The sequence below is a fragment of the Aristolochia californica genome, unplaced genomic scaffold (assembly GCF_029961685.1).
Source record: "Aristolochia californica isolate CCGP_79_NKW_82.1479 unplaced genomic scaffold, dmAriCali1.0.hap1 SCAF_6, whole genome shotgun sequence".
NCBI lineage: Eukaryota > Viridiplantae > Streptophyta > Magnoliopsida > Piperales > Aristolochiaceae > Aristolochia > Aristolochia californica.
Window position 1 is genome coordinate 6218798 of NW_027182257.1, and position 60948 is coordinate 6279745.

General features: G+C 36.3%; 4 protein-coding genes across 7 annotated transcripts; all 4 read right to left on the bottom strand.

The window, feature by feature from the left end:
• Positions 1–16006: 16006 nt before the first annotated feature.
• On the bottom strand, positions 16007–18848 carry LOC137935214 (cationic amino acid transporter 6, chloroplastic-like). The gene is made up of 5 exons (XM_068779907.1): positions 18464–18848; positions 18081–18306; positions 17446–17776; positions 17057–17288; positions 16007–16551 (listed from the first exon to the last, which is right to left on the bottom strand). Exons 1-5 carry the CDS (start codon positions 18846–18848, stop codon positions 16007–16009), a joined length of 1719 nt encoding a protein of 572 aa, XP_068636008.1.
• A 6013-nt stretch (positions 18849–24861) lies between these two features.
• Positions 24862–28775, bottom strand: LOC137934453 (polyadenylate-binding protein 2-like). 2 transcript variants are annotated; one of them, XM_068778793.1, is made up of 6 exons: positions 28515–28775; positions 28279–28381; positions 27625–27695; positions 26439–26630; positions 25522–25649; positions 24862–25218 (listed from the first exon to the last, which is right to left on the bottom strand). In XM_068778793.1, exons 1-6 carry the CDS (start codon positions 28626–28628, stop codon positions 25170–25172), a joined length of 657 nt encoding a protein of 218 aa, XP_068634894.1. In that variant the 5' UTR covers positions 28629–28775; the 3' UTR covers positions 24862–25169. The 2 variants fall into 2 exon arrangements, with proteins under 2 accessions (XP_068634894.1, XP_068634893.1); XM_068778792.1 differs by having other exon boundaries at positions 27625–27698.
• Positions 28776–39715: 10940 nt separating this feature from the next.
• Positions 39716–43206, bottom strand: LOC137933989 (phospho-2-dehydro-3-deoxyheptonate aldolase 1, chloroplastic-like). Its single transcript, XM_068778152.1, has 5 exons — positions 42658–43206; positions 40996–41273; positions 40609–40885; positions 40273–40518; positions 39716–40189 (listed from the first exon to the last, which is right to left on the bottom strand). The coding sequence occupies exons 1-5, from the start codon at positions 43102–43104 to the stop codon at positions 39920–39922; spliced, it is 1518 nt and encodes a 505-aa protein (XP_068634253.1). The 5' UTR covers positions 43105–43206; the 3' UTR covers positions 39716–39919.
• Positions 43207–49661: 6455 nt separating this feature from the next.
• On the bottom strand, positions 49662–55759 carry LOC137933927 (calcineurin B-like protein 1). Of its 3 annotated transcripts, none has more exons than XM_068778052.1 (9): positions 55665–55759; positions 55069–55218; positions 54688–54770; positions 54087–54146; positions 53459–53567; positions 51503–51555; positions 50487–50567; positions 50233–50345; positions 49662–50135 (listed from the first exon to the last, which is right to left on the bottom strand). In XM_068778052.1, exons 2-9 carry the CDS (start codon positions 55145–55147, stop codon positions 50072–50074), a joined length of 642 nt encoding a protein of 213 aa, XP_068634153.1. In that variant the 5' UTR covers positions 55148–55218; positions 55665–55759; the 3' UTR covers positions 49662–50071. The 3 variants fall into 3 exon arrangements, with proteins under 3 accessions (XP_068634153.1, XP_068634152.1, XP_068634151.1); XM_068778051.1 differs by having other exon boundaries at positions 55532–55746; XM_068778050.1 differs by having other exon boundaries at positions 55492–55746.
• Between the last annotated feature and the right edge of the window lie 5189 nt (positions 55760–60948).

A 60948-nucleotide genomic window follows, 5' to 3' on the forward strand; every position in this document is an offset into this window, starting at 1 on the left:
AGCAAATCGTATAGAAAATTTTTGAATAAGTATTTGATAGTTGATGCTGTAATACTTTTAGCATGAGGCAATTTTCATAGCAATTTTGTGTTTGACATTTTATTTGATTTAAAATTTATCGATAAGTATAGTAATATATTAGATTGATTATTAATTTTTATTTATTTCCCTAGAAGAGGCAATAAGAGGTCCATTTAACTTTCCTAAGAAAATTTTAAAATATTTCTTGTAATTTTCTAGTAAGTTACTAATAGTAGTAGGATTTTATTTAAAGGTTTTTTTTTTGGAAATATGTATCCTAGGAAAAACATTTCTAGTTTTTCCTAGAATTTAAATTTTCAACCAGGGGCACTAAGGAGGCCGTAGTAAATTTATGGACAGATTAAAAAATTCCTAAATGAGCTAGACAACATTTGGGGTAAAAAAGATTAATATTGGAGCATTCTAATCCATTATCGAGATTCAATCCTGAACCTCCCCTATCATTTTTTTTAAATGTATGCATAGTTTTATATATAATTTATTTGACATATATTTTATATTAAATGTAGATTTAGCTTGAATTCGGCTAGAGCTCGAGATCGAACTCGGTTAAAATTATTAGGCTCGAGCTCGATTACAATTTTAGGCCTGAGGCTAGGGTCTGCTCGAGATCGAGTTCAAAATATTTAAATCAAGCTCGACTAGAAAATAGGAAGGTTCAGACTTAGCTGGATTCAATGCCACCTTTATGCCCAATTTTCTGTAAAATGTATGTATAATTTTATATACAATTTATTTGACATGTATTTTTGAAAAGTTTTAAATGTATGTTGGAGCTTGAACTCGAGACATATATTTTTAAAATTTTTTTAAATGAATGTTGAAGCTCGAGCTCGACTAAAATTATTCGGCTCGAGTTTGATAACAATTTTAGGCTCGAGGTTGGGCTCGGCTTGAGCTCGAGTTCAAAATATTTAAATCAAGATCGGCTCGGTTCGGCTCGATGCCACCCCTAGTGTTGAGTCCCTTAGTTTGCTGCCAAGAATAGCTCAATACAGGCATAAATTAGTTCTCAACCTGTTGGTCTGTAGTGTTCTATTAATTTAAATGTGCCTACTGAATCTCAAAACTCACAATCTCAACCACTATGTTCACATTCACAGCCAAAAGATAATCATCAAGATACTGGCAATCTTTCTTCTGAACCATTCATATCAAATCTTCTCTTTTTTTGGCAAGGATAAGGAGTGATACATGTAATAGTGGAATAGAGTAAATATTTCGCAAACCACATCGTATATTAGGGCAAAATTTTTAGAAGAACTTGGACATGCAGAAATTTTAGAAGAACTCGAACTTATAAAAATTTTAGAAGAACATGGACAACATGGATTGGTAGAATAAGGTTTAATAGAATCAAATTGGAAAGATCAGCTTAACTATGGTCTATTATGTGATTTCTATTGGCAACACCCAAGTAAGATAGAGTGACGAAGAATTAATGACGTTGAAGATGAACATGGTTGAATAGGTTGAGGAATGCTTGAAATATGCAAATCCCCTAAAAATAGGCAAGATTGCTTCGATTCTATTGTTGTTGTTGAGAAAGAATGGATTTCAGAGGGTAGAGAGGTGTGGTTGTTCCCTCGACAAAACACTTTGGAGGGCAGAGAGGTGGGGTTGTTTTCGTTGAAGATGAAAAACTCGAACTCGAAGCTCCCCCTCCTGTCGCTGCTGAATCTTGAAAGGGATTTAACTTAGTAACCGAGCTAGCTCGCAAACCGAACCATGGCTCACTCAAGTTCAACTCGGTTACTTAAACGAGCATTGCTCGAGTTCGTTTCGAATTGAGCCGAACCCAGCTGGATCCGAGCCGAGCTCGAGCTATTAGCGAACTGGCTCGGTTTGATACCACCCATACTCCTTAGCAAAACGGTCAGACTCCTCAATATGAAGTTGTACATTTCTCAGCTGCTCCTGAGTTTGGAACAATGTCTCTTTAGTTTTTTGCAACTCTTCATCTATATTTGTAGTCATCTGAGACGAGGATGGTTGGGCATTCATAGGTAGAGATGGTTGAGATAAACCCTACCCTTTAACATAGCCCGACCAAGCTCCATGAACCTATTGCTCAATAGCACTTTCATGAACTATCTCACCAACCTCCTTGCCTCCAATACCAACCGTTGTATCTCCTTTTGTGAAAACATAACATAAGAAGTTAAAATTATTTTTACTTAAAATAAAATATTATATTTATAAGAAATTTACACTTATATTTTATTTTTTAGATTCATTAGTCTACCCGTAATCGGACAAATGAGTAATCTGAAAATTTTCAATATCAGAGCAATTTGTACATTTGAAAGAAAATATACTCTAAGTTAAGTACAAACCATCCCCTATCTGATACACATAAAAGACTTTGACAGAGTAGTATGTCGAACATTTTGTTTTCCTAACCGTTTTTTATATTCACTCAGGAATGTCTCTACAAATAAAATAAGACATGAGTAAAATAAAAAAAAATTGATATTATAAAACACAATCTCTGAAAATCTTGTACCCTACACATTTAGAAGGATACATACATGTAAACATATTACATTAGTAGTACATTTGAAAGAAAACACAAACTCTGAAAATCTAATCTCCCGGAACCCCTCCCTCAAACACATTCACGCAAAACCATTCCTAGTCCTTGAGGGAAACCCCTCTGTAAGGAGTAAATAGTGCAATGGGTTAACCTCTATGCTCTCTAGACCATGCGTTTATAATAGTGCGGTGTTGTCAAAATTTTGCAAAATTTAGCACCCAGTATAGCACGCATGATAGGTTGTGCTAGTAAAGACGACATCACTATTCAAGTCAACATCAAACTTCTCTTGTAATACAAACATTATCAAACTTAACATTGTAAGCTAAAAAAATAGAAGGAAATTTTAATTGAGTAATTTTTAATATTTACCTCAATATAAGGATAAACACAAGTTATCTAATCTACGGTGTAGACTTTGAACTTTTCCACCTTCACCTCCATATAAGTCCTCACTACATGACCTACCTAATGAGTGAAAAGTGGACTATGGAATCCCAATGCCTCCTCTATGAATATCAAAACTCCATTGGGATCTTCCCATCGGGGTCTCCCATCACCTTATCAACTCAATAGCCCTTGCTCATGCCTTGTGATCACCTCGTTTATGAGGATGGGGATGGAGTCAACGTGATTGAAGAAGACGTGGAAGGCAATAAAGTGGATGTATATACACAAAATATAAATTGTTATAAACAAAATATAATTTAGCATAGATGAGTGATAATAATTAGTTTACTATCATACTTTCTGTCTCTGGGACATGATCATCCCTCCCAAGGAAGTCACTTTCATGCATCTAGTCGGTGGCTCTGTTGAAACCATTGTTAAGTTGTGGAGCTTAATTAAGCCTTACGCTGAGTTAGTACACAGATCAACCTTCGCGGTAAGGTCACCATGAGGGTTGGGCGGGGAGCGGGGAGCGGGGAGCCCCTGAAAGGTCCAAGATATATTAACTACTGTTTTATTAAGGCTATTTTTGGGATTTCACACGTGTAATCCGGTTGCCCTAATTTCTCTTTATATTTGGAGGCACCGTTGTTAGGGTTTTATCACCTGGAGTATCATAATCACGGAGAAGGATCTTGAGTTGCGGCCCGAGAGAGGTTAGAGAAAAATACTTGTAAGTTGTGTGCAATTTCTTTTGTAAACTATTTCATCTTCGTAGTGGATTATTGTAGCGGTAGAAGACAGAATGTAGCCTCACCTTGAGACGAACCTGTATAAATCTAGTTGTCTTTGTTCTCGTGTTTGCTTTTTCCTTCTTCTGTGTTTATTATTATTGCTCTAGCTAGTTTGGAATTAAGGTGTCTAATTCCTAACAACCATCTCCTTGGACGATGGACGGTGCGAGACCAGTGGTAGCCTAGGTCGACGAGGAGGTATGATATCAAATAAACTTGCATACGGAGTATATTTATAACATCAATAATTCTATTTCTAAAAAATAGAATAACACTTACGATGTTTGAAATAAATATTTTCATAAAAACTAATGTTGTCGACCCATTAAATAAATATTCAGATTCATTATTGTCTAACAACATTATATATCTTCATCACTTTCTTCCTACTCTCTCTCTCAACATTTTCCTTTTCTTCTACTGCTTCATCTTGTTCTTCATTGTACTAGTCCTCTACCTCTACCTCAACTTCATCTTCTTCGTTTATATCCTCTTCGTTATCTTCATCCTCAACTGCTAATACACTATACGATCTGGTGGAACATCTGGTTTTGTTAATGGGCCAACATCATCGTCCACTTTGTCAACATGGAGATTAGCAATTGACAACTGTTGTTGGTAGGTTACTATTTCATCAGGTGTGGATAATTGTTTCACTAGTATATCAAACATAATTCTCATAACCACATTTTGACTTACGTGTCATGAACCACCATTTTGTTATCTTCCATGTAATACACTTGTTTGGTTTGAAAAGCTAATGCAAAATGGTCGTTATTGCACTAGATCCACAAGATATTAACACTGGTAAACCACTCATCTATCTTAATACCATGCCTACTATTGCTTATATCATAATACTTGTACTTGAGTACATAAATAATATTGCCTAAGTACCATAATTCAATTATATCAGTTATGAGTCCATAATAATCAAGGTAATTATCTTCATAGTACCCCTTTGCAATTATGCCATTGTTTTGAATCCTACGATTTGCCTCAAGTTGCTTGGTGTGGATGTGTATGCCATTAATAATACAAGACAAGTAGTTGTTACTTGATATAGGATCTATTCCAAAATGGTAGATATCACTGTTCATTTCATGTTGGTCACAAACTACTAGAGTTTTGACCTATAATAAGTTAGAAGGCATAAGAAATATTCTATAAACCCAACGATAGTGAGCTCATATAGTTGGTTGACACAACTGATGTTTTGTTTAAAGCAATCGAAAAACTCATCTTCATGTCCTCTTCCTCTCTTCCTCCCCCCTCCCATCCCTCTCCACCACTTGCCCCCCTCCGTTGCACCAATCTCCCCCTCCCATGTGTGCTACAATCTCTTGTTGACCATAAATTGACTCCCTTATTGCTTTTGATGATAACAAAACTTAATTGATCTGACAATTACAAAACTAAGTATTTTAGATACTTTACCTTCAAGAGTCAATGCATCTCATGGTCTAAGATCCAAAACGATCAAGTCTGCTCAAAACCTCAAGCAACATTGAAGAACATCTCTTGAAGAAGCACCGACAAGGAAGAAGACAACGAGAAGATTAAAGTTTAAGTGTAAAAGTCATATGTCAAAACTCAGCCACAAATGTAAGAGATAATATCCTAACTCCCTTCTTTGAATTCAATAGTGAATATGGAATTTTAGGCATACATTGCATATAAACATGTTTGGGAACATCATATAAATCTCTAAGAACATGTTAGAACACTTAGCCAAAATCGTTCCCATACTTTTAAAACTCAACTCAGTTGAACTAGTATTGGAGTGAAAGATCAACCTTTGCCAATGATTGATCATCCAGGAGTGTGCAAGCCAAGACTGTAAAGCATGATCAATTTATTAGGAATTAGACCCATGAATTCAAAATTAACGAGAGCAATAATAATAATCGTAGGAGAAGAAAAAGGCAAGCACGAAAATACGTCTTCTCTTCCGCCACTACAGTAATCCACTATGAAGATGAAAATAGTTTACAAGAGAAAACACAAACACTTATAGGTGTTTTTCTCTAACTTGTCTCGGGCCGCAACTCAAGATCCTTCTTTGATGATGATTAAAATCCTAATAATGGTACCCCCAAATATAAAGGAAAATTAGGGCAGCCTCAATACAAGAGTGAAAGGCTTTGATTAGGCCCCACAACTTAACACGATCAACCATAGTCGATCAATCGATCATGCAGAACATGGCCATATCATGCTATAACGCATGAACGATCATCCCATTTGGATTGATTGTTCAATACTATCCATGCAAGCAAATTTTACATGGAATGATCGACCATCCCACCAGATTGATCGATTAGACAAAATCTTACTAGTTAGGGACATAAAACATGATCGATCATAAGAACTTCTTTGATTGATCATACTTGCATTGCACAACCAGAGGGAATTTTGATTGATTAACCGTCCCCTGACAATGATCAATCAACATAACTTTTGAGGACCAACGGTAACATACTGTCACATTCTGACACAAAATAGAGTTGTTATGATCAATTGATCAATCACAAATGGGCAAAAATGGATAGTTTTACTTGGATAAGTTAAAAATACCCCACCAAACTATGCATTGAGAAGTTAATGAGCATTAATTGACAAAAAATTGAGTTTTTTATCCTCAAACTTGAAAAACTTCTTAAAAGTGTTTTAGAGTGAAATAGTGAGTCTCATCCTTGAAAATTCGACTACTCTTTCCATTCTTTTCCTTGCATTGCATTTTAGACAAGCTCCCTCACTCCATATTGTGCTGATAAAGCAATGGAAGCTTGGATCTCTCAAGGAGAAGGGATTCTCCAAGTAAAGAGTGTAAGTTTTCCTTTCTTTAATTTTAATTTGTGAAAAGTTCATCTAGAACCTATTTAATCTAGATAGAAAAGCCCACCTAGAGCTAGAATCTAGCACCAATCTCTTGGGGAGATTGTGATTGTAAAAAGCAAGTATTGAACTATACTTGGCTAAAAGAGAGTCAAAATTTTTTTGTGCAAATTTCAACTATTAGAGCTTTGAAATAGTGAAATTTTCCAAACAAGGGTTCTTGGGCGGTGAATACTATTAGGGGAACATTGATAACAAAAAATTTCTTATCTTCTATGGTGTGGGCATATTTATTTTACTTTGAAATCACGAATTTGTATGATTTTTTATTATATACAATAAGTTTTAATTTGAAATTCTCAATTCATTCCCCTCTTGAGAAGCCACCTAGGCCAACATGCCCTCCCTCCCTCTCCCTCTCATGCAAATCACTTACCTAGTGCCAACATTAGGTAGCAGCATTGGGCGTGCAATGGTGAAGATTTTCCAGACATGATTCCTATGACGACAATGAAAAGAAGAGGTAGGAAGATGGAGGAGAAGCAAAAGAGTTGGGGGGGGTGAAAACCCTACTTTGGGCACACGAGCTGAGGTAGGACAATGGGAAAAGAGAAAAAAACAAGAGAAAAGAAAAGGAAAAAAGGTAAGAAAGGGAGAAATAAAAAGGAAGAAGGGAGGGAAAAAAGAAAAGAAAAAGAAAAGGAAGACGAGAAAGGAAGAAAATGGGAGAAAAGAAAAGAAAAAAGAAAATAAGGAAGGGAAAATTGAAAAATAAAAAAGTGAAAAAGAAGGAAAAAGGAGAAATAGGAGGAGAAGAAAAGAGAGGAAAAGAAAAAGAAATAGGAAGAGAAGAAAAAAGGAGAAGAAGAAAAAAAAAAGGAAGAACCTATCCCAACATTTGGAAAATTGGCTGGGATAGGGTACTTTCTCCCATTGAACTTCCCGAATTCGTTGGGACAAATCCAATTTCCCAATTTTGATCTCCTCCTCTACAAGGGAAAAGGAGAAGAAGAAAAAATAGGAAAGAAGAAAAGGAAATAAAGGAGACGATTGAAAGAAGGAAAAAAGAAAAGGAAAAAAGAAGGATGAAGAAAATGCAAAAGAAAAAACAAAAATAGGAGGAGAAGCAAAAATTGAAGAAAAGAAAAAAGGAAAAAGGGAAAAAGGAAAAGAGGAAAAGGGACAAAAGGAGAAGAATGAAGAAAAAAAAAAGAACCTCTCCCAACGAATTTGTTCTCCTAATGAAATTCCCAATTTTTTTGGAAGAAATCCAATTTCCCAAGCCCACCCGACCAAGGAAGACCCACATATCCAAGTGTGTTAGAAGATGGACCCAATCCCATAAGACCAAGAAAGACCCACACATCCAAGAAATTTGGAAGATGGGCTCAAGGCCCATACAATGATGGTAGGATGGCAAATAAAGAGTCATCTCATAGAGATGGCATTGATGTAATTCGGTTAAAACCCTAAACCCTAAACCCTAAGTTCAGGGGTATTATTGTAATACAATAGTTTCATTAATCTATAAATAGAGCTTCAGGGGGAGGGTTAGGATATCAAGTCCATAGCCTCTTCTTCCTCCAGTTTTCTCCCAATGGGTCTCTTTCTCTCTTTTTCTCCATGAGCTAAATCCATAGAGTCCTAAAAATCGATACTTCCTTTACAAGGAAAAGGAGAAGAAGGAGAAAGAGCAAAGAAGAAAAGGAGAAAAAGGAGAGGAAGGAGAAAGAACAAAGAAGAAAAGGAGAAAAAGGAGAGGAAAGAAAGAAGAAAATGAAAAAAGGAGAGGAAGGAAATAAGAAAAATAAAGAAAGGAGAAGAAAGAAAGAAGAAAAGGAAAAAAAAGGAGAGGAAGGAAAGAAGAAAAGGAAGAAAGAGAGGAAGGAAAGAAGAAAAGGAAAAAAGGAGAGGAAGGAAAGAAGAAAAGGAAAAAAAGGAGAGGAAGGAATGAAGAAAAAACAGAAAATGAAAAAAGGAGGGAGAAAAAGAAAAAAAAGAAAAAAAGGAGAAGAAGAAAAAAAGGAAGAAAGGAAAAGAGAAAAACGGGGAAAAAAGGAGAAGCGAAAAAGGAAAGAAGGACAATAAGGAAAATGGAGAAGAATGAAGAAAATAAAAAATAAAAGGAAACAAGAGAAAAATAAAAAAAAGGAAGAATTGTTCCAAACAAATTTGGGAAACTCGTTGAGAGAGTGTACTTTCTCTTAGCGAATTTCACAATTTTGTTGGGAGAAATCCAATTTCCCATCTTCCATATTTCCCGAATTTGTTGTCATCCTCTGCAATGTAAAAGGAAAAGAAGGAAAAAGAGGATGAGAAGGAGGAAGAAAGTAAAAAATAAAAAGAGGAGGAGAAGGGAAAAAGCAGCAAGAACAAAGGAGAAGAACTTTCTATGAATTTTTTAAATATGCTGGGAGGGAGTACTTACTCCCAAAGACATCCCAACAAATTTCATTGATTTTAGGTAGAGGATTTTGGAATTTGATAGCTCCCAATGTATTATTAAATTCACTAACAGAAAGTGATTTTTAACACCGAATTTGGAATTCCCTTGGGAGAAATTTTGTTCTTCCTAGTGAATTTGTAATATTTGCTTGGAGAGGTCTTTCTGCAAGCAAATTTAATTTTGCTCCCAGGTTATTTTGTTGGCAAAGACCAATTTTTTAATTAGTATGATGTATTTCATGCCATGTATAACACCAACCATTCAGACAACCTAGATGAGTATTTTGAGTTAAGAGGTTTCTTGCAAGAGTAGAAGTTAGCTCAGTCGTATTCCACAAATTTTGTTCAAGAAAAGCAAGTGGAAGTACTAATTGGAGCGATTTGTCTTGCCAACCTTCAGTCATATCTACCAAAACACAGATTTTGAGTTCCATTGCAAAGCCCACTTTTGGTGATAAATGGGCCACCATGTGCCATACTTTACCCAAGTCACAAGAACCAAAGGTAGATATTGTTGTGTCCTCTTCTATGATTTCTTGAGGTAGAGGACAATTTACTTCAGAGAGAGGCCGAAACAAAAATATTGGCAGAGGAAGAGACGGGAGTTTTGGAGAGGCCTCCAAAGACTCATTTATTCCTTGAATTTGATCTTATTGTGGATTGAATAACCATCTAGTCGAGAAGAGTTGGAAGCTTCAAGTAAAACTTTCTCACATGAATCAAGCATTTGTTATTACAAAAATAAAGAAGTTGGATTCTCACCCCAACCAACTACCAAAAATCTCATGAAAGAGGCTATGATGTGTTTCAAAAGCTAAAACAAATGCTGGCCTAATACTTATATCCTTCTCTTGCCACTATTGTTACTACAAGTATGTCATTTTATTTTTCATGTTCTAGCATTTCACCTTGGATTATCGATTTAGATGTCTCTGAACATCTTATTGGGAAACTAGTTAGCTTATTCGCCTTATCTTCATGTCTTCCTAGTCGATTTGTTTCAATTATTGATGACTCTTAGACCAAGGTTGAAGGAATTGGATCTTCATCACTATGCCCTTCCCTGCCTATGTCTAATGTTTTGTTTGTTCCCAAATTGTCCTTGATTCTTATGTCTATTAGGCAAATAAAAAAATACTTAATTATTTATCACATTTTATCCTTCTTATTGTGTTTTTTCAAAACAACTAGACAAAATAGGTGATTGGTAGAGGCCATAAAATAGAAATTTATTTTTTGAATAATGATATCATTACAGTCATGACACTACACCTCCACATATTATTCAACAAGTTGTTCAATGGCACAATCGTTTGGGACATCCCTCGTTGAGCAAACTACATTATTTAGTTCCCTCATTGAAATTTGGATCAAAGTTATCTTTTGAACCTTGTGAATTAGGCAAGCACCATTGGAGTAATTTCTTTTATTAGCTCAAGAAGGTTAGTTCTACTCTATTGTCTTTGGTACATTCAAATTTTTTGTTCCTAGTATAAATTAATTTAAGTATTTTTTTGTCTTCGTGAATGATAATACTTGAGTAACTTAGTTGTTTTTAATAAAAGATAAATCTAAAATTTTCTCTATATTTGAATCCTTTTAGTGTATGGTTGAAACTCAATTCAACAAAAAAATTTCAGGTGTTTCGTTCAAATAATGCCAAAAAATATATATCCTTTCAGTTTCATTTTTTTTTTTTTTTTGCACCAACAAAGAGATCATCCGTCAAATTACATTGAAAAAAACAATATTTTGAAAGACAAATCAACACCTCTGAGAAGTTGTTCGAGCCTACTATTGTCCATGAATATTCCACAATTTTACTGGCCTTATGCTATTTTGACCATTTGTTATCTTATTAATCGTATGCCTTCTACTGTCCTTGGCTAGAAAATGTCATTTTCTGCACTTCTACCTTATGACAAAAGCCTTTCAAGTTCCTGTGAAAGTATTCAGTTGTATGTGTATTGTTCAATAATCTTTTACTTGGAAGAAATAAACTTGATCTTGAGTCTTTTAAATGTATCTTTTTGGGATACTCCAATAGTCCAAAAGGTTATGTGTGTTATAATCCTTCCTTGCCTAAAACCTTTGTTTCTATTGATGTCACATTCTTTGAAGAACAACCCTTTTACTGCAAAGGGCCCTCTCCACCAGGTTTTGAAGTTTTTCAGGTGTGTCCGGGACCTGTTGAGCCAGTGGATCAGCCCATTCAACCGCCACATGATCACCCATTAGACCAATCAGTACAAGCATCTTCCTCTCCAATGGCCAACCAATCACTGGCCCGATTGATTGATTATGCGGTTAGTAACTCACCTTCTTCTCCTCCTATATTTGGGCCTCCCTTTGATCCCATCCTATAACTATCCATAAAGAACCATGTTCTTGAGTTCCTCAACGAGCTTCTACATCTCATCCTATTTCTCATGTTATATCTACTCATCGACTCTCCTAAGAGTGTTCTTTTTTCCTTGCTTCATTGTCTTTTGTATTTGTTCCCGAGGATCATATTGAGGCTCTTAAAGATCTAGCATGCAGAGCTGCCATAGAGGAGGAAATGGGTGCCCTACGTAGTATTCTTACACGGGATTTGATTTCATTACCACTTGGAAAAAAAGTTATAGGTTGTCGATGAGTCTTTACTGCTAAACACAATCTAGATGGGTCTATTGCTCGACTGAAAGCAAGACTGGTTGCTAAAGAATTTATTCAGACATATGACATTGATTATTAAGAAACATTTTCTCAGTTTGCCAAACTCAATTTTTTAAGACTTCTAATTTCTCTTGCTACCAATTATAATTGGCATCTTCATTAACTAGATGTAAAAAATGCCATCATTAAGGGTGATCTCCTTGAAGAAGTCTATATGCTTCAATCACCTGGTTTTGTGGTTGAGGGGAAGAAGGTGTGTAGACTTAACAAATCACTCTATGGCCTCACAATCACTTTGATCATGGTTTGAAAATTTTAGTGAAGTGGTTTGTGAGTTTGGTTTTAAGTGATATGAAATGGATCATTCTATGTTTCTGTTTACATGGATGATATCATTAACACTTGGAGTCATCAAAGGGGCATTCCCTATGTAAAGGAAAACTTGTCTAGTGTTTTTCAAACTAAAGATCTTGGACTCTTGAAATATTTTTTTTGGAATTGAGGTGTTATAATCTCAACATGGAATTTTTTTTTATCTTAAAGAGCATATGTGTTGGACTTACATGAAGAAACAAACATACTTGATTGTAGGCCTCTTGATACTTGTACGGACCCGAATGTCAAATTGTGTGGAGAATCCAGAAATGAAGTTGATGTTGGAAATTTTTAAAGGTTGTTTGGTAAGCTAATTTGTTTAATTGTTACTAGACCAAATATTTATTTTGTTGTAAGTGTTATCAGCCCACTCATGTATAAACCTCAACTTTCTGAGTGGCAAACTCTTGAAAGGATATTGAGGTATTTGAAGAAGAGTTCAAGGCAAATATTATGATATAAGAACTATAGGTATTTTAAAGTTGAAAGATTTGCAAAAGTAGAGTGGACAGGTTCTCCTGATGATAGGAAATCTATCTTTGGTTTTTGTACAATGGTTGGGGCAATCTAGTGACTTAGTGTAATAAGAAAAGAAGTGTTGTAGCTCAATCTAGTGTAGAGGCTGAATACAGAGCTATGGCACAAACAATTAGTGAGATGTTGTGACTTCAATCTTTATTTATAGAACTTGAATTTCTAGTGGAAAGTGCCATGTATTGTAATAATCATCGACTCTTCATATTTCTATAAATCCAGTATTTCATAAGAGGAAAAACATATTGAGATTGAATGCCATTTTATTCGTGAGAAAGTCAAGACTAGAGTTATTAGTATGTACTATATTCCTTCCAAAAATCAACTTGCAAATATTTTCACAAAGAAGTTGTAGAAGGAACACTTTAGCGTTCATGTTTCAAGCTTTGGGTGTTTGATATCTTTTCACCGCCATTTTGAAGGGGGAATATTGGGAGAATGTGATGTAATTTGGTTATCAAGTTTATGTAATGTTGTTTTTCTCCCAAAGTGGGCAAGAAGCACTGTTGTAATTTTATCGTTTCTTAATATAATTAAGATGAGAGAAACTAGCCCTAATTAGAAAAACATAAGGGGAAAAGCTCTCTCTCTCAAGCTTGAGTTCTCTTTCTTTCCCTCACTACTTGTCCACTCTCTTTTCCTCTTTCTCTCTTCTTTTCGCTTCTTCTTTGTTGAAACCAGTACGCTAAAAGGTTCGAACCTGTTAGGAAAGCACAACAGGTAAATCTACAAGGACTGGCCTGGTCGATATAAATATCTCAACACTCCCCCGCACTGGATAACCCATGAAATTCAAATTCGGGGCCCGTATAAAGCACGAGGAATAAGCCGTGGAAAGCGGTGGGAGAGGGATTTGAACTTGGGACCAACCTGCTCTGATACCATGTTGAAACCATTGCGCTAAAAGGTTGATCCCTCTTATATTCATGTTGCGCCTTCACTATTGCCTCGAGGTTTTAGCGCAATTGGTTTCAACATGGTATTAGATCAGGTTGGTCCCGAGTTCGAGTCCCGCACTCACCGAATTTTGTCCCAGGTATTTCTGGTGAATTTGTCCTGGGTTTTTCCAGGAGTTTGTCCCGGGTTTTTCTGATGAATTTGTCCACGGGTTTTCCCGTGCGGGGGAGTGTTGGAATTTGTGTTTGTATCGAACGGGCCAGTCCTTGTATAAGATCCGTGGGGTTGCTTTCCTAACAAGTTCGAGCCTTTTAGCACATTGGTTTCAACATTCTTCTGCTTCTTCTTCTTCTCTTTTCTTCTCTTACCTCTAGCCTCTACAATGGATTAAGCCCTATAATCTAACATGTGGATTACAACTCTCATGGCCATGTTCATGTAGAAATTTGTGTTAATGCAAAATAGGCAACTTCTCTAGATGATATGATATCTACTTCTTGATATTGCACTATGCTTGGTGGCAAATATTATTACTTAGAGAAGTGAAAAAAAAATGTTGTAGTTAGTTAAATGCTTTAGTTGAAGTCTTTGTTATCTAAGTGTAGATTTTTTATATCTAGTCCTATGCAACTACATTGTGATAATTAGGTTGTTACACATCACAACCAACCAAATCTATCATAAATGAACAAAACATATTGAGGTTGATTATTACTTTGTTTGAGAGAAGTTACAAGTTGGTATTTTTAGTGTTCAGTATGTTCTCTCAAAAATCTAATTGCAGATATTTTTGCGAATACTACTACTATTGGTCCTCTTATTGAAGAATATTCTAAACTAAGGATCTTTTTTGTGTATGCACCAGTTTGAAGGGGAGTCTTGAAGAGTATTAGGTTAAGTCATGTATTTACTTTATTCTCGTTATTTTCTCTCTATTTGGTTTTGCGCTCATTATTATCTTTAGAACAAAGGGCATTATCATAGTATAAATTTTTCAGCATCACTTATAAATAAATAGACATATAATTAAGATGAGATGGACAAAGAAAGAGTTTCATTTCGACTATGGTTTTTAATAACTTTGACTTAAATAAAAATGATGGAGATAAGAGAAGAACGAAATAATCTCTTTTGATGTTTACCAAAACTTGATGTAAAATGGGATAAAAACTATTAATTTTTCACTTTTGTTTACATTTCTTTTATCTTAAGGTTTATATGAGAATCATGTGAAATAGACATGTGTTGCATAATAATTGTGCAACAAGAACCACCAATGAAAACTAGACTTGTAGAGGGTTTTTTAATGACATGTATATGTTAGTCACATAGATAATCAAAGTGCTAAAGAGAAGATAATTTATTAGTTCATAAATTAGTAAAAAAAATTTTTATTGAATAAAATTTGCATCCCATAATCGAACGTGCTTTATTTTCTTTCGTAAAATACTTTTAATTCATGAATACATATGATTACTTTTCCTTATTGGGTAGGTAAATTAAACATGCAGATGCTTGTTTAGACAATGAACATTAATTTTTTTATTAGTTTAAAATATAAATTATAGTTCCTAAATATGTATTAATATTTATAAACTTGCATACTTCTAATGTATTATGCATCTTCGTTTGTGTCACATGAGAGATACAGAAAATTTCTACAACTATTTGAACACTAGATTGTCTTCTCTTCGTTTGTATCCTATTTTCATATCCCCCCTACTCCCTTCGCATTTTATGCAATTGGAGAAAGACAGAAAGGAAACCTTCTTTCTATTGTCACTATAATCAGTGGGAGAGGAAGAGGAATGACTGACCCCCTCCTACGGCCGTTCTTCTCCCACCATTTTTTGTGCCAAGGGGGGTGGTGTCCCCACCCTCCCTCTTCCACCATTGCACAAGGAGAGCAGGATACCCAACTGGATAGGCTAGGTCAGTTGATTGAATTCGAGTCATGCTAGATTATGAGCAGGACTAGGGACTAAATCTGGTTCAACCTAGTTCAATCAGCTGTTCCAATCCGTGGTTTTATATACTAATGCTAATTGTCTTTTCTCCTATGTATTTTTTAGCTGACCCCATAATTTCTCTGATTTCACTTGGAAAGGGGTACTCAAAAACAACCTAATTTTTTTTGAGTGGTTTTGCTTTTTAGCTGTGTTGTCTTCCATTAAGAAAATTTTCTCCACAAATCCTCTATACTGACGTCAAAATGCAATTCAACTTCTCTGAAATGACTCAAAGTGATCTTGTGAGGCAGTGAAAGATATCGATATCAAAATAAACCCCTCATAAGATACATTTTCTGTTAAGATATATGATGGTGGAACACTACCAACAGGAAATTGTGTAAAGCATAGAGAGAAAAAAAGGCAAAAGTGAAAGAGAGAAATGGAATAAAAAAGCCTTCCTCTCTTTCTTCCCAACTATCTTTGCTTGATTTATGCACGCATTACTTCGCATATATTGGGATGACCACAAAAAGGTGAAGAGATAGTTAAACTTCCATCTTGATTTGTTGGATTGACGAAGCATGGTTCTCATTATCCCCTTCCATCTCCAGTTCTTCTGCACTGTATGTTGAGTGAACACCATAAAGAATGTAGAACAGTGTGATGACACAGCTACATATACCGAACCTCTGGAAAGCCTTCTTTCTGAGGGTGGTCATGAGGAAGATATTGAGGAAGACGGAGGCTGCAGCCGGCCATGGCATCAGTGGAACAACCCACTTTGATGATTGGCGGTGGCAAGGAACCCAATAGTGAAACACTGCAGTGACAATGATTAATGCCCCACCCAATAAGGCTAAGAACCACCATTTCTGCTTGAACTTCCATGCTAGAGAAAACCCAATTGAGAGCATTGAAAGAAGTAAAAGGAAGAGGACAGACGGAAGAGGGCGGTTGCTGCTGGTCTTCACATAACGGTGATAGATGAGTGCATTGGCTACTAAATAGAACACAAGGAGGGTGCCGATGGAGATCATTTCAATCACAATGTCGAGTTCTGTGAAGAGTGCAATGGATGCTGTGCAGATGCCTACACCAAAGAGGACAAAAGGAAACGTTTTTTGAGATTTTCTTCTTTTTTCGTTTTTTGGAGTCCTCAAGACTTGATAGGAGACTAAAAACTTTGATATGATCTGGGCTTTCAGAACACTGAAAGAAAATGCTCCATTCATTACATTGTAGTACTTTCAACAAAATGGGAATAGAAGAAGATAGGGGATGCCTGTTTCTCTTCAATTGAAAATATTATAGCAGATTGGCTTCTTAAGATATCTCAGCACCCATTTACAATCTTCTTAAAAAAGTATTAGTGAGTTAAAACTTTCAAAGATCAGTGAGATATTGAAGTGTACAATATTCTTCCAATACCTAAAATCAACAAAACAAAATGCTCCCTCTGGTGTTAAAATACTGTCGATTGAAGTGTATATTCAAATGACTTGGTTCCTTCCTGCTCTTAAGACCAGGTTTCCTCGGTTCAATTTGTAAGCTATGAGACCTTAATGAATATGTGGAGGGCATTGGTGAGTGCTTACCCAAGAAGATTGTGGCATTCAGAGGGGTTCCTGAGGAAGGATGAACCTTGGCAAACCAATACGGCACAAGACGGGTCCTTCCTATAACACACAAGTACCTCGCTTGCCCTAGCATGGCCACCAGTAGTGAAGCAGCAATGCCTAAGCTTGCGCCAGCTCCAACAACATTGCTTGCCCACTTCCACCCCACAATCTTTTGGAAAGCCGCAGAATACGATGCTCTGTCTGATATCTACAAAGCCATGTAAAATGGATTTTCTCAGCCATTAACATTTCAGGTCACTCATTTTTGCATTATCAAGTGCCAGCTTTTGAATTGATGGAGATACTTTTTATATCTACTGTTTACCTTTCTGCAGATAGCTTTACCATATTAAAGCAGTACTGACCTCATTGTAGGGGCTCATTACGCAGAGAGCCAAACTCATGAGGCAATAAAGCGCAGAAACGATGAGAACTGATCCAGCGATCCCAATAGGAAGGCTCTTGGAGGGGTTCGTTATCTCTTCCGCCATTGTTGACACAGAATCATACCCGATGTAGCTGAAGTAGACGATAGCTGCTCCATCAAGAACTCCTCTAATGCCGAAAGGAGTCAATCCTCCTGGATTGATCAAATTCCCTGGAGTTCCATTGCAGAAACCGGCAACAATAACAAAGCCAAAAAAAATCACATGGAATACTGTCATAACTAGGTTTAGCAAAGAGCTCTCCTTGGTACTGCAGGCTCAAAACAAAAACAAAAACAAAAACCCATTAGTCCAATAGCAGCTAGGATCAAAACCCATTAGCATTTATAATAGCGAAACCAGAAATGGAAATCTCTCCACTACTAAATGATAATCAATAAAGAGCTAAAAGTATCAACCCAATTTCAAAGATCCGTTGATCGATATCAATAGTTATTCAAAAAAAAAAAAGCACTCATTTCCCTGATCAAACAAGAGAACTTTAGTAAGCACAAAGATATAGAACATAAAATAATGAGAGACGCCACAGAAAGAGGCGGAAAGAGAGATCGAACCTGCGACAGAGACAGAGAGTGAGAAGTGCAACAAGAGCAACAGCAGGGAAATCCAACATATTATAACCCTCAGTCAACCCTTCCACTTCAACCCTCCACAGATTCGCACTCTTTTCTCCGAAAACACCGCAGCACAGGTACTCAGTAAAGCTTCGAGCCACCGCAGCATTTGATAGCACATACTCCATCAGGATGTTAGCTCCACCAAAATATCCCACAAACTCACCTTCATCAATTGATCAAAAAGCACTGATTACCCACCCGTAAGTAGTAGTGATCATCAACCCCAATTCAGTTCAATTCAACAAAAACACAGTAATTAATATCTAGTAAGCAAAATCCAGAAAAGAAAAAAAGTTTGAAATCTCGAAATCCTCACATACCAAAAGTGACTCTCAGGTAGCTAAAAGCTCCACCAGCAACCGGGATCTCGACGGAGAATTCAGTATAACAGAGGGAAGAAAGAAGAGCAGCTACACCGGCGACTATGTACGAAACGAACACGGCAGGCCCAGAGACCCCAAGTGCCACTCGACCTGTTGTGACAAAAACTCCAACACCCAGCATGCCTCCAACACCCATCGCAACAAGATCATACCACTCGAGCTTCCTCTTCATGTCTGCACCAGATCTGAGCCTGACCCGGTTGAGCTCCTCGGTCGGACTCCACGTCGCCAGCATTCGCTTCCTCAGCCTGTGGGGCGTCTGGCGGAGGGCGTGGAGATAGCTAGAGAAAGAAGCAATGCCAGGTGGGCACTGTGTCGCCATGTCCGTCTCTTAATTTTCTCTACTTCGAAAGCCTCCTGCATGCATAGGTTCTTATAGAGGAGGAGAGGTTCCAAAAAAGCTGCTCCTTGTCCCTTTTGACCTCCTCTTCCTCCCTAATCATGGATTTCTCCTTGTTTAAACCGTTAACGGTTATCATTCTTTTGCTCGAGCGCCAGTATAACTGGTGTCCACTCCCCAAAGCCCAACACGCCTCCGCCGGTCAAAAAGGGCTTTGAACGAGGTTTTCCTCCTCCGCTGCTCCGAGACGCGAATCTGTTCATGATATGAAAGCCCTAATTTTGCTTTTGGTGAGATTGGATTATGTAATCATTACAACGGACCCAGACTCCGGCCGAGTTCCTGCGTTTTCCACGACCACTTTAGACCATAGGGGGGAGGGCAACGACTATGGACTAGTCCCTCCATTTTTGACAAGTGGTCCACTACATGTGACCACAAAAGGGGTTTTAGATCATTCTTGGGCAGCTACAAATCATGACTTTAGTTTTGATTAAGAAGATTTAGATGGCTTAAACAAGTGATTTTCTTACTTTTTCTTTTTTCTTTAGTGATGAATCTTTGCTAGAGTTCTTGAATTTTTAATGGCCTAGGGTTAACTCACACCTCTCTTGGACCCCCTCCTTTGTGCAAATTGGACCACTATGCCATGAAAATTGAATTTTGTTGTCGTACTTGACTAGGATGTTTTTTTTTTTTTTATGGTTTGATTTTATTGTGTAATATATCTACAATACGGCAAACAATATTGACAGTGTCCCCACTTGTAACAAATCGACGATAAGTGTCGGCCATTTGGTCGAACCCTAGGGACCCACCAACTCAAAGGTGTTAGAGAAATGGCTTGTGCACATCTTTCATTTCTTGGAAAATAGTAGTCTCTAGCTTTAAAATAAAGCAAAAGAGGCAAAGGGATGGCATAAGGTAGAAATGAAGTTGATGAGGTAGATAAGGACATTTGGGACCATTAAGATATACTTACTTAATATATTATAATACTCATGAGCATATGAGTTCAAAATAAAAATGGGAAAAAGTTTTAGAGAGTGGAAGCTAGATTCTTTTTTGTATAATTGGCAGTTAAGTGGAAAAGCATCCTTGGGCAAGCTGCCTGGTATTTTGTTTAGTCTCTCTCTCATCACAGTTAGTGGGGGCTATTCATTGACCTTGTTAGTTGTTTCTCTCTCTAACCCCTGGTTCTTTAGGGCTGCTAAAAGCCTAAGAGTGCATCTATCACTAGATTTTATTTATTTGTCAAAAGTATAAAACATCTAAGATGGAGTCATAGACCAAAGTAAACAAAGATTTCATTTCACAACAAGTTGAGAAGACTTTCTTCTCTTCCTTGAGAAAAGGGGAAAAGTGAGAAATAGAGACAACAGGATGCAGCCACCTAAGAGAAGTTTTTCTCAACTCAAGCTCAATGCTACTACTATGAGAAACATAGTAGAAACAGTGAAAGTATACAAGTCACAGTCATTTTTAGTGCTTCTCTCTGTAGCATTTCCCATCAAATTAAGTTTTGAGTTAAAAGAGATGGGGGAAGGGGAATTGAATTTGGTAAGAAGAGGTATCAATCTTAGATTTTGTTCCCACTTAAGAGACAATGCTACATGAATGTTGAAGATTCAGAGAAAAAATAGATAATATGTTAAGGACAATAGCTATGGCATATATCCACTCTCCACAAAAGCATTCTTGTGCAGCTTCTCATCATATCATTCTGGTGTCATCTTTTTTGTCGAGAGATCGAGATCGAGAGAGAGAGAGAGAGAGAGAGAGAGAGAGAGAGAGAGAGAGATGTTAGAAATTAGACGCCCTAATTTCAAACTAACGAGAGTAATAATAATAATCGCGAAAAAAAGAAAAAACAAGTACGAGAACAAATAAGATTTATACAGGTTCGCCTCAAGGTGAGACTACATTTTGTCTTCAGCCGTTACAGTAATTCACTATAAAGATGAAATAGTGTACAAGAGAAATCACACACACTTACAGGTGGTTTTTTCTCTAACCTCTCTTGGCCGCAACTGATGCTCTTCGAATGTTAAAACCCTAATAACGCCTCCCCCCCCCCCAAATTATAAAGAGAAAATTAGGGCAACTGTTTTACATGAATAAAATTTCTAAAATACCCTTAATAAAATAATATTTAATATATTGTGGACCGAGCGGAGGTTCCGCCCTCATACCCCCAAAAGGGGGGCTTCCTGCCCCCTTCCAAACCCCACGAAAACCTTACCATGAAGGTCGATCCGTTTACCGACTCAGCATAGGGCGTTAATTACATTCCACAACTTAACAAGAGAGAGAGAGAGAGAGAGAGAGAGAGAGAGAGAGAGAGAGAGAGAAAGATATCACACTGATACAAAAAGCCAAAAAAAATATGATAGTTGTGAAGAAAAAAGAGAAAGAGCTAGTCGATTACATTGAATGAGGCATGTAAGCCAAGAAAATTGACTCATGGTTTTGGTCGGACCCCTACCTGGTGAAGCAAGAAATTGGCAGATCACTCTTATCTTTGTTTAGAGTGATGATTGGGCAAACAATGCATGCAAAAAGCCACTTGCATAGTTATTGATACACTTCTCATAATAGTATCATGTCCTCTCCCACTATCAGACATCATTTATAAAGATTATACTTCCTTTTCACCTGTGAAGACATATCTACAAAAGAAAAGGCCACCCTTTTGCCACATCAAATGGATATCAAGCCATATTATTAATAGGCCTCCAGACCAAACTCATTATAACTACCATCTATGGGTGTGGGTGGCTAAGAATAAGAACAAGCTAAAGCTGCCACACCCTCACATTCTCAATCATGGTGGACTATGCAAAACTGTGGTAGGTTATGGCAAGCTCATGACATTTGCACTCAAACCAAAAGCCATGATGGTTAGGAAGGAAACAGTTGAAAGAGAAAGCACACCTAACAATTTCTACAAAAAACTCTCCTTTTTCCTTTGGCTGAGTGAAGGGTTCATTTTGTATTTTAGGTAATGAGATTGCTTACACAGGCATAAAGGAAACAAACATGTCAAAAGCAAGTTTGAGCCATGGAAAAGGAGGATAAAAGTTCATTCACCCCTAATAAGAAAATATCCAACAGTATTGACAAACTTATGGTGCACCCATTGACAAAAGAAATCGAAGAAAAGTGAGAAGTGAATTAGATTGATGACAGTTCCAAGGTCCCATTATCATACAAGACAAAAAGCAAACTTCTGCATTATTTAGGTTTTCCCATTTGCTTTGATGAATTCCTTATTGTTCAATTGAAAGCTGCAAAGTTAGAGCTTATATTAATGTAAAGGCGGTCTGCCATAATATAAAGAAAATCCACCCTCACCAACTAGTCTAACCACACTGGTAGTGGTGAGACCACGAGTCTGGCTAGTAAAGCTTGTAAATAGAGGCAGTGCAGAAAAAAAGGAACATCTTGTAAAGTTGGAAGCAAGCAGTTGCTTGCTCAGACCCGTTTCAGTGTCTTCCTTCCTGCAACAACAAAGACCCAACATTTAGTAGTTATCTGTAAGATAACGCCACATTCATGAGACTCAACTCTCAAGTATCCTGTTCTTGATTCTCCAAAAGCACTGGAATAGAATCCCACTTTCTGATGGATCCATTGCACACGATGATTGGTTATTATTCGACAACTCTATTCATACTTGCATGCGAGAGAGTGCTGTGTTTGAATTTAAAAAATTCATCCAGTTATGGGACCCCTCAAAGTCCAATCTGAATGATGTATCCAAAGGGCACAAGGGGAGCAAGGGGAATGAAGTGAACTCAATCCTCACATTGACACATCCGAGGTATGATGATGACTATGAGAAAGAGGGTTGGTATAATATCACTATAAGAGTCTTACCCAAGACTTCACGGTGTTGATTTGATTTCGGTGGGCTGCGATTCTCTCAGTTGCTATCCTTCCACTGGCGTCACGAATTTGAAAGTGGAAACATTGGGAATTATTTGCAATGGAAAGGCACTGACTGGTTTACTTGCAGTGGGCAAATTGGCCCCAGTATTAGATGGATTTTAGGCACCTCCGACTATCGAACAGATTCTGTGAGCATTTTGACTGTCAAATCTGAACAGTTTCATGGGGTCAATACCCAAAGAGTTCCTGCCAAAAGAAAAGAGTTCTGCTGAAGTTAGTGGAACATCTGTTGGGGAACCTCTGACCTTGTTTGTGGCTGCTGCTGCAACAGCTTGTCGAAGGGACTATCTCGCCAACCCAAATGCATCTTCCCACGGAGAAAGATAATAGACTTTATGGCTTCACCATCTCTTTCCCATTTAGAAATGCAATATATTTGGCCTCAATGCTCTCAGCTTTGACTACCAAGGCATGAATAGGAATCTAATTCTTAACATGAGAAGATCACGGATCAGTACTGCCCATGAAAGCGAAGTAAAGGCTACTGACAAAATGCTTAAGTGGGTTCCAAGTTCCGTGACGGTTTACGGGGGAACCAAAAAGAAATAGAGGTGGAGAGGAGTCGAGAACATCTGACCTTCGAAATATGCAGAAAAGCTCCGTATCTTCACTGCCTTTTCCTCTATTTTTTTCCGTTTTTCTTTTCTTTAATAATTGTTAAAGAAAGAAAGAATAACACCTTTTGGGTGCAGAGATCCTGACGAGGGGAGGTGGTAAAAGGAGGCCCGGAGAGGAGAATTTCCTCATCACCTTAATACCACTAATGATAGCTTTGCAGAAAGTGGATAATGCTGATCATTAATATTCTCAGCTTGGACATGGATCCAATTGGAGGGAACACGAGTCAGTCAAGAGGGAAGCATCCGGGCAAAGGCGAAGAATGGGAAGCAGTGGAGGGGTCGGTGGTGCTCTTTCCACTTGGCTTTTGCTTTGATCCTACGTGGGCAGTGGAACGCCACGATGCCTTCACCCAATCTCAAGCCATTAAATACACTGAGAGCCAGTAAGATGAAGCAGATTTTTGAGCGACAGGGTGGAAAGGGTGTGAGGTCAGAGAAGAAGATGAGGTCATTTCAAGGAACTACGAAAAGAAAGAGACTAGAATCAGAGGACCTTTAACTGATTCAACTGTTACAGTTGGAGTTTCCCACCACCCATTTAACTGAAAACCTTATTCTGGATTTCTTGCCCATGTTTCCACCCAAGTTGCCACACTGCAGGATTTCCTGTTCAAGTCTGCGCTTGGTAATTCAATCTCCCTTTCTGTTTCTCTACTTTCTTCTTAACCCAACTAAGAATTGCGATGAGAGTCATCCAGTGATTGGGATCAGTGTAGCCAAGCATAGTTTGATAGCAGAATCAAGCACTGGTGCGCTTTGAGCCACAGAAAAGCTCGGAATTGCAACAATGGCTAAATGGCAGGCGTTAAATTTCTGACAAATCTTAACTATTTGAAGTTTCAGCCAACCGCAGTGAGATTGGCAAACTTGGAGGCTCCCACTGATCGTTTTAAATTGATGGTTCAAAATTTTATGTGGGAATATGCATAATTATATGAGTCCAGAAATGATCTACAGAGGTTGGCTCAAACCCAGTTCACATTTTTGAAGCTAAAGAGAGTCTCAGAGCTTTAATAACAAAGCAATAAGGTGCAAGTAGTTCTGGTAAAGAGCTCTAATTGATTATCTCCACTATAGTTATTTTTATTAGTTCTTTCTTCTCCATTAGCTTGCAGATTCCTCAATGAATCACGATGAAAAATCTATCGATTGGGCATCGTTGAGCCTCCTTTAAATTCCCATCACATGAAATCCTCCCTTAACATCTCATCTATTTGTACTGTTTCTATTAATTCTTTTATGTCTACTTGAAGTTCTTTGTCCATCTTAACAAGCCTATACCATTTCCAGTTGAAGTTACCTTGGGATGATACTAAAACATACAGCCCACTATTCTCCATAAAGATAAAAACTGAAGAAAGAATGCGTGGTTCCCTGCTCAGCCCATGTTAGAGTCCTGTGCTAGCGCACATGTAATTAGCCTCTGCAACTACGTTTTATACAACGAAAGTGCCAGAACTTTGTCCATACAAGAACAATTTGTTTCCATTCCAGATCGTGATTTTTAGATTCTTGTTGAAGTCATTAGACCAGGCAACAGATAATTCTAAAGGACTGCAAATTTGATCTATGAAATTGGGCTTCAAGCAACGATAACATATGCTGCTGTAAGGTACAGAGATTTTGTTCATTCCAAAGTACCCCATCTTCAAACAATTCACACTGCCTATAGCCGCCAACGGCAATGCTTCTGTCCAGTTGCAATGAAAGAAGACAGGCACATACCCAACACTCAGTAATATGGTCTGTACCGCATCGGCCTCCTGAACCTCGGAGCCTTTCTGTACAAAATAAACCAAAACGTAATCACATCAAAACTCCACAGCCATAGAGGACAGCAGTTCAAAATAACAAAATAGAACACTGCAAAAGATAATGAAATGAGAAGCTGAATTAATTCTATTTTTATTGCTTTCAAATGTAACTTACCACAAATAAGAGCTTAACATGCACTATACTATGGCAATCTTCTTTTATCTTTATAAATTAATTTAGATCACATTTTCCATGTTAGTTTCAAATAAGCAGCTGCGCTGTCAACTCTAGAAAATAAAACATGACGTGGGACACAGCATTGAACTCACCCATATCCATAAGGAGGCAAGAATGGAGTGGGCATAAACGGTCTTCGGCCACGAAAACCAAGATATGGGTTTGGGCGCCTTCCACGATACTGTTTCATTCCAGGAATGTTGGTTCTTTTCGCTGAAACCTGCACTCAAATAATGGAGCCATCAGTCAATAGTTAAATCCCTTGTAGAAAATGAACGATGGGATACATCCTAAAAGCTAGACATATGTGCAAAAGGAACCAAGTGATTAACAGAAAAAAACAAAGGACCAAGTGGAAAATTGATGTCCTCGATATGATTTTCATGTTCTACTTTTGCTCCTTCAAAAGGAAGAATGAAATAATTTAACATAATAGAAAATGGGAGCAAATTAATCAAGGACAGTCTGCTGCCTGCACAGAAAAGACCAGCAAGAAGAAGAAACAGATCACGAAGAGAAGATGAAGATAATAGCTGAAAATGAAGAAAGAAAAAGTAAGATATCCAATGATGGTGCATAACAATAAACTATCATTTGATATCTTACAATAGCCATTCAAATAAAATGAAATAAACAAAGACAGTACCATACCAATAACTTTACCCATCAGAACATCTTCTATAATATATATTAGCTTGCATAACCAACAATCTATAAGACAATAAATTTCAAAATATGTGTGTGTGTGTGTATAAAAGACAAATCAGAAGAAAAGGCACAAGTGAAATGGTTCACTCCATATTTTTTTAGGAGATGCGTGGGAAGAAAAATGACCCATTAAGTTCATTCCTGGTTCACTCTCAGCCTGCTTACAGTTTATTACTGAAAAGCAGACAAATATTCAAAATAAGAAAAAGAATATTAAGGTATCAAAACACAAGAAAAAGGAAGGCATTAGATTCATCTTGGGTCCATTCAAAATCTGAACTCTTATGAAAATTGTGACAACCTTTAGTTGACGACCATGCAACTCGGACTCGTTTAAAAGAAGAGCATTTTGGACCGCATCTACTTCAACAAACTCCACATAGGCAAATCCCTTGGGTTGACCAAATTTATCAGTCAAAATTGTCACTCTGTTCACTGTTCCACAGGATTGGAAATGCTGTTGGACTTCCTCCGGGGTGCAGGTATAATCCACCTGAAAAGAAAGAACATAGATTATGAGAACAAGAGTGAGCTATGCACGTCTTGTGAACTAAAGCATATATGGACAGTTAAAGTATAGGTTGAGGGAGAATAATAACATTTTATGATAAGAAAGATCCACAACTGACATTGTATCCTGTAACTTTTACAGGAGATAATTGTTTTACTTTACTGGGATAAATGCCCTTCATGGAGATAATCTAAAAAAATGTATATATGAACATAGAACATGTAATGATCAGAAGAAATAAACTCTTTTGCTGAAATGCAAAAAGAACAGTAGCCCAAACAGCTTAACTAATATCCCTAAACTTATTTCAGGAATATGGATAACAATTACAAGTTGGAAGGAAGCCACTTATGACAACAGCAGTTTCATGTAACCAGAGTGTGAATTTGTCAAATCCAAGATCAAGTGGGCATGTAAACTTGCCGCCATTCACTAATTAAGGGACAACCTCTGTGGTAATGTTAGAGATAAAAGAAGTTGCTTGAACAAAGTAGTGTCTAATTGCATTAACCTATCAGCAAAATAGGCCAATACAAATGCCAGAAAATAAATCACATTACTCACAGTGACCACAATAGGAGGTGGGAGTAGGGGGGGTGTCTGTGTGTGTATAATCGACATTCAAAACAAAATTTATGTTTCTAAAATCTGTCATATTTCATGATAAAGAGGAAAGTTTTTAATAACTAGTGATACGGATCATATGCCCAGCGCTGTTTCCTGTACATAATTAGAATATGACCAATATAGGCCTAGGTGGGCCTTATGAAGTAAAAAGTCTAGAATCCTCCAGATGATGTTAGATCACAAAATGCTCGAATGGCTATAAGAAAATTCAACTATAAGTATGGAAATAGCTAAATAGTATTACCTGACAACGTTATAGTAAGACTAGACAATTCAACTAAAAATATGGAAATTGCTACAAAGTATCGGCTGACAAAGCCAGAAAGATAAAAAAATTGTAAATGCTCACATTGCCAACATAGATAGAGCGAGCATCCACCTCCTCTTTTTCAGCTTGAGTTGCAGCAGCACCAGAGGGATCTTCTTCCACAATCCAATCACAGTAAAAAAATTAACTATTATTGCACAATTGAGAAAACACCCTAGAGACCATCTACGAGTGAATAAATAAATAAAAGAGAATTAAAATGATCTGCTGCAACCCAAGTTTAATGTTGCAGAACTATATGTTTAGCCCACTTCATTTATTTAGAAAAAAGGGCATCAAGGAAGTTTTCAGTAGCGAAATCTACATAAAAGGCTTTTCCTTGACTGCAAAGAAAACACTGAACGGATTTTCAACACCTCTTCAGTAGATAACCTTCTCAAGCAAATTATATAACTAAACAATAACTACTATGCTGAGCAAAACGAAGCTAAAAAAAAAGTTAATTAAATTGTGGGACTTCCAAAATACAGATAAAAATGACGATTATAAAACTTAGTAGCAGTAATAATTTAAACAGAATAATTATTAGCAGTTACTACTTGAAATTTGAGAAAAAAAAAAAAAGATGCTGTCGGCTACAGATCTGGAACTACAATCGAACTAAAGTAAACGAGTAGAAATCACTTTGAAAAGCGTACAAGCTGCTAATACTCGAGAAAAGAAATGCAAAAATACCTTGAACGACCCCCATCTCTTTCTCGACCTTGGCCTGCATCTCACGAAGTGCACCTGCTTCTTCCTCAATCTCCTTCAATCTCTTCTTCATATCCTCCAGATTCTAACCATAGAAAACAAACTGAAGTTGACTTCTTCCTTCCGCCATTGCCATATAAAGCTCAGAACTTTTTAAAAATTAAAGTTGGGTCGAATGAGGTAGACAAAAATTGGGTTAGAAAGTAGTTGAAACAAACCTCTTCTTTAGAGGAGGACTCCTCAGCCCTAGCCATTTCGACATCGGCATCCATGTCGCCTTCGTCTGGAATTTCTCCGCCATAAGCTTCATGCTCCTCCTGCTGCCCGTCCATGCCTCTCTATCGACGTATTCTCCGTTCCTGCAGCTTACTGGCCTCTCTACTCGTTAAAGTCTTTCTCCCCGCTGCTCAGGCTGAGAAGCGCATTTCTAAGCAGCCACAAGCCGGAGGCTCAGGGAAACATGAGGTTAATTCCGTCGTTTGAAAACTTTAGGGCAATGAAATTTGGACGGTATTTGCTCGGGGATATTACCCTGAGGAAAATCAGCTTTCCAAACAAAAGAAATTTTAGTTAGTAAAAAATAATTAAAATTTAAAAATTTTAAAAATACCCAGTTTCATGTAGGTCTGATCTATTGTCCCTTTCCAATAGTAGAATAGAGAGTCCTTTCCCTATTCATGAACCACAAAAGAAATGATCATAACCCTCTTCTTCTTCCTCTTAAATAAAAAACGAGGTTTCGATTCTAATCCCTACTCTAAACCCTAAACCATATATTTTTATATATTCTTACTAGTATTTTAAATTAATATTTACCCATTTTTATTAGTATTTTAAGTGCTATTAATTTAGTTACAAGAGTGTTTAGATGAATAAATGGTCAAGGAATAGCTTTTACACATTGAGGAAAAAATGGAATGGGAAATAGACTTTAGGCAAATATAATGGAAAGGCCAAAAAACACTTTAACTAAATATAAATGGAAGTAGAGATGACCATAGATCAATCATCACTCTATGTGCCCATTTCCATTTGGGTAAAATTCATTTCCTTGCCTGGTAGATTTAGTAAAATTTAATCCATCTCAAATTGGTCTTGCTAACTAAATTGAAAATACCCATCCTAACTCTTACATGATGTGACAAAATTGTTGGAGTGGACTAGAGAAGAGGAAGGAACACCCCCAACCACCCCATAAAAAAAGTGGGGATTGAAATCGATCAATCAAAATGGGTTTTTGAAAGGTTGAAAACTTGTTAATTGAGGCCCTAATTGATCAATAGGCTTAGAGAACCTAAAAAATATAGTTGTTATACATGGTTGATTGATCTTACCTTTTTTTATTGATCGATCAATACTTTTTGTAACCTTTTGGTAACAACAAAGATGAGTAGTTTGGCTAAAATCCTTATAAATAGGCTCTCAAATACGTAGAGGACTAAAAGTTGAGCTTATATTGGCATATCAAACCTTTGAAAAAATATTTTTGAGCTTCATATTCTGATTTTATCCTTTTGAAGTGAAAAACTCCATATTTTCCTAAAACTTCCATTTTCTCTTCACTCTCTTTGTATTCAAAGTTTCATCAAACTACTATACAATTAGTTCACGTGCTTAAAGATTTGGAGGCTTGGATCTCTTGGAGAAGGGCTATCTCTCCACAACGAAAGTTGTAAGTTTTTTTTTTTTTTACTCTTTGTATTTTTAACTTTTTAATAGAGGTTACCTAGTACCTTACAGCTAGAAGAATTGGCATTCTAGAATCTGGAATTTAGAGAGAGGGTGTCAACTAGACCCAAAATCTAGTTTGTATTGAATCTCTTGGGGATAGATCAATTTGTGTAATTGAGGATTACACTTGGTTTAAAGAGAGCATGAAATCTCTTTGTAATTTTTAGCTAATAGAACATATTATTAGAATTTTTTCGAGCAAGGGTTCTTGAGCAGTGACTACCATTAGGAGAACATTGAGAACACAAAATCATTGTCTCCTTGTGGTGTGTAATTATTTTATTACTTGCTATACTTTATTTTAGCATTCAATGCGCTTAATTTTTTTAATTTAGAATCTCAATTGATGAGAAACCACCTGGGTGAACATGGGGATAGGGGGACAAGGCAATTTTTTTGCAAGGAGAAGGACAAGAAAAAAATGTTGATTTCGACCAGGGATAGGTTTCCCCAACCCAAGGGCACAAAATATGCCCAATACGAGGACATGGGTGAGGATAAAAACCCCATAATATGGCTTCTATTTCTATGTGACACGAGTCGTGCCATCACGACGCAAAAGTGAATAGGTGAACGTCATGTGGTGCACAATGTTAGGGATGGGATGGGCAGAAACATCTCCATACCATCCAATTAAGTTAAAAAGAAAGGTCAGTTAATGACATTGTTGAGTAAAAAATCAAAAACCCAATTTATAGGGATGAGGAGAAAGCAAATAAGAGAGAATAGAAGAGGGATTTGCATTTGCTTTGTGTGGTGGTAGAAGAGAGGAAGAAACAAATGAACTTGAAGAGAGGAGAAGAACTGAAAAAAGATGAGAAGAAAAGTGAACAAGAGAGCATCTTTAAATAAGTTCCTATTTTACATTTTATTCCATTGTGAGCTACTGTTTTTGTTGTTGTAGACCCATCTTCATGGGTTCCAACCAAAACACTTAAGAACAATATGAGGAATTTTCAAATACTCACCATTTAGATTGATTCTAACCCTTTTGTAAGTCATCTTGGAAATAAGTTAAAAAGTCGGATTCGTATTGTATGAGGCTATAATAGTACAAGCATACATAGCGATCAAAGAACGATCTTTTCGAGTGAAAAAAAAAAGAAATTCTACAATCACATAAAGTAGGGAAATTAAGACCCTATAGGAGAGTAGAAATCCAAACATTCAATGTGCTCCTCAAAACATCTTTCTTTTTTTTCAACTTCATGATGCTACCTTGTACATTCAATTTATACCTATGGGTGTCGGTTCTATTACCCACTTATTAGCTTTCATCTTTCTTCTATGTTTTCTAATTCTTTGTAATTTGTACAATTGATTCCTTGTATTAAACCTATAAGGCTCTTTTTGTGTCTAGTCCTACAAATCACTTCTTATTTTGTTTCTAAATGAGTAAAAACATGTAGATAATAAGTTGATAATCTCCTTATGATTTACAAGTAATTTATGAGAAATCTATTTTTTTCCTCATCGACTATACTCTTTGGAAGGGATAATCAACCAATGATGGAAGAGGGGGCTCAAAACCATAGGACATCCTTGAGCAAAAATTAGGTAGTTAGTTATCGTGCCTTTCATCTCTTGAGCAAAAATTATTCAACTCATAAGTAGGAAAATATTACTATCATGAAAAATTTAGCAGTAGGAAAAACTCCTAGGCAGTATGCTATTTGAATTTTGTTGACATATTATACAACAAGGTAATGAACATCATCATACTACTGCTCACCAATATCATAAGATATCTACTACTTGTTCTTCTCCTACTAGATTCATAAATGATTTTTGGACTTGATTAGAAGCTAATTTTGAATAAATTATTATTCTCTCTCTCTCTCTCTTTCTCTCTCTCTCTCTCTCTTAAGTTAGAGAGGAATTAACAAATTCAATTGGTAAATGCATGTTGAAAGTTTTTCTTGTAGTTGGTTCTTTATGTTTCTTCAAAAGTTCTCTAACTTCTGATAACAAAAAACTTGTAATTTATGTTGTTCATTTACTACTTTCTAATTTCATTTACTTTTTCCTCTCCATGAGTAAAATAAAAGACTGTCAAAGATTCTCATAAATTGTAGAAAAATGTCTAACTTAAGAGAGGAAATTGATATCTAGAGGAAGAGGTAACTTTACTCTTTGCTAATTATATAAAGAAGAGAGGAATTAACAAGTTCAACTGGTAAATGCATGTTGATGGTTTTTCTTGTAGTTGGTTCTTTATGTTTCTTCAAAAGTTCTCTAACTTTTGATAAAAAAAAAAGCTTGTAATTTATGTTGTTCATTTACTACTTTCCAAATTCATTTATGTTTTCCTCTCCATGAGTAAAATAAAAGACTGTCATAAATTTGTATATGAGGATGTGGCGATGATCTTAGAACTAAAGTTGCTTGGTCTACCACTTGATGAACATAATATAGGCCAATCATTTATGCAAAGGATTTCCAAAACTGAATCTTTAAAATGGAGGGCAATTGTTACAGAAGTTTGAGTCATTGTTACATGGTGAGGAGAAAGTAACCATCGGTGATTTAGCAAAAATTTTAGTTGTCATTCTCTATAATTTGGTTTTATTTTTTGATGTCGAGCAATGGTATGATTGTACAAGTATGTTGATGATCTGGGAAAATGCTTGCGATGGTGCAATTTATCAATTTTTAGTACACTATGTAGAAAAGAAGTGACAACACAAAATACACTAGACATTTATGTGGATGTATGTTGGCCATCATGGTAAACCCCATGGTATTTCCTTATTGTAATCTTTTAATGTTTAAGAAATATTCTTTGTTTGTTGAAGTGTGCTTTGTCATATTATAGGCATGGTTTAATGAGTGCATGATTCATAATATTGTTGAGCCTAGTTAGGTGTCAATGACATACTAGTGAATAAATCAGTTTTTCCCATGTACTAAAATGGGATGAGAAGAGTTATAAACATGGTGGCTCATATTGCTTGTTGTTGAGAAAACATTTGATTTGAGTGGTAGTTGATGTTGGATTTGTATCTTATGTGTTATTTTATATATAGATTAATAAATAAATGATGATAATCTCTTCCTATGGAGGATGCACATGTCTTGAACACCCACTTGTAATAGGGAAATGCCCTTTGGTGGGAATAAGCCATGTGATTATTTATGTTTTTTTTTCATATAATCTTGATCATGTAGAGAGATGTATGAGTTGGCATTTTGTAATTCGTTGTAGATTAGCCTATGACAGAAATCAATTCAAGTGGGGGAAGCACATGAAGGACTGCCAATGTTGAAAGAAAATGCACTTTGCATCATGGAAGTTTGATTGCAACGAAAATAATTTTGACTATTTTAGTTTGATTTTACTTTGTGTAGTTGATCTTGTGGAATATTTCTTTTGTACTATGAAAATATCAAATTGAAAAGAAATTGTAAACGAATTGAAGAAAAACATAGACATTTGACAAGGAGAAGCAAGGGACAACAATTAAACATTATTTGACTGTTTGATATAGTCGATGATTTATTATGTTTCATTAAATGTTTTAAAAGATAATAAGTTGAATTTTATAGGCCATAGCCAAAGATGAAAAGAAGCCATGGACTGTGAGATGCTCGTGGACAACTAAGTTCACAAATAAGGTCTAGTGGTGCTAATGAAAATGACTAGTCTCCTAACAATCAATTTTGAGAGTGTTAACAAGGCTTTTGAACCACTTTTGTTTAGGAGTTTGCAATCAGAGCAATAGTATTATCATGGGAGTTAGGGGTGGCATCGAGTCGAGTTGAGCCCGAACCTGCCTATGTTCGAGCCCAGCTTGATTGAAATATTTCGAGTTGAGCTTTGAGCCGAACCTCGTCTCGAGCCTAAAATTGTTATCGAACTCGAGCCCAAAAATTTTAACCGAGTTCGAGCCGAGCTCGAGCTTCAACATACATTTAAAACTTTTCAAAAAATATATATAAAATAAATTTTATATAAAATTATACATATATTTTACATAAAATTGGGTACGACCTCTACATAAAATTGGGCATAACCTATATATATAATACACGTATAAGATTGGGTATGACCTCTACTTAAAATTGAGCATAATCTATGTATATAATACTTATATAAAATTCGGCATGACCTCAACTTAAAATTGGGCATAATCTATATACATAATACCTGCATAAACACTCCATAATATTGTCTATACATTCCACAAACACTCCATGAATTTGTTTATACACTCCATAAAATAGTCTAAACGCTCCATATAATGCATAACATTATGAATAAATTCCATACAATAATCAAACATAACAAAATTAAATGAAATATCACTATCAATTTACAATCACCCAAATAAAAAAATATAAACCCTTTAAATAAAATCCTATTACTATTAGAAACTTACTATAAAATTACAAGAAATATTTTAAATTTTTTTAGGAAAATTAAATGGACCTCTTATTACCTTTTCTAAGGAAATAAATAATAATTAATAATTAATCTAATTTATTATTATACTTATCGAAAAAATTTTAATCAAATAAAATGTCAAACACAAAATTGCTATGAAAATTGCCTCATACTAAAAGGATTATATCATCAACTGTCAAATACTTATTCTAAAATTTTCTATACGATTTTCTAGCCCATCTTGGCAAGAAAATCTTACTTAGAAAATTATATAATTTTTTAACAATAATTTATAATTAAAAAAATATTTTCAAAAAAACATGAGGCTCTAATTGTCCCTATATTTCTATTAAAAATGTTTTTTCAATATTTATTGAAAAAACCACCAATAGTCTCTAGAAACGTATTTCTACTAAAATATCTTTTCAATTTCTTCAAGAGCCATGAGGAAGGAACAAAGAGTTTTTTTTCCTTGTTTATGATTTCGCACGTAGGGGTGGCTTTGAATAAATTATATATAAATTATGCATACATTTAAAAAAAATAATGATAGGGGAGGTTCAAGATTGAATTTCATTAATAGATTAAAATGCACCAATATTAATCTTTTTTACTCCAATTGTTGTCTAGCTTGTTTTGTAATTTTTGAATTTGGCTATAAATTTACAATGGCCTTCGTAGTGCCCCTAGATGAAAATTTATATTCTAGGAAAAACTAAAAATATTTTCCTATGATACATATTCCCAAAAAAAACCTTTAAATAAAATCCTATTACTATTAGTGACTTATTAGAAAATTACAAGAAATATTTTAAAATTTTCTTGGAAAGTTAAATATACCTTTTATTGCCTCTGCTAGGGATATAAATAAAAATTAATAATCAATCAAATATATTATTATACTTATCGATAAATTTTTAATCAAATAAAATGTCAAACACAAAATTGCAATGAAAATTGCTTCATGCTAAAAGTATTACAGCATCAACTGTTATATACTTATTCAAAAAAATTCTATACAGTTTTTTATCCCATTTTGGTAGGAAAATCTTACTTAGAAAATTATATGATTTTTAATAAGAATTTTTAATTAGAAAAATATTTTAAAAAAACATGAGACATCATAGAAACTTATTTCTATAAAATGTATTTTTAATTTTTTTCAAGAGCTATGAGGAAAGAGAGTTTAAGGAATATTTTTTTTACTTTTTGATCTCGCACGTGCGAAATCATCTTCGCGCGGGGGAGGGGGAAAATTATTTCTCCCCTAAATTCTCCCCTGAACTTGTTGGTTCAGGTTTTTCGCCGAGACAACGCGGAGGGAAGGGGGTTACGACGCCGGGGAGGACCTGTCGTCGGGGATGATGGCGGCGACGGAAGCGGCGGTGACGGAAGCAACGACGATGGAAACAGAGGTGACGGCGAGGAGAGGAATAAATCGAATGGACGGTCACAGAGGCGGCCGGCGAGCAGCTGTCGACGGTGGTAGAGGCGGCCACAACAGTCGACGGGAGGGGCTCGGCGGTGACGAGTGGAGGAAAAAATTTTCCCCCCTTCGTTTTTGCTCACTCTCACGCCCTCGCTCCCGCTCCCCTGATCCCGATCCGATATCGATCCCGACTCACCTCGAGCCGGCTCACGAGCCGACAAACCGAACCTGGCTTCGGTCATGCTCGACTCGTTAAGGTAAACGAGCCGATTTCAGAGCTCGAGCTAGATAGATAACGAATCGAACCGAGCCGGCACTGAGCTGAACTCGAGCTGCTCACGAGCCGGCTCGATTCGAAGCAACCCCTAATGGGAGCTAACATCAGAGACATTAGAATGGTCATTAGAGCTAACCATGGGAACACTAAGAGGGACAATGGAGCTAACCATGGAACCGATAGTGTTGGTAGTGGAGCTAACTGTGGGGAAAATGGTATGATCATTAGTGAAGCTTACCATGGGAGGCAATGGTATGGGCAGCGGAGCTTACTATGGGGATGATAGTATGGGCAATGGAGCTTACTTTGGGGACAATAGTATGAGCAATGGAGCTAACCATGGGGGATATGGTGTAGTCACTAGAGTCGACTATGGGTGCGATGGTGTGATCATATGGTTACTAAAGTTGATGCACTCAAAGAGCAAGTGGCCACAAACAAGGCTTGTATATCGTATGGTTACTAAAGCTTGGTCCATGTACTCGAACGCCTTTCACGATTTATTTGAAGGAAATGAAAGAAAAAACAAGAAGACCCCAAAGAAAAATATATGCAAAGTAACCAATGCCCAATATAACCCTAACTCTTTATCTTATTTATTTTACTTTTTGTCTTTATTATGTTAGCATGAATAATTACTCATCAAAAATTGTGTACTAGGTTTGTGGTGATGAATGTTGGTTAAATGCATGATTGAAAAGGTAAACGTTAAAAAATATATTTTCATATTTTTAAATGATATTAAACTTTTAATTTGGTATAGGTTATATATTTGTAATCTTTGTAAGCAATTTATGTGTTCAATGAAATACGTAACAAACAAATATCAAAGAGAATATATACCTTTCACCCTATCTTGTAGTAAGAATTAATTAGAGTTTCATTTGACTTTACAAAGGTAACATTTATGAAAGAGAATGCAAATACACCATGACATAGTAGGCATCGAAATATGGGAGTTCAGTAGAGTTCACAATTGCCCATAATGTGCAACAAAGATTGTTGAGTATTCATTATACCAATCTTGTATTATAAGTTTATTTGGGGAAAAGATCGACTTCTCACAGGTATACCATTATATATTTTTTAAGTGCTATTTATGTGCCATTTTAAGAAGTGATGGCATTAGTATATGTGACAATGATAGGGTTGATGCTATTGCAAGGATGCCCAAAGCTATTGTTGGTTCAAATGTTCAAAAAGTTTTATTTCATAAGCTCTTAGTAACTATGATTGTATAACTGGCTCTTATCAGATCTCTAACCTTTGCAACAAATCTTTGATATTCATTAAGGAAACTTGCAATTCAAATATTGTCCCAATTGAAACTCTAGGGTTTGGTATGTGCAAACACAAGGCCCTGCTAATGAAAGTAAGTATTTTTTTGGAAAACCTTTAAAATTTGGTATATTCTATTTTAGGCTCTAGTCTCCTATGAAAGCATCAAGATGTGTGTAAAAAAAATGTAGATACACATATAAAGAAAGTAGACATACTCATTGATCCAAAAGTGATATTTTCTTGTGATTTCAAAGTGCACCTTTAGATATCAAAAGTATAGCCTTGGTCCTTACAAGCACAACTTTGTACCTTAAAAGCTCAGCTTTGGAGTCCTAAAAGTGCAGCTATAAAACCCCAAAGCAATACGTTGGTAGTCTAAACTACTGTTTTTACCAATACAACGTAACTTTTACTCAAAGTGGTTATTTAGTATTGAGAATGGTAGAAAAACAAAATATACCCTAGCCTTCACACATGCACCACCGGATATAATAAAATCATTTAAAAATTATATTCATATAAATATGTAATGCAAATAATGTTTCAAAATATGTTTAGGTTGGTTGCTCTTGATGTTACCTTCACCATGTTTCTGCATAGATCGACAAAGTGACCCCCAATTGTTACATGGGGCTCTACTTGAATAACTTTTACGTGGTTATCCTTTATTTCACTTTTCTTTGCACCTTTACTCTGTCTTTTCAACAAGTATCGAGGATGGATTTGATCAACAACAAACTCAAACTTACAACAACTCTATGCATTAAATAGAGATCCAATTGTAAATAGAGTATCCACTAATAGCCTCAATAGTTTTTGTAGGAAATACTTTCAATGCTAAGAAAAACTTAAATTCTTCATGGAATAATGAATAAACTTGGGGTATAAAAGTTGGATGTAGAAGTAAAACATTGGCATATGCTACAACTCAAAAATGAGATTGCAAAGGGACCTCTCTAAGAGCTTACAAGACACTTAAGAGTAGGTAGATAGGTCAGATAGATAGGTTAACTAGACATGGATAATATTTCACACACAACATACAAGCATTTGTGTTTCTTCCCAAAAAATATAATTGAAGCAAAAATTTTCTCCTCTAAGCATAATAGCATTAACATATTACTATTGTTTAGCATTAGTATAAGTGAATATATTACAAATCTAAAATCTATGCTTCATAATAGTAGTAACATATTTCAAAATGTTTGCCCTCTAAGCATAATGAAAATAAAAAAACTCTAAAATTTAAAACTAAAAACCACATTTAAAGAACACAAAAAATAAGAAAAACAAATAAAGTTCACAAGGCAAGAAATGGATACACAAAGATAAAAATAATGCATAAACATAAAAAAACTAGCCAAACTGACTTGCAAGTCGCTCAAACTCAACTTAGAAAAACTTCACTGAATTCAGTTTTTACTTGAGATCTGCTTGTCGATTTCTAAGCTAACTTGTTACCATTTTTTTTTTTTATGAAAATACCTTTTACCCTAATTGCCTTTGTGAGTTCCCTCTTTAGGTGGTTGATGATTTCTCTCATTTACCTCAAACCTCAAATATGATCGATCATTCATCCATTTTGGGTCCCTCGACATCTAATCTTGTTGTTTATCAATAGAATAGACGCTATGGATAGAGAAGTTTTCTTTTTCTATTAGGTCTATTGAGCTAGCTATTGTATATTAATATATCGACATTGCAAATTCTTGGACTCCTCTGTAATAGCATACAGTTCAATGGTAGTAAGCTCATTACCAAATTCTCTCTATTCATTTTTTTAATTTATAATTTGTGCAATTTTAAATGTATGTTGAGCTCAAACCCAACATAGGTTCGAGCTTGGCTTAACTCTATGTCACCCCCATAACACACACTTTTTCATACAAAAACTTAACTTTCTCTTTATCACAAACCTAACTTATTATGAAAAAGTGAAACTTTAACACAAAAAGCAAAACTTTAAGCCATGAACTGTTTTTTTTTTCTTTTGAAGGATAAATAACACGCATGAATATTGAAGATATTAATGAAACACAAATGCAGATACTTAAAGATCAAAATGTTTTCATTAACAATGGTTGTTAAAAAATACTAAAAAAGGTCAATAGGATATTGTATCTAGAGACGATAAATTTAAGAATTTATCACCTTCAAAGAAAAAAAATTAGCCCCAAACAAAATTTTGGAGAAAACTAATACAAACATATAGACATCCAAACAACAAAGAACCTAGATTAGACATGGAGAATTATGTACCTTCTCTTCTTTTCTTCTCCCGCACACTCTCAAAGGTCCAGATTTTGTAGTAAGAGGATGGTAAAACTAACGGGAGATAAAACATATGAAAGTAATCTTGATGAATGTTAACAGATGTAAGAATTACAGAATGAGAAGCAAAATTTCTTATTCTTTCATCTCCTTTTTCCTTTCAGAGACAGGAGAAGAAAAACACCCTTCATTGGGGACATACACGAATGTAAAGAACACAAAATACAAAAATCTCTCACCGTAAGCCTCCTTAAAACATTCCCCTTCCTAAAAGGACGTTGTCAGATCTGATCCTTCTCTTTCTCAATCTCTCAGCTATGGCAAATGCAAGCTCCAGAGACTGAGAAGCATTCAGCCTGGGGTCACAATGAGTATGATATCTGGAGCTCAAATCATCGAATGTCACTGCTTTTGATCCACCGATGCACTCGGTGACGTTCTGTCCAGTCATCTCCAAGTGGACTCCTCCTGGGTGGCTTCCTTCTTGTTCATGAACATCAAAGAAGGCCCTCAACTCTGACTGAATAACACGAAAAGGCATATATCAGCATGAATCTGCTCCATCTTAAGAAACCAATGTAACATTCAAATTTGAAAACTCACCCTGATGGCATCAAATGGCCATGTCTTCAGCCCACATGGAGCTTTAATCGTGTTCCCATGCATGGGATCGCTTACCCAGGTGACAATTAGCCCCGCTTGACGAACAGCTCTGATCAGGTGGGGAAGCTTCACTCGCATGTTCTCAGCTCCCATTCGAGTGATAATGGTGATCCTTCCTGGCTTGTTACGAGGATTTAAAATCTCACAGAGTTTCACAAGATCCTGGGGATCCATCTTATCACTCACCTGCACAGCACAGCACCCGCTCCAATCAGAAAACAGTTCAAATGTCAAAACAAACTAGGAAGATGCTCTCATTGAAATAACTGGGATCACCTTGACACCAAGAGGATTTGCAACACCACGTAGAAATTCAACATGTGCACCATCTAACTGCCGTGTCCTCTCGCCCACCCAAAGCATGTGTGCTGAACAATCATAGTAAAGACCAGAAGTTGAGTCCTCTCTTGTCAGTGCCTGCTCGTAGGGCAGGAGCAGACATTCATGGGATGTCCAAAACTCAGTCGTGGTCATTAGGGGATGTTCAGTTGTAAGGCCAGCTGCAACCATGAACCCTAGTGCTTCATCAACTCTCTGTGCAAGTTCCATAAACCTGTCTCCAATAGTAACTATAAAATGGTCAACACCAACACTACAAATACTGCAGCATACAGCATTCTATCCATTCTACATACCATCACTACAATTTACTTTGAGGTATACCTTTCGCCTTGCTCACTGTGCTCCATGAAATCTAAGTTCCAATACTGGACTCTTTGCATAGCAGCATATCCACCAGTGGCAAAGCCCCGAAGAAGATTCAGAGTTCCTGCAGATTGCAAATAGGCTCTTTTTAGCCTCTCAGGGTCTGGCAGTCTTGCTCTCTCATCAAATACATCACTGTTGATATTGTCTCCCTGATAACTGGGTAGTGTCACCCCATCCTTGGTCTCAAAGGGATCAGATCTTGGCTTTGCAAATTGGCCAGCCATTCTTCCTACCTGTTATATGAAGCAAAGAATCAAACAGAATTAGTTGAAATCTCACTGAAGCACTGAGCACCAAGTCCTCCAGGAACTAAATGTTTACTAGGCTGCTTTAATAACTAGAGTAGATTTTCAAACCCTTGATGAATGGTCTTCTCTATCTCCAGCTTCCCCCCACTCCAAAAAGAAAAAAGATCAATAATGTTGGACTTCTGATCCAAAACATGCCTCATCATAGAGTGTCTGACCATTCATCAGAACCAGTATCTGTCTAAATAACCAAGCATACCCACACATGAATGACATGGTTGGTCACTTGGTTACAAGCATGCACTCCATGAGCCTTGAGCCCAAATTTCACATAAAAAAAAACCCATTGTGCACATTCAGGCAGTGAATTCTGGAAATCAATTAAATAAAAAAATAACAAAACAAGGATGAAGGTAGTGGAAACCCCTAAAGGCCTCAAAGGTGTAGGTGTGAAAGAAAGAGATTAACATAAATTATGTATGGATGTGCTAGGGTAGACAACTTTCCCATTATCAGTAGTATACTGAATGACATCAAAGGTGGATAGTAGCACGTCTTGGAGTATAACAAAACTAAAAATGATAATTACACACTGCTGAAAACAGCTTAAAGAATTATGCAAGACAAAAGCCAATTTACTTCTAATATTCCGTGAATGGACAAAAAAAATTTATCCAAAATAAAATAAAAAACAAGAAAGAGAACACCAACTACGGCCTTGGAAGTTCACTTTTCAGTAACTACTCAAGCATTTGGAACAACACTGAAAACCAAAATGAAAAATGATAGAATAACTATATTTATTGACAGAATCATTTCAAAGATCAGAAAAAACTTTTGTCATAAACACTAAAAGAAAAACGTCTCCATTGACATGAAAATACCACTTGACAGAAAAGAAAACTACAGGTCCATGTTCGCAAAAACCAATTCTTCAAGAAAAAGAGAGAAGCGGCAAAAATGAATACATATACGAACGTCCACATCAATTTTCATAGTGTGGAACAACGGGACAGGAACATTTTATCTGGTCGTTCTCAACAGAAACACAAAAAGGCCCTTTCCAAAAACTTCAGGAAACACTAATTAAGAAACAGTATAAACTAGAATTCTGTAGATAAAAAGATAAAAGAGCAAATGAATGAGATGAACCGATAGCATGCATCATACTCCAAAGTCCAACCACCAGATAAATTAGCATATCCAAAAAAAAAAAAAAAAAAAAAAAAAACGATTTAGCATAATAATCTCGTTCCAGAAAAAGGAAAATAATGCGTACATTACTCTAAACAAATCCATTATAAAAGGTGCCACCAAAAAATTCATCAAAAAAAGATAGAAAGAAAGAAAAGGGAGAAAAAATATTTACCTTGATAACCGGCATCTGCCCTCCGAATTGCAAAACCACTCCCATCTGCAACAAAACCCTGAATGTATCCCTGATATTATTCGCATGGAACTCCTTGAAACTCTCGGCGCAATCCCCTCCCTGAAGCAAAAAAGCCTTACCAACAGCGGCATCCGCGAGTTTTTCTTCCAGTTTACGCGCCTCTCCAGCAAAAACTAGAGGCGGGTACCTCTCGATTTCTTTCAGAACCGCCTGGAGCTCTTCTTGGTTGGGATAATTAGGAATCTGAAGCGCTTTTCTGGATTTCCAGCTATCAATAGACCAATCCGCGGAGCCCACTTTCACTTTAGTCGTCTCCTCTGACTCAGCAGCCTGTACAGCAGAAATCCTCATCCGAGATACAACTCTCCTGGAGCTGGGTTTCAGGGGTGGCGCGACCATCATGTTTCCGGCACCGGCAAACGCCATGTTTGGGTCAAATCCAAGCGCGAAGTACCGCAGACGAATGGAAAGAGTACAGGCTGAGAGACAAATTCAGATAACTGCAATTGTGGAGGAATTCAGTATGGTCGTGCTGACTGCGGATCAGCCACTCATGCCTTGCATTTAATTTTAGAGAGAGGAGCAAACTAATATGGTTTGGCAGGATGACATCAGAGAAAATTACAGAAATGCCCTCATACTTGTCTTGTTCAAATGTTTCTTCTTTCTCTAATAGATCAAGTAAACTATGAGGTTACATTGGTATATAAAATATAATTGGCCTTCATCTCTCCATCTTGTAGATAGATAATAATTATAATATTTAAGTTAAAAATTATATTAAAACATAATATGTGCCATATGTAATATTTAATAAAATACCAATGTCTAATAAAATATAGTATTATTTTAAAATATAAATATTATTAATGCTCAAACCATCAATAATGCAGGCAAAGTTTTTGTTGAATTTTCTCAAAAAATCCAAAGAGAATAACCAATCCCCACTAGTCCTGTTAGGAATACTCAGCATTAACGAAGTAAATTACTGAATATACTCACGAATCGACCCTTTTGTCGTAATGATAGCAACTCTTTCCTTGTTTGGTAATTGACATCTTTCGACAAGAAATAGAGCTTCAAATCACGTTTGAATCTTCCAAAGTGTCTACTTAGTCTTCTCCATTCTCAACATCACTAATTCTCTTTCTCCATCGCAAGATAACATCATTAGTGAGAAAATAGAAGTAGTACTAACTTTTCCTTCCTCATTTGCAAGTTTGGAAGCTTAAAAGTACTGCTCCATTTTGCCATAAGTTTTGGATCACTTTTGGATCTCGTACGCCATTGTACTATTTAGGTTCTAGAACCTTGATTTTCATTTCCATAGGAACACTTCCCCAATTTAGGATGGTTCGCTTGAGAATCATCATTCCCATCCGCATCTCTTCCATTCCATTCGCATCTTGTCTAGGTTGTTGCACATGTCCTCTTTTAGCATTGTAATAGTGGTATAAACATCATTCTCTAACCCTTGAACTGCCTCAAGCCTATATTCTCAGGCATCTACAACTTCTTGAATCTTTTCCTCCCAACTCGAGCATTTGCACTCTACCTTCTCAAACCTCAATTCAAAAGAGGCAAAATAATATTTATTTTTGGAAATTTTCTTTGGTTCCGAGGATGCCAAGGCTGAATTGCTTTTGCTTTTATTTCAATTCTTTTAAACTAAACCTTAGCTTTGATACCAATTGTAAACGCCAATAGATTGAGTGAGAAATCACTCCTAGAACCTCAATGTGCGGCCTAACTTACTCCAGATGAAAAGTAGGCTAGTGAGCCTCCTATTCAAGAAACTCATTCTTGACTGTAATGGAGAATCTTTTACACAAAAAAGGATATTCTACATCAATTTTTAAAGCTTATATATACGCAAAATAGGGATAAACCCTCATCCCTTTATCATACTCTAACCTATGAGATTTTTCACCTAATCCACGTAAATCTCCTATTTGTTCAAATTTTAATGTGGCATTATCACAAATGCCTAAATCATATCAGATAACCCTACCATATTCATTTGGGTAAGCCCAAACAACTAGCTAGCCAGCCTCCCACGTGCATGCATGTGCCCGTGTGCCTCCTAAGTGTTAGGAATTAGACGTCCTAATTCCAAACTATTGAGAGCAATAATAATAAACGTAAAAAAAAATAAACAAGCACGTAGAAAGACACAAAATTTATACAGGTTCGCCTCAAGGTGAGACTACGTCTCATCTTCCGCCACTGTAGTAATCACTATGAAGATGAAATAGTTTACAAAAGAAATCACTACTCTAACCTCTCTTAGCAGCAACTGTTGATCCTCCTCGATGATCTTACTCCAGGTGATAAAAGCCTTAATAACAATGTCCCCAAATATAAAGAGAAAATTAGGGCAACTGGATTACAAATATAAAATTTCCAAACTACCCTTAATAAAATAGCAATCAATATATCGTGGATCTAGCGGGGGCTCCCCCCCCCCCCCCCCCCCCCCCCCCCCTTCCAACCCCCACAATGACCTTACTACGAAGGTTGATCCGCGTACCGACTCAGCGTAAGGTGTTAATTAGGCTCCACAACTAAACACTAAGCATCTGCTCTCCTCCTCACATGTGCATTTGCTGCTCACTCTCATGCGCACCTGCTCAGTAGTTGTTGGTTGTGCGCACATTCATGCCCCTACTGCTATTGTTGCAGTAGTGCTTTGGTTGTTTCACATTTCTAAGCCGACTAAAGGCGTTGTAGCCCCTAGGTGGGCATTTTAATGATGTGGGTTGCCATACCTCTTTGGAAACCCCATTTTGGCAATGTTGCCACTATACCCCTTTTTGCTTGTATAGCATATTGAGCTAGCTTATGCCGATTGTATCACTTGTGCCGCATCCGTCTACGACTATATCACCTATGCCACGTCCATTTGCATATCACTCAGGCTTGTTTTCTCAATCATCTCTTTGGGGTTGCTTCTCCCTCAGGCTCCAGAGACTCCTTCCCTACTAATCTTTGAAACTTGTTGGACAATGTGAGGCTTTGCACGAGACACTTCTTCTTCCATTTCTTTTTCCTCTCCTGGCCTTTGATCATTCCCCTTCTCAACCTCTTGACCTTTCCCTTTTCTTTGTCTTCATCTCTTCTAACTTCTATTTCTATTTCTTATTATATGTCAAGTTCATTTCTACCATTTCTGTCATCATGGCATCAATTTATTTTCTCCTATTCCTCAATTTTCCTCACTTTCGCTTGATAAGTCCATTTCTTCTTCCATGCCAATTTCATTTTGACCATCTATATTATTGGAAGATGGGCCCAAGCCTACACGACCAAGGAAGGCACACACGACCAAGTGTGTTGGAAGATGGGCCCAAGCCCAAAAGATATGGACCCACCATGATCACGTGAGGTGGCATTATGAGTCTTACACAATAAGAAGTCTTACACAAGAAGAAGTCTTACACAGCCACAATTATTATAGAAGGAAGTCTCATAGAAAAGTTTCAACTTAAAGGTATTTTAGTCATGTTAGTCTTCTATTTATATTGGGTTATTTAATTATGCTAAGACTTATCTTTAAGTCTTAGAGTTTGGGTGTAATTGGGACATATGTAATTTAATTGTAATTGGACTACAACTTTTCTCTATTATAAATAGAGGTGCATGTACTCTGATTATAATAAGTCAATGAAGTATTTCTCTTTTCCATAAATTCAACATGGTATCAGACAAGGTTCTATGAGTTGACTCAGCCAATCCACAGAGGTAATGTGATCTTTTTTTATTTATTATCTCTAGCAGTATAGGTTCGTATTTCTCTTTTTTCAGTCCCTATACTTATTATTTGATTTACATTTTTACTTATATAGTGAGTTTTTCATATTGGAAATTATATATTGACAAAAAGATATTCGAGTCTACTTTCCAAGGAAAAATAATTTTTTTTCCAGTTGGAGTTATCTACAAAGAGAAATTGATATTTGAAGCAACGAAGGTCAGATTGCAAAAGAGGTTTGAACAGCCGCAGAAAGCTTCAACTTCCGAGCTATTTTATGCTATCAAGAACGAGACTTAATGTGGAGAATTATATATCACAAGAAATATATGTAAGTCTATTTTCATACCTATTCGACCAATTCTCGATCTGAGTTTTTTATATAGAGATATTGATCTTGGAAGAGTCAATGGTCATGCTGCAAAAGGAGAATGAGTACTTAGTTCGGCCAGATTATAGAGACTGAAATCTATCAGATTATATATCTCAATAGAAGTATATTTTATGAAGAGAAGTTATACTTGGATAAAATGTATTTAAATCTATTTTCATAATGAGAAAATTTTATGTCAATCTGATCTATATTTAAGGATATATTCGCATTGGAAGAATCAAAGGTCATACTGGTATCTTATTGCATTGAAAAATCCGTATTTAAGTTGATTGTTTTGTGTCACTTTTTGAGTTGCTGTTATTGATCAACCATATCAGGAAAATATCTCACTTACCCCTTTTTCGGTTTCTACATTTATGTTATTTGGTTCAAGCTAGGAACACTGTCATTACCTCCCAGCTTGAGGGGGAGAAGTACAAGAAAGAGGTATTTTATTCCATATGTTGTGGTAAGTTTTATGTGACCAAAATATTCAAGAAAGGGGGAGCACAAAAGATGAAGCTTTTGCATCTAACAAAAAAAAATTTACAGCAAAGAAAATATAAGATCAAGAATCCTGACTCGTAGTAATAATTGTGGTAATTATTGGTGTACCTTACTCGGTTTGACTCGATTCTATTTCTCCGACTGGATTATTATTTTGAGGTATTTGTAACATATTCCTTGGTCAAAATATTATTTGGTACAAATATTCACATCGGATTATTTCATAGGTCCTTTTACAAGGATTTTTATTATTTTGGTTCGTGTTATATGGGCGTAGGCCCATTTCAGTTGCAACTATTGTGAAGAAGTGGTGGCATCAGCATCCTATCTTCCTGGTTATTTGATAACCTTACTCTTACCATCCTTTATTTGACTCTTACATACATCTTTGGACCAACCTTTTGCGTGTTGCTTCGGTTGGGAGTTTAAGTCCATCACATATATGGGTGTTTTAAATCCATTGAGACTTTTCATATATATATATACATATATATATATATATACATATATATATATATGACAGGCATTACCCACTTATCACATCTTTTATCTTCGTCTGTGAATGACATGCATTTATCACATATCACGTCGTTGTCTTGTGTAAGACAGGCATTTATCACCCATTTCTACGTGTGAGAGTCGATGCCCGAATTGGGATACCATGATGGAGGAGTTTATTACTACATATATATTATCCCCCTTAATTGACATTTATTACTGCTACCACTTGAGAGTCGTTGTCTGTGGAGGGACACAGTGATGGAGGAGTTTTATCACGCTTCTGAGCATTGCATATAGACAATGTCATACAGCTTGGAGTGATTTTACTCTCACTTATCTTATGTCAGTTGGGCCTCATGGAAGAGAGCACCAGCGTGAGAGGGAGTGTTGGAAGATATGGAGGACTGTCATTTTATATGAGAAGATCCTATACATAGTTTACAGCAAGCTAAGAGTTCATGATGTTCCCTCACCCCCAACTTGAGGGGATGTAAGTGTGGGTCCTTGGTCCCACTTAATCGACTAGTCTTTTCGGGTTGTATTGGTTAGGTACTTACATGACTTTATATTTGTATTTGGATTTGGTTTGGTCTTTGCATTTGGCGGGGTGGGTGTAAGTATGGGTCCTTGGTCCCACTTAATTGACTAGTCTATTGGGTGTGGATGGCTTAGTACTTGGCATTTGACACTCCACTCCCCGAGGAGACTTTGGTTTGTTTGGATTTGGTTTGGTCTTTGGATTTGATTTGGTCTTTGCATTTGGCGGGGTGAGTGTAAGTGTGGGTCCTTGGTTTCACTTAATCGACTAGTCTTTTCGGGTTGTATTGGTTAGGTACTGACAGGGGAGTGTAGGAAGATGGGTCCAAGCCCACACGACTAAGGAAAGCCTACATATCCAAGTGTGTTGGAAGATGGGCACAAGCCCATAAGACAAAGGAAGGCCCATATATCCAAGTGTGTTGGAATATGGGTCCAATCCCATAAGATATGGACCCCCTATGATCACATGAGGTGGCATTATGAGTCTTACACAATAAGAAGTCTTACAGAGCTACAATTATTATGGAAGCAGGTCTCACAGAAGAGTTTTAGTTTAAAAGTATTTTAGTCATGTTAGTTTTCTATTTATATTAGGTTATTTAATTATGCTAGGACTTATTTTTAAGTATTAAAGTTTGGATGTAATTGGGACAAAGGTAGTTTAATTATAATTGAACTCTATAACTTTCCTCTATTATAAATAGATGTGCATATACTCTGATTATAATAAGTCAATGAAATATTTCTCATTTCCATAAATTTAACATGTATCATCAGGCATAAAATCATTGTCTGATCTTCTGCCTTGATCTTCTTCTCTTTCTCTTTTACTTCCCTTTCTTGAGCTCTCATGCCTTTTCTTCTTCTTCCAAGTTACACAATAGTAACTTTTGAAACTGGTTCAGCCAATCCAGTCCAGTTCAAGATATGTAAAACCGGTTCAGCCAATCTGTATTGTCAACACATTCATCATCAGAATCTCTCTTTGAAGAGTACTGGTTCACAGTAATTTGTTTTCTATTCAGATGTAGTCCTTTCTTTTGGGCATTCATTCTCTTTATGGCCTATCTCGGAACATATCCAACACTTAACATGGGGTTGGTGGTATTTTCACCCAGAATATATTTTGGATTGTGGCACCTGTTTATTGTAACTTCTCTTGGACGTATTGTATCACAGGATGCGAGCTCCATTTTGTTCCAAGTACAAATGAGATATTTGTTCCTTGGCACCAACATCTTGATTTTCAAACAAGTATAGCAGTGCCATTCATTATAATTTACTTTCCTGAAGGGAAAATACCCTGCCGGCTTTCTGATAAAATTAGTTTCATGGGTTCCTGATTAAGTGAACTTCGAAGCAGAGTGAGAGAGTATTTCCCTGTGGATCCTGTGTAAAGTTGCCTAAATCCACAGACTGAATTTTTTGTTGAATCTCCTCGTACAAAGAAGAAACTATATTGTAACAAAAGACTAGCTACAAAAAATGTTATATTCACCCCACAGGGGAAAACCACAACAATGATAGCCTCCAGTTCAAAACCACCCTCCAAAAATGATAATCTACATCCAGAACACTCAGATCAATTTTATTCTGCCTTCAACCTTCAGGGATGCAAATGCAGCTCCTCTTTCACCCAAACAGATTCCAGCATGCTTTTGGAAGATAACAAATTGAGTTTCAGCTGCAGTGAGGTGCAAAGAATTCGGTGACACTTCCTGTCAGGTGGCAATTTCATCAACTTCCGAATGGAAAACAAAGCTTGGGAATGTTGTTGTTATATCCCTGCATGAGTGATAAATATCAAACTTGGAGCTCGCCTAACAAGTGGCCAAAACTTTTCTACAAGGTATCGATTAAAAGAAACTATGCAAGTTCTAACCTGAGATATGGAAGGGTCATAACCTTCATCAATGAAGGATTGCGGGAAACAAAATTTTGCCATTCAGATTTATCTATCTTGCCATCATTATTTACATCGGCCTCCAAAAATGTCTGTTTCAATAAGCTGGAACTGTTATAAAAGAAAGCTGGAAAGACGAGCTCAAAAGGAGAACAGTAGGACCACTTTCATAGTTGATGGGTATAGACTATAGACTATGGAATTACAACTCATAAAAGTTCCAATGGCTTTACCTTATCAAGTATTATCTCGACTGTCTCGTCAGCCAATCTCATCTCTGACTCACATAGAAGAGCAATAAGCATTTGCTTGACCTGTTAAAAAAAATTAGATGTGCTCAGAAACAAATTTGGCCCATAATTTTCATCGTACCTCCAGCACAAACACCAAAGGCAATTGCAAAAACATACAGACTAAAATTTCTATTTATAGCACACATTGTTGATGACCTCCCTGAGTACAAAAAACAGCTAACCACTTGTGAGTTTTAAGAGATTCTGCCAGTTACACTGTCAAGTGTCTTACTTACCAGGAATAAAAATTACAATTGTATGGGTAAACGCCAGTATGTGACATACAAGAACAGTGAAACAGCAAATAATATAGGTTAGCTACAGGCGGGAAAAAATTCTGTCTCCAAATGGAAACCAGATAAGGATGTTTTTTACTACTTTTCTCTTTTTCCTATTTGTAAAAGAAAAAAAACTGTTGATTTTATTTGGGTCATCAGTGGGACTGAACATGACAGACATGACACAGTTGAGGTTCTGCGCTCAGGAATTAAAAAGTGTGATAGGTAGACCACAGTCACCATGTATCCTTGGTGAAGATTAGTTCATTTGTTGTACAGGATAGACCAAGTTAGTTCTATTTCAGATGCATCAACCCCATTAGTTTCCTAAAAAAGTGTCATACCCACATGAAAAGAAAAAAATCCCTCCAAACTACATCTCATGATTTTCTGTTTCAGAATTTAATACAGGGAGAACATAAAATACTTCCCAGAATCTATGAATCATAGCTCTCTATCAACATATCATGATCAAATCGTCACTCAAAACTGTTATCTACAATGGCTACTCAGAGAAAACCCTGATTTTTTTAGTTCAGTTGTTCAACTAACAATTTAAGCAGTGTTTGCCTTTCACTGATAAAGGAACACAAATTAAATATTCTTTAGCTGATAAGCAAGACTGGGGAAAGAAAAGAGACAAAGAAAAAAGAAACACAAGCACTGTCATCAACAGACCTCTTGTCGTTCAATGAAGCCCGTACCATCCAGATCATAAAGCTTGAATGAAACTGAGGAAGGCAACGCATGGAATCAGAAACCATGATTGAAATGAAGCAGTATAAACCAGACAATATTCTAAGTAGTGTTACAGAGGCACATTATAGACAGCCAAGCCTTCCATATGGAAGCTCCATGAGCAAGCCATCAAAGAAGCTGCGAGGACTTTAAAAAAATAAATAGTAGTTTCTAATACGACCTTAAAAAAAATTAGTTTAAAATATGACCTTAAAAAAAAAAAAAACAGTAGTTTCAAATACGACCTTCTTATATGCCACATATCCAACTACAGCATCTCAGATATCATATCTTCACATAGAGCCATATAATTAAGATCTAATGAGCACATAGAGCCATATAATTAAGATCTAATGTGCACATAGAGCTATATAATTAAGATCTAGTGGGCAATTACAAACTCTCAATTACATTATCATACAGAGAAAAACAAACATACAATTATACCCTTTCACTTCTGTATTTTATTTATTATTTTTTTTTCAAATTAAAGGGCCGATATGTAGGCCTCTTCATGTTGTCCACAAGATCCCAGGGTCCAATGACAGAAAGAAGAGGCAACGCTGCCCTCCCCATGCAGAAAGAAGGGATGGGGCAGTTAATATGCAGTACATTATAATGTGAAAGAGCTAGTTCAAAAATACTTACAAATACAAGAACATCTTAATGTCACTTGTGCTAATGAAAGAAGAGGAAGGAAGCTCAACTATAAGAGGAAGCTCATTCAAAAGAGAAATAAGCTGAAATTAATGAGACCTGTCTTTCCCCTGTCACTTGTGCTAATGAAAGAAGAGGAAGAAGACTCAACTAAAAGAGGAAGCTCATTCAAAAGAGAAATAAGTTGAAAATAATGAGACCTGTCTTTCACCTTTTAGACATAAATTCCTTCTTTTCAATATTTAAAACTCAAATTCGTAGAGTAGAAAGTCTTAAATTCAGCTTCCTTCTCATTTGATTGAGTCTCTTTCTCTTTAAGGTGCCTCCAATTTTTAGTTTTTACCAACTGGGGCAAATTGATGACAAGTAAGCTCGATTTGAGTCCTCCTTTAAACCAATTATGGCTGACCCCATTTAATCATACCAAACAAGGTTACAAGGACTTCAACACTGACTGAAATAGATGGAGAAGGAAAAGGAGGAAGGGGCTTTCATAAATAGCCACTTGCAAGGTTTCTTGGTACAACTTCGCACAAGGCCTTGTGATAAAATCTTGATGAGGGCTAGCTGGTGTGTGCATAATTTATTGATGTTAGAATAACAAGAAAAAAAAAAAGGAAGAAATAAATTGAGAGTAGAACTAGTTTTATTGTGGATCCTGTTTATATAAGACCTTAAGACCTTTTGTGTCTGCTTCATAAAAGGGAAGATAAACACACAATGGGTTATGATAAATCAATGCAACTTATTTGTTTATTGGTTTCCACATGGGGCTTCCATAAGAGAAGTTTCATATCCCAATCATAAAAATAGATTGGTCAGCTGGTTCAGCTAGACTAGTTCTGATTCAACTGGTTCAGCTAGGTTTAACCAGTGATTAGACCAGCATGGCTCACAACAACTAATATGTTTTAGAATATAAATACCTTTATGCATTTTTCACATTATTGCATATAGCAGAATGGAATTTGGTTCATAGCATGCAGTGTCCATGAAAAGTCTAGGGTTCCAGTCTTCCCAAGAGTAATCACACACTGAGAGTGTATGAGTACTTGAGCCAGTTCAGTGTATGCCTGAAAATTCCAGCTGGTTTGGCCAGTTTTTAGAGAACAATGGGTTTAATTCTTGTAAGAGCCAAAGAGAGGCTATGGTTCAACAGGTTAGAACTCACCAATCCAGTCTGGTTCTTTTAGAACTGTACCAAATACATAATTAATGCATAATAAACAATCAACTTACAATCAATCTTATCTTCTGGTGGAGCATTAGGGTGAAAGATATTAAGCGCTCGAACGAAGTCACCAAAATCAATGACACCTTTTTTCTTAACATCAAAGAGGTCAAATATCTGCCACAAATATGGAAAAAAGATCAGAAACAGCATATAGAACAGAGAGAGAAAAAGAGAGGGAGAGAGAATTTACAGTAATGTCCACATTATGGACTTGATTTTGAAAGCCCAAATATAAGAGTTTGGTTTTCAATCAGCAGGCATTAATTGAACATTAATTGATTTAAGAGGCTCAAATTCAAATATTTTATGTAATGCAGTACAAAGTTCAAAGAATTAGTAGGGGTTATTAAATGTGCTGAGACCCTTTTCAGTTTGAGAAACAAGCTGCCTGCATGACTAGGTCAATTAATAGATCTTCAATTTTTCCATCCCCCATTTCTTTTTATTTTCTTTTCTGTTTTAAGCATTGATTACTTGCACGCTACACCCTTTTTCCCCTGGTGAGACCTAACGCCAAGACATCACACTAAAAACCTCGCCATGTGGCCTATTGAGACAAAGGCCGAATCCTGCCTCATGTTTTTTTCATTACAAAGCTAATAAATAAACAGAGAGAGATACACAATGTGGTACCCGGTTTGCAAATAGGTTCTCCTTCTTTCTGTTCATGAAAAGGGCCAGTTGGAACTCTTCCTGCATATGCAAAAACTGAATAAAGTTATGCTAAGTCGATGTTTATTTTAAATTGTTTGTAACATTATTCCAAGTTGTCAATCCTGGAGAAGACAACCACCAACCAATTGATCAAAATGTAACATACCAGATAAGAATGTTAAGCTCACATTTGAAATAGCTAATATGCGAAAAACCCTCAAAAAAGCTAGTCTATTATCTTATTTATTAAGAATGCTCCCCTTACTAACCTTTTACTTATAAATGGAAAGAAAACAGGGGTTAAAATGTTTAAAAAAAATTGATGGTAAAAAAAATAATAATCAGGTAAAATTGATGGCCTACTTCACAATTTGAGACAGCGCCAAACCAGTTAACAATTAATGTTTTTTCTAAGAAGGGATGGTGTATAGGAGACATTGGAATAACAGCTGCTCAAACATGAACAAGCAGAGACCCTAAGTTTTTGCAGCTTTAAGCAAGGGAAAGACACATACAGGCAAGCAAAAACTATTAAAGACCTTATGTAAAATCCATACAGAGAGGCATACATTAACATTACCTTGTTTATCAGCCCATCATCAATTACAGAACTGCTAATGCTCCTAAACAGCTCAAACAGCGCCTCAACTTCACTAACACTAACTGCAAAATAGCATCATTGAAAGCAAGATACTTCGTCACGCATTCCTACATATGCCAAACTAATGAGCATTAGGATGTTTAATCATGCCCGCTGAATGAATTCTTGTTGGATGGCAATTAAAGGATGCAAGATTTAATAAGAGGCACGGATATTTGGTGCTCTGTTTCAAGCGACTGATTCTTGTTGGAATCCTTGATGAGACATGACTCATTTACTTGCATGATAGATCCAAGCAGTTTATACCAAGAGTAAAAATCAAGAAAGAAAGGTGCTCATGAGACTAATCCAAATACTTACAAGCTGTTTGGGAAGCTAGCAATACTGGGTCTTCAAATCCTGGGAACGGTTTTCTACTCTTCGACTGAAAGCAGCCCATTAGCCAATAAAAGACCAGTTATAGACCAATAGAGCCTAGGCCTTACAACAACACCTCCGAAACATTTCAACCTAGCAAGCAAAAAGACCCAGAGGTTGAGCAGCGCACATAAGTTTAAAATATTCGGAAGAAATTTGAAAGCTAGCTCATAGCTTCCACCAATTGCATGTCATCAGTAAACTCATTAAAAAAAACACATGCAAAATAAAGCCACACAATTCAAACACAGAAACAAAGGAAAATCACGACAAATCTTCACCCCAAGAGGAGGAAAACATACAAAAAAAAAAAAAAAGACGAGTAAAATTAAAAGAAAAAAACTAATACTGAAATTAGAAACCCACAAGCCACAGCAGCAAGTCAAGGAGAAATCCAGAAAATCACCAATGCCCTTCTACGGAAGCCTTCTCGCAGAACACTAACAATGAGCAAAAGGGAAACAGAGATCTTGATCCCCCAACACCTCTACCTCCCTCCCAAACGAGATATCAATTATAAAGCGGCAGAAGCCGCTTACCAGGCGGATTCCTGCCAGGAATTCAACCGCCAAGGACTTCCAATTGCCGCCTCGCGTTGCCTAAACAGGAAAAAAGGAAAAAAATCGTCGACGCGCCCTGAACGAGATGGAAAATTAGCAATTTTGGGAAGATCGAGCGCGTCGTCCAGCATGCTCCATCCGACGGATCTAATTTTAGGCTCATAAACCGGTCCCACATCTGCTGCTAAACGTACCGCGATGGAATCATTTAGTAAGTCAAGGTGGGCCCATTAAATTAAGAATTAAAAGGCGCGTGCGCGAAAATGATAGAGTGAGAGGGGGTAGAATTATTAAAGAAAGCTAAGGAGTCATAACTTGATTCTTCGCTTTGACCCAAAAATGGGATATTCGAATCCACAAAAGGTCGCTTCTATGTATTTATGAGATTTGTTATTAGATTCCGTAATAACTACATGAGTGTGGTGGGAATATTCTCAAATGCTTTAAGGTGATTTTACCCAATTAGTGGGTTCTAGAATTATTTATCAATAATAAATCCCATTACTATATAAATAAAGGTATTATTTCATTAAAAAATAATTTTAAATACCTACTTTTAATTTTAATGGTTTTTTTTATTTTTTTTATTTTTCATAATTAATAAACGTATCGGATTTCTATTTTATTTTTATATAATACACATTGTAGAGAATGATATTTCATAGTAGACACCTAGAAGCGGACAAGTCACACAACTCTAAGTACCACGAAAAAGTAAAGTAGCCATCTCCTCATCCATAGCATATTTTTGTCGTTATTAATTCATTATTTCCTACATTAATCAAGATATAGACAGAGAAAGAAGAGGCAAAGTCGCGATATCAAGGTGATAAATTAGAGAATGTAACAAATTTAGACAAGTAATACTTGGTAATAAATTTAAGTGTCTATGGTGATATGAGATCATCTCTGGTGAACATGGAACCAAGGGTTTCGGTGATGGAGAAGTGAAGATTACCACTAGGAGAGTTGAAGCACCTGGAGAGGAAGAGGTAGGAATCAATAATTACATAGATTCTACTATTAAGACCAGTTCATGGAAGTTATGACCTGTTCAAGTAGTTTACTAATGGTTTTATTCATAATTAGCACATCCACTATTATAAGGTTTTACTGTTAGTTGAAATAGTGAGAGTAAATATTACACTGACTAATAGCCATATTGGAATAAAATCCGAAGGCTAGATTTTTTAAATTTTTGTAGGAAACGGTGGCATTATAACCATGCAAAGACCGCAAATGTGAAGTATCAAAAGATACACAAAAATAAAAAATAAAAAAATAAAAATAAAATAAAATAGAAATGAGTAATTTTAAAAATTAATTTAATAAGGTGAATATGAAATATAAAATATAAAATATATTATTAATGATCAGCAGTAAATAAAGCACATTGTTAAACAAATCATAGTAAAATATAATAATAATAATAATTTTAAAAGGAATATAAAACATTTATTTAAACAACATGTATAAATTTACAAAAAATAGATTAAAATTTAAAATGATAAACAAAAAAGGTAAATAAAATAAATCAAAGTATTAGAATAAATGATGATATATAAAATAATAAAGAAAACAATATAAAAATAGTCCAATGTAGTAAATAAAAATAAGTCTCTACTTTTTTTAAATTATTAAATAAAATCATTAAAATTAAGTAAACAAAAAATTAAATATTTTTAAAAGAGACAAAAAAGAGATAGTTTATAAATATTTTTTAATCAACAATAATGAAAATAAAAACAAAAAATTAGCTATGACATAGTATATAAGTTGTTTAATTATTTTATGACTTATCTTTTGGTGTCAGACTTTGAGTGTAATTGGGACTAAGGTAGTTTAATTGTAATATAATTCTACTTGTGTTCCTCTATTATAAATAGAAGTTTATTGTACTCAGTTCTAATCAAGTCAGTAAATTATTTTATTATCTCCTAAAATTCAACAAACCACAACAACTTCTCTAAAATTCTTTCGAGGTGAAAATGGTCTTACCTACTCAAGGCTTGACATAAATCTCAAAGATTACGTGCTCACCTTATAGCCCACCATAAATTGGCCTTCGAGAGGCTGATTTCTTGATCTAAATGTAAACAAATAGGTACTCTAATCTTAAGTATCTACCAATATAACCAATAGCATAAAATAGCCCTTAATGACTTGAACTAAAAATATAGACAACTCATATAGGCTTTAATGACTTGATTTCAAAATATAAACAACTCATATAGTCTTTAATGACTTGATTTCAAAATACTGTCTCAATGTAAATATGGGATAGGTTTTCAAATTGGGAAATACACACAAAACAACTCAATATAATGATTGATTTCAAAGTATAGCCCACGATTAGTAATCTAAACTTATTAATGATTTTGTATAAAGCCATATTCCTCCCTTGTAAGTGCTATCTTCCTTTTAGGGGGGTGTAAGGGCTTCACTACTGGTTGCTTTTGTAGGGGTGGAGACTTGATTAGCCTTGGAAAATTTTGGTTTATCGTGTAAATTCTTGCACTTGTCTATCGGGTGGTTATTTAAATCAGAAAAGCGCACTTCCCTTTTGTTAGGGTTTTACTAGGTTGAGAAGAAGACATAAGAGAGAACAGAGAGACGAGAGCGACAAGATTTCAAATTTTCTAATTATTCACTATCCTTTAGAGTCTAGGGTTACACATAATATATAAACAGATACATGGCCCATTGGGCCCACACAACAATTTGGATCAAACATAGCAATCTCCACCTTGAGCCAAATTGCATCTAAAACAAACTAAAACATAAAGCAAAAGCATAAAGCAAACATAACCTAACCAAAGGTAAACATAAAGATACAACAGCAACATGCTAGAAACAAACCGACACCAAACTTGAGCAAAACTTGAATTTTACAAGTGGAAGAGGCTTTGTGAGCATATCGGTTGGATTCAACTCGGCACCAATCTTCTTCATGACAACTTTGCCATCCGAGATCACATCTCGAACAAAATGATAGTCAATGTGCTTCGTTTTCTCATGATACATGCGGTCCTTTGTCAAATGAATGGCGCTTTGGTTGTCACAATGCACCGTAATAGGACCCTCGATAGAAGACATCTCGCCAACAAACGCCTTGACCAAATAGCCTCCTTGATAGCCTTTGTAATTGCCATGTATTCGGCTTTCGTACTTGAGAGTGCAACGGTGGCTTGAAGTGTAGACTTCCAACTAATTGTACAATCTCCAAAGGTGAAAACATACCCTGTCAAGAAACGTCTCTTGTCTAAATCACCCACAAAATCCGCATCCACAAAACCCATTAGTGCCTTGTTACCATTTCCAAACTCCAAACGAGCATCAATGGTACCTCTCAAATAGCGGAAAATCCACTTCACTGCAACCCAATGCTCTTTCCTGGGACAAGAGAGATATCTACTTACCACACTAACGGCTTGAGCAATATCGAGTCGAGTACACACCATCAAGTACATGAGACTCTTGACCACACTCGAATATGGAACCTTCTCCATATATTTTTTATCATCATCGAATTTTGGGCTTAAAGTGGCCGAAAACTTGAAATGCGTTGCAAGAGGAGTTGAAACAACCTTAGCTTTCTCCATGCCAAACCAGCATAACACTTTTTTTGCAAAACTCTTTTGTGAAAGGATCAATTTTCTATTAGACCGATCCCTTGTGATCTCCATCCCTAGAATCCTTTTGGCAGCCCCCAAGTCTTTCATCTCAAATGCTGAACTCAATTGCTCTTTCAACCTCCTAACTTTTTTCAAGTTTGAGGATGCAATCAACATGTCATCCACATAAAGCAACAAGTATATGAACTCATCACTAACCAACTTCTTGAAATAGACACAACTATCATAATTGGAATGGTGAAAATCAATACTCACCATGAATGAGTCGAACTTCTTGTACCATTGCCGCGGTGATTGCTTAAAGACATAAAGGGACTTCTTCAAAAGACACACACGATCCTCCTTTCCTGCCACCTCAAAACCCTTCGGTTGACTCATGTAAATTTGCTCCTCCAAATCACCATGCAAGAAGGCAGTTTTTACATCCATTTGCTCCAACTCCAAATCCTTCATTGCCACCAAGGAAAGCAAAACTCGAATGGAGGTATACCTTACCACGAGAGAGAACTCATCATTGAAGTCCACACCTTGGACTTAACTATAGCCTTTAGCCACTAGCCTTGCCTTGTATAGGAAATCCGCGGGATTTGAGCTATCAATCTTCCTCTTGTATACCCACTTGCAACCCACAACCCTCTTACCACTAGGAGGCTTCACAAGAGACCAAGTCTCATTTTGTTACAAGGATTGTAACTCTTCATTCATCGCGGCAACCCAATCGGCCGCATCCTTAGAAGAAATGGCTTCCTTGTAGGAAGATGGTTCTGTATACTCCACATCTTCAGTAATTGCCAAACAATAAACAAAGTCGGAGTATCCATACTTGGTTGGTGGTCGAATTTCTCTTCTAGCTCAGTCCCTTGCCAATGCATATGGTTGTGCATCTTCTTGGCCTTCCTCCAAATTGGCATCATCATGTGACATCGCCTCGTCACCTTCTTGGACCGACACTTCAAACTCCACCTTATTTGTAACCGTCTCATTTTCCTTAATAGTCGGCTCGGGTGCAACATCTTTTGCTTTCAACATTGCCAACTCGTTGAAAATGACATATCTCGAGATGAGAAACTTGGATGATTCGGGACACCACAATTTATACCCCTTTACATTTTCAGGATACCCAAGAAAAACACATTTCTTCGATATAGGGTCCAAATTTCCTTCATTCACATGCGCATATGTGGGACAACCAAACACCCTCAAATTAGAATAATCGGCCGGCTTACCCGACCACACCTCCTCAGGTGTTTTGCACTTAATTGAAGTGGTAGAAGATCGATTCACCAAATGGCATGTTGTGTTGATAACTTCCCTCCAAAACTTCTTACCCAAACCCGCATTGAAAAACATACTCCGAGCTCTCTTAAGTAGTGTCCTATTCATCCTCTCTGCAACACCATTTTGTTATAGAGTGTTGACCACCGTCTTGTGCCGAACAATCCCTTCAGTCTTACAAAAATTATCAAACTCCCAGTTGCAAAACTCTAAACCATTATCGGTTCTCAACCTCTTTACTTTCTTTCCAATTTGGTTTTCCAAAAGTGATTTCCATTCTTTGAATGTGCGGAACAATTCACTTTTCTTTTTAAAAAAATAGACCCAAACCTTTCTTGAAAAATCATCAATGA

Coding starts and splice junctions, on each gene's coding strand:
- LOC137935214 (XM_068779907.1), bottom strand. CDS start 18,848: ATGGCGACACAGTGCCCACCTGGCATTGCTTCTTTCTCTAGCTATCTC. Junction 18,307..18,463: donor CTACCTGAGAGTCACTTTTG/GTATGTGAGGAT, acceptor CAATTGATGAAG/GTGAGTTTGTGGGATATTTT. Junction 16,552..17,056: donor GAATGCCACAATCTTCTTGG/GTAAGCACTCAC, acceptor TCTTTGGTGTAG/GCATCTGCACAGCATCCATT.
- LOC137934453 (XM_068778792.1), bottom strand. CDS start 28,628: ATGGACGGGCAGCAGGAGGAGCATGAAGCTTATGGCGGAGAAATTCCA. Junction 28,382..28,514: donor AGTCCTCCTCTAAAGAAGAG/GTTTGTTTCAAC, acceptor TTCTATGGTTAG/AATCTGGAGGATATGAAGAA. Junction 25,650..26,438: donor TGCATGGTCGTCAACTAAAG/GTTGTCACAATT, acceptor ATTTGAGTGCAG/GTTTCAGCGAAAAGAACCAA.
- LOC137933989 (XM_068778152.1), bottom strand. CDS start 43,104: ATGGCGTTTGCCGGTGCCGGAAACATGATGGTCGCGCCACCCCTGAAA. Junction 41,274..42,657: donor GGCAGATGCCGGTTATCAAG/GTAAATATTTTT, acceptor TTCATATAACAG/GTAGGAAGAATGGCTGGCCA. Junction 40,519..40,608: donor CAAATCCTCTTGGTGTCAAG/GTGATCCCAGTT, acceptor TGTGCTGTGCAG/GTGAGTGATAAGATGGATCC.
- LOC137933927 (XM_068778052.1), bottom strand. CDS start 55,147: ATGGGCTGCTTTCAGTCGAAGAGTAGAAAACCGTTCCCAGGATTTGAA. Junction 54,771..55,068: donor GCTAGCTTCCCAAACAGCTT/GTAAGTATTTGG, acceptor GCTATTTTGCAG/TTAGTGTTAGTGAAGTTGAG. Junction 50,346..50,486: donor TCGAGATAATACTTGATAAG/GTAAAGCCATTG, acceptor TTATTGAAACAG/ACATTTTTGGAGGCCGATGT.